We start from the raw sequence: 72,089 nt of genomic DNA on the forward strand, positions 1-72,089 counted from the left end.
TATATACCCAGTAATGGGATGGCTGGGTCAAATGATATTTCTAGTTCTAGATCATGAATGCATGATTCAGTTTTTAGTGATGCAATGTCTAACATCAAAAATCAGCCAAGAAACTTTAGATTCCTCTAGATTCTAGAGGAATTGCCACACTGTCTTTCACAATGGTTAAACTAATTTATACTCCCACCAACAGTGTAGAAGCATTCCTATTTCTCCAAGTCCTCTCCAGCATCTACTGAATTCTGTTTGCCAGTATTTTATTGAGGATTTCTGCATCAGTGTTCATCAGGGATGCTGGCCACAAAAAAAAAAAAAAAAAAAAAAAAAAAAAAAAAAAAAAAAGAAAAGAAAAGAAAAAAAGAAAGAAAGAAAAAAAAGAGTTTTATTTTTTTGTTGTATCTCTGCCAGGTTTTGGTATCAGGATGATGCTGGCCTCATACAATGAGTTAGGGAGATGTCCCTACTTTTCAATTGTTTGGAATAGTTTCTGAAGAAATGGTACCTGCTCCTCTTTGTACCTATGGTAGAAGTCAGCTATATGTCTGTGTGGTCCTGGGCTTTTTTTGGTTGCTAGGCTATTTATTACTGCCTCAATTTCAGAACTTGTTATTGGTCTTTTCAGGGATTCAGCTTCTTCCTGGTTTAGTTTTGGGAGGGTGTATATTTGCAGGAATTCATCGATTTCTTCCTGATTTTCTAGTTTATGTGCATAGAGGATGTTTATAATATTCTCTGATGGTTGTTTGTATTTCTGTAGGGTCAGTGGTGATTTCCCCTTTATCCTTTTTTATTATGTCTAACTGATTCTTCTCTCATTTCTTCTTTATTAGTCTAGCTAGCAGTCTATCTATTTTGTTATTTTCTTCAAAAAAAAAATAGCTCCTGGATTCATTGATTTTTTTCAAGGATTATTAATGTCTCTGTCTCCTTCAGTTCCATTCTGATCTTGGTTATTTCTTGTCTTCTGCTTGCTTTTGGGTTTGTTTGCTCTTCATTCATTAGTCTTTTTAGTTGTGATGTTAGGGTGTTGATTTGAGATCTTTCTAGCTTTTTGATGTGGGCAGTTAGTGCTATAAAATTCCCTAACACCGCTTCAGCTAAGTCCCAGAGACTCTGGTACATTGTCCCTTTGTTCTCAGTGGTTTCAAAGAACTTATTTATATCTGCCTTAATTTCATTATTTGCCCAGTAGTCATTCAGGAGCAGATTGTTCAATTTCCATGTAGTTGTGTGGTTTTGAGTGAGTTTCTTAATCTTTAGTTCTAAATTGATTGTGCTGTGGTCTGAGGGATGGTTATGATTTCAGTTTCTTGCGTTTGCTGTGGAGTGTTTTACTTCCAATTATGTGATATATCTTAGAGTAAGTGTGATGTGGTGCCAAGATGAATGTATATTCTGTTGTTTGGGGGTGTAGAATTCTGTAGATATCTATCAGGTCCACTTCATCCAGAGCTGAGTTCAAATCCTGAATAACCTTGTTGATGTTCTGTCTTGATATGTCTAATATTGTCAGTGGGGTGTTAAAGTCCCCCACTATTATTGTGTGGGAGTCTAAGTATCTTTGTAGGGTCTAAGAACTTGTTTTGTGAATCTGGGTGCTCCTGTATTGAGTACATATATATTTAGGACAGTTAGCTTTTCTTGCTGAATTGATCTTGTTACATTATGTAATGTCCTTGTTTGTCTTTTTTGATCTTTGTTGGTTTTTTGATCTTTGTCTGTTTTTTCAGAAACTAGAATTGCAACCCCTGCTTTTTTCTGCTTTCCTTTGGCTTGGTAAAGTTTCCTCCATCCCTTTATTTTGAGCCTATGTGTGTCTTTGCATGTGAAATGGGTCTCTTGAATACAGCACACCGATAGGTCTCTTGGTCATAAATTCTTTCTTAAGGCCAATATCCAGAGTGGTGTTTCCTAGGTTTTCTTCTAAGATTCTTACAGTCTGTGGTCTTACATTTATTTCTTTAATGCATCTTGATTTAATTTTTGTATATGGTGAAAGTAAGGGTTCTGTTTCAATCTTCTGCATATTATCCCAGAACCATTTATTGAATACAGTCCTTTTCCCCCTTGTTGCAATCTTTTCTCTTCCTTGCACATTGTTTTACCCTTCCACTTGGATTATCTTTGGTTACATTCAGGTTTTACAAGTCTACTAAAAATGTCTTTAGTTTTTCCTCAATTTTGTCATCTACTGAGCAAACCCACACAAAAATATTTCATCTGCAAAATATGCATTTTGGAATTTTTCAAATCAAACAGCAGTTATTCTCAATTGAGCAAAGTTTATGTGATGAGTTATATATGTGTACATGTGTGTGTGTATCAAGTAGTATCAATTCATATTCAGTTATTTTCATAAACATATTTATTATTGTCTTAATTATTCACTTGTTTTTCATGCCCCAAATAACATGTAGTTGTTTTGGTGGCAATATTTGTATTCTGCATAAATGTTTCCCATAATATTCAAATTTTGTTACAATTCCTGCCAAATGCAAAAGTTCTCATAATCATGCTCATAAAGTTTCCTGGCTGATCTTTGATGTTAGACATTGCATCACTAAAAACTGAATCAGGAATTCAAATGCCACATGGCATTATTTTCCTCATTTACATATAGTTTCTTTATTGCAGCACTGGTAATTATACATATTTAAAATCAGAATACAATTAGAAATATTTAATTTAACATATATCCCCCTTTCGTCATGTTTATCTGAAATACATGAAAAACCTGCCACTCTTGAGTCCATTCTGTTCTGTCTGCAAAGAGTTTAAAACATAGACAAAATGAAGAATCATTTGAAATAGGATGAAGTAAAAAGATTCTAATCATTTATTTTGCCATTTGAAATTTTTATATAATATTCATTTCCAAAACTTCCTACCATCTGGAAAGTTAGAATTTCTTGCTTGAGATCAATAATTTTCAAAAAGAGAGTAATTTAAGTAGTCAAATTACATAATCATATGCTTAGATTTGCAAAATCTATAGTCAGTTTTAATAATTCCTGAGATTTTTTTTCTGTTTTAGTTTTTAGTGAAATTTATCAGTCATATTTTATGTTTCTAAGATATATTTAACTGAAACTAAAACTTTTTTTCTTTTTCCCTGGCATTCTATATTTTTCTCCCTAAATTTTTTGTTCGATGCAAATTTTTTTTTTAAATTTTTAATTATTTTTCTAATATCTTTCCATGCTCTATGGTTGATCTTGATTATGGCACCTATTATTATTTTATTACATTCTTTTTGGAACTCTTAAAATTTGTATCATTTAAGATATCATGTAGGCACAGAAAGGAACAACAGACACAGGTGCCTTCTTGAGGGTGGAGGTTAAGAAGAGGGAGAGGATAAAAAAAAAAAAAAAAAAAAAAGACCGATTGGTTACTAGGCTTAGTTTCTGGATGACAAACTAATCTGTACAACACATACCCATGACACAAGTTTACCTATGTAATAAAGGTACACATGCACCCTTGAACCTAAAAGTTAAAAAAAAATAACATGTAGAAATACATCACTAAATTTTAGCAGAGTTAGTATTTGTACCAGTAAAAGTATCATTAAAACCAACAAGCTGCAATAATACAATTAGTGGGCCATTACATATTACTTACTAATTTATACCAATGAAATATTTACCTTGTGGATTACTAACAGTAAAAAACTATTAGTTATTTATAGTGATTCATGAGTGCTATTTACTAGATTAACAATCACTAATAGAAAACTAATTTCTATAGTTTTGACTCATTTTTTAATAAAAAACAATTATTTTTTAATTTTAATTTTTGTATTTCAATAGGTTTTTGGGGAAAAGGTGGTGTTTGGTTACACGGATAAGTTCCTTAGTGGTGATTTCTGAGATTTTTGGGGCACTCATAACTCACACAGTGTACGCTATACCAATGTGTAGTCGTTTATCCCACGCCACCCACCACCCTTACTCCCAAGTCCCCTAATTCCAATGTATCATTCTTATGCCTTTGCATCCTCATAGCTTAACTCTGACATAGAGTGAAAACATGCAATGTTTGGTTTTCAATTCCAGAGTTATTTCTCTTAGAATCATAGTCTCCAAATTCATCCAGATTGCTGTGAGTGCTATTATTTTGTTCCTTTATATGGCTGAGTAGTATTCCATGGTGTGTGTGTGTATATATAACATTTTCTTTATCCACTTGTTGATTAATGGACATTTGGGATGGTGCCACATTTTTGCAATTGCAAATTGTGCTGCTATAAACAAGCATGTGCAAGCATCTTTTTTGTATAATGACTTCTTTTCTTCTGGGTAGATACCGAGGAGTAAGATTGCTAGATCAAATGGGAGATCCACTTTTTGTTCTTTAAGAAATATCCACACTATTTTCCATAGTGGTTGCACTAGTTTACATTTCCACCAACAGTGTAAAAGTAGTTTATTCTTGTTTCTCTTGTTCCTTGAAATGTGACTTTAGGTTGCCTATTTCTATTCTTTTAGACTTTTTAATGTAGGCATTCAATGCTATAAACTTTCCTCTTAGTGCTGCTTTTGCTGTGTCCCAAAGGTTTTGATAGATTCTGTCACTACAATCATTCAATTCAAATAATTCTTTGATTTCCATCTGATTTCACTGTTAACACAATGACACTCGGGAGCAGATGATTTCATTTCCATGTATTTGCATGGTTTTGAATATTCCTATTGGAGTTGATTTCCATTTTCATTCCTCTGTGATCTGAGAGAATACTTGATATAATTTCAATTTTCTTATATGTTTAGAGGCTTGTTTTGTGGTCCATCATATGATCTATCTTGGAGAATGTTCCACGTGCTGATGAATAGAATGTATATTCTGCAGTTGGACAGAATGTATTTGCAAATAACTGTTAAGTTCATTTGTTCTAGGGTATATTTTAAGTCCATTGTCTCTTTGTTGACTTTCTGTCTTGATGACCTGTCTAGTGCTTTCAGTGGAGTATTGAAGTACTCCACTACTATTGTATTGCTGTCTATCTCATTTCTTAGGACTAGTAGCAATTGTTTTACAAATTTGGGAGCTCCAGTGTTAGGTGCATATATATTTAGGATTGTAATATTTTCCTATTGGGCAGTCCTTTTATTATTATTTAATGTCCTTCTTTGTCTTTCTAACTATTATTGCTTTAATGTCTATTTTTTCTGATATAAGAATAGCTACTCTTACTTGCATTTGGTGTCCATTTGCATGGAATGTCATTTTCCACTTTATCTTAAGTTTATATGAGTTCTTATGTGTTAGGTGAATCTCATGAAGACAGCAGATACTTGATTGGTAAATTCTTATTCATTCTGCCATCCTATATCTTTTAAGTGGAGGATTTAGGCCATTTACATTCAATATTAGTATTGAAAAGTGAGGTACTATTCTATTCATTGTGCTAGTTGATGCCTGAATACCTTGTTATTGTTGTTTTTCATTGTGTTTTTGTTTTATAGGTATGAAATTTATGCTTTAAGGAGGTTCTATTTGGTGTATTTTGAGAATTTGTTTAAAGATGTAGAGCCCCTTTAGCAGTTCTCGTAGTGCTGGCTTGGTAGTGGCAAATTCTCTCAACATTTGTTTGTCTGAAACATACTCTATCTTTCCTTCATTTATGAAGCTTAGTTTCACTGGATACAAAATTGTTGGCTGATAATTGTTTTGTTAGAGGAGGCTAAAGATAGGACTCCAATCTCTTATAACTTGTAGGGTTTCTACTGAGAAATCTGCTGTTAATCTGATAGGTTTTCCTTTATAGGTTACCTGACGCTTTTGCCTCACATTTCTTAGGATTCTTTCTGTCATCTTGATTTTAGATAACCTGATTACTATGTGTCTAGGTGATGATGTTTTTACAATGTGTTTCCTTGGTGTTCTTTGACTTCTTGTATTTGGATCTCTAGATCTCTAGCAAGGCTAGGGAAGTTTTCCTCAATTATTCCCTCAAATATGTTTGTCAAACTTTTAGATTGCTTTTCTTCCTTGGGAAGACCATTTCTTAGGTTTGGTTGTTTAACATAATCCCAAACTTCTTAGAGGCTTTGTTCATTTTTTAAAATTACTTTGTCTTTGTATTTGTCAAATTGGGTTAATTCTAAAGCCTTGTCTTCAAGCTCCAAAGTACTTTCTTCTACTTGTTCGATTCTATTGCTCAAACTTTCCAGTATATTTTACATTTCTCTAAGTGTATCCCTCATTTCCAGAAGTTGTGATTGTTTTCTATTTATGCTATTTGCCTGCAATTTTTTCCATCCATGTTCTGTATCATTTGTTTTAATTTATTTAAGGTGGTATTCACCTTTCTCTGGTGCCTCCTTGAGTAGCTTAACGATTGACTTTCCAAATTCTTTTTCCGGCAATTTAGAGATTTCTTCTTGGTTTGGATCCATTGCTGGTGAGCTAGTGTGATGTTTTGGGGGTGTTAAGGAACGTTGTTTTGTCATATTACCAGAATTGGTTTTCTGGTTCCTTCTTATTTGGGTAGACTATGTCAGAGGAAACACTGGGGCTCAAGGACAGTTGCTCAGATTCTTTGGTCCCACAGAGTGCTCCCCTGATGTGCTGCTCTCCCCTTTCCCCTGTGGAAGAGGTTTCCTGAGAGTCAAACTGCAGTGATTGTTACTTGTTTTCTGGGTCTAGCCACCCAGCAGAGCCACCAGGCTCTACGCTAGTACTGGAAAGTGTCTGCAAGGAGTCCTGTGATGCAGTCTCCAGGTTTCTCAGCCATGCATACCAGCACCTGCTCTAGTGAAGGCAGCAGGGAAGTGAAGTCGACTCTGTGAAGGTCCTTGGTTGTATTTTTGTTTAGTGCATTGGCTTTCTGTTGCTTGGTCTACAGCTCAGAGGTAGTGCTTTCAAGAGAGTATCAGCTGTGGTCTTGTAAGGGAGGACACAACCTTGTCCTAGGGGGTCCTAAATAAGTATTCAGGTTTCTCAGGCAGTGGGTGGGGCCATAGAGCTCCCAAGAGATCATGTCCTTTGTGTTTGGCCACCAGGGCAGGCAAGGAAGACCATCAGGTGGGGGCAGGGTGTCTGAGCTCAGACTCTCCTTGGGCAGGGTTTGCTGCTGCTGTGGAGGATTGGGTGTGGTTCTCAGGCTGATGGAGTTATGTTCCCAGGGGAATTATGACTGCCTCTGATGCATCATACAGGTTGCCAGGGAAGTGAGGGAAAGCCAGCAGTGACAGGTCTCACCCAGCTCCCAGGCAGCCCAAAAGGCCATCTCACTCCCACTATGTCTCCCCTCAACAGCACCAAGTTTGTTTCCACGCAGCTGGTGAGCAGGCCTGAGATCTTTCCTCAGGCTATAAGCCTCCCCACTGAGAATGCAAGGAGAGCTTTCAGGTTTCACACCTCCCCACCTGCCACGGTTTCCTCCCCAAGAACCCCTGAAAGACAAAGTCGAGAATGGATTCCTGGAACCAAGCATGTCCACAGGGCTCTTGGTGCTGCTTCCTCTACCCCTACGTTCTATATAGGTAAGGTCAAATCCTTCCCTCATGATCTGGACCTTCAGGTTCCCCGGTGAGGATGTGTATTCGGGGATGGACATTCCCCCTCTCACCCTTTGAGTACTCACAGTTTTTCAGCCATGTCACAGAGCCTGTTGCAGCAAGCTGCTTCCTTCAAAGGGTCTGTGGATTATCGTAGCTTTCCTGGTATGTCCCTACAGTAGTTCTTGCAGCAAAATTTATGATGTAAGTCTCCTCATGCTGCTCTATCTGTCTGAGTAGGAGCTGCATGTTAGTCCTCCCTCCTATATGCCATTTTTCCTGATTGTCATTGTCAATACCATCTCCAAAGAGAGTTTTGGGCAAACATTTTCATTTTTCAGTATTTTAATACTTTATAGATTATATTTTAATACACTACTTAAATTTAGTATTCTAAATATGCATAATTTTAGGAATTTGATAAATACCATTTATTCATCTAACAAACGTTTACTGGACACCTACCATGTGCCAGGTGCTGTTCCAGGTGATACACTCCAGGTATTCTAGGTGATTACATTAAGACCACAAATTTTAATATGATTTTACTTAAGCCATAGCTTAGGAAAATCAGAACATCAAAATTAGATCATTTGAATTTCATCACTTTGGACTTTTTCTACTAATATTTATATTTCTGTAAAAATTACAAGTCCCAGAGAGCAAGATCATCATCTGTCAACCTTTAAATATTTCACACCCTGTCTGCCATGATACCAGAAAACTAAACTAGGTGAATAGCTCACCCATCCTGTCTCCATTTGCTGGGCCTCTGAACCACTGTGAAATGTGTGACTATGAACATTCTGGCACAGTTTCCTATTGTACATTTCCTATTGAATACATGCTTACAGATTCTTTTGTGTCATACAGTATGTGATTATTAAATTTTAAGGGATAATGCCAAACCATTTGCAAAATTCATTGCACCATTTAAACCTCCCACCAACACGGTATAAGACAGCTGGTGAACACACATCTCTTGATATTGCTTTTAACATTGCTAATCAAATGAGCGTAAAAATTAATGTCGATAATGTCTTGTTTTGTATTTCCTTGATCACTAAGGATATTGAACACCTCTTCATATATTTATTGGCTGCATGTATTTCCTCTTCAGTGAAATGCTTTTGCATATATTTTATTTTTTAAATTGAGTTGTTTGTGCTTTATTTATTGGTTGGTAGAAGTTCTTTAGCTATTCTTACTAATATGTTGTTGGTCATATGTAACAAGAATACTCTTTTCTAATTTATATAATCTTGTCACTTACACAAATGATGTCCTGATAAACAAATCTTCTTACTTTTAACATTGTAATATTTACCAATATTTTCTTTAAGTGTTTTTTTTTTATTTTAATATTTCCTACCCCAAGATTTTAAAAATAGCTACCTTTATTTTTAATCATTGTTTTTGAAATTTAAGTATTTAATCCATCTAGAATTTACTTTTGTGTATGGTTTGAGGTAGGAATTCAATGTAACCTTTTAAAATATAGATAGTCAATTTTTCAGTCCATGTATTGATCAGTTTTACTTTCTCCTATGATCTAGAATGCTACTTCTGTCATATATCAATATTCATAAATGCATAGGTGTATTCCACTTACCTAATTCTACTGCACTGGTTACAAATATTTTTTAATGTATGGATTAGTATCACAGTATTTTAATGAAAAATTTTATAAATCCTAAAACTTGGTAGGATAATTCCTTGCTCCTTGTAGTTCTTTAGAAATATCCTGGCTCTTCTTGTCTGCTTACTTACTCTAACACAGAAATTTTTAGAATCATCTAATAAAGTTTCTTGTAATGCCCTGTAATTAGATTTGCATTAATTTTTTCTCACAACCTTTAATTGGGATTTTATTAAGTCTATAGATCAATTGGGAAAATTGGCAACTTCATAGCATGAATCCTTCTTATTTATAACCATGACATAAGTTCTTACTTATTTAGGTATCTTTGCTATCAAACAACAGAATTTCACACTTTTTGTCAGCTTTACTTATAGATACTTGATATTATTAATACTATAAATAATGTCACAGGCAAAACATGTTTCTTATTGTTTGCTTTTGGTATTTAGAAATTCAACAGGCTTTGTATTAGGTTGAACCATAACATACACCATTTTTATATGTCTAAAGGATCACATAATGGCAAATTTAATATTATTTTCTCTAATACATTAATCTCATAATTACTTTGATAAATACCCTTATCATTTCTAATAATTTTAGTTTTTTAAGATATTCTATATAACTGAATATGGCATGTATAGCAATATAGTATTCTTCTTCAATCATCTATTGTAAAAATTTGTCATGTTTTCCTAGAACTTCCAATATAAAATAGAATGGAAGTGGTGATTATGTGATTTTTTTTGCATATTTCCATATTTCCAAATCTTTCGTTTTTTCTCAATTAGTATAAAAAGTGTAACTTAAAAAATAGAATCAATTTTTCAGGAAAACAAAGTTATCTTCTAACACTAATTTTCTAATAATGATTTTTGTGAATTGTGGTTAGTTTTTTAATCAAATGTTTTTTCTGCATCAACTGAGTAGATCATATGATTTTTCTTTTTTATATGTTAACATGAATTATATTTATATATTTTGTAAAACTAAACTGTTCCTTTACGCGTAAAATATACCTAACATAATTGGAGTGTATCTTTTTTCATACACATTGAATAATGTTAATATTTTCTTTGTGGATTTTGTTATATATGTATGATTAAAACGTGCATGTAATTTTTTTCTCCTAATAATTTTGATTTTGGTAAATGAATTGGAGAATGGGGCAAATAATTTTTCTGCTTCTCTGTTGTTTAGAAAATTTGATTAAAAATTGGGATGAAGTGCTGATTGAATAAGTATAGTTCAGATGTCTGGGAGCAGTTAAGAATAAAGAAAAAATGATGGGAAGGTTCCTGTGGCTATCAAAGCTCTGCAAGATTAAAAGGAGAGGCAGAAATGGAAGCTACTCTCTTAGGAGCAAGAGAAGTAGAGGGTTTTTCCAATGTGCCTGCTTTCAGTGTGCTTCCTGAGGGCTGGTTTCTGTTTCACTTTACCTGGAGCACTGGTGGAACTTTCACAGTTTGGCGGTTGGGGGTAGGGGTCGGGTGGGGGGGCAGGGGGGGCAGCTAAAAGCAAAGAAAAAGGGGCAAGGTACCTGATATGCCTAGCATGGCTTAGAAAGATTGGGAGAGATTGGAGAGGCACAGAACACAAGGCTTCTCCACAAGAAGGGAGGGGAGAGGAGTGGAACATGCCTCCAATGTCTTGGCCCATGGTACATATAACTCCAGAGATAATACATCCATAGACAAGGTTTGAGAGGATCTCAGAATCTCTAGATGGGCAGACTGAGGAAAATATTTTCCTGCCAAAGCCAGTCTGTAAAGATTGGGAGAGGAGGCTGTTTCTTTACATGACCAGACACCAATGCAAACTACAATAAACATGGAGAATCAGGAAAACGACAGAATTAAAAGAATAATAAAAGTAAATTTTTAATAACTGACCCTAAAGAAATGCCGATTTATGAATTGTCTGACAAATAATTCAAAATAATCACCTTAAAGAAGCTTAGTGAGTTACAAATAATACAGAGAGAGAACTAAACAAAATCAGGAAAATAATACAAGATCTCATGTTAAACATTCTTATCACAAAAAAAAGAAAGAAAATTGGTATGGTTTCTTATTTTTTATAACTTGTAAAATCATCATGGGCTGGTATTTTCTTTGAGGAATATTTTTAACAAGTGCTTCAATTGCTTTCACAGACATAGAACTATTAATGTTTTTATTTCATCATGAGTCAATTCTCATAGTTGCAGGTTTTTAGACATTAATATATTTTTAAAATTTTCAAAATTATTGCTATATTTTATAGTATTTGTCTTATCATTGTAATCGCTATTGTATGTATGCCTTCCTTTTATTCACAATATTTATCTGTGTCTTCTTTCATTCTTGTTTTAATCACAACAGAGGTTTGTCTTTTCCACTAGTGTTTTTATGAAACACCAACTTTGCTTTGTTGTACATCTCTTTTGCATCTTTCATTTCTTTTTTACTGATTTTCACTCTTGTTTCATTTTCCTCTTTAATTCTTAAGCCTTCTCTATGTATTCTCAGTGATTTTTACTGTCTCTGTTAAATAAGGCTGAAGATATATTGCTTACATGAAAAAAGACTTCTGTGGTCAAGACAGATGTCTTTGGAATCATGGAGAATTTCCCAGCTTCTAGTCCATAACTCCATTGAATAGTAGCGCATATTAATCTTAGTCTTTGAGTTTTCCTTATAATTTTTTGTGTATTTCTTCTTGTTATTATGCAAATTAATTTGTGCTAGTAACGTGTTTGAAATTGTAAAAGTATTAAATGAATATTTGTTACATGAGTGAACTAATTAAGATATAGTTAAATCATATGCATATTAATTAATCCACTATCAATAAAAAGCAATTAGTTTTTTCATAGGAGAAACTTGTATTTCCCTAATCTACTCAGTATGCTTGCATTTTAGCTCTTTATTGCTTAGCATTCTACTTCTCTTCCAAATTGCATTCAAGCTTGTTTACCAGGATGAGAGCAAATGCTGTTTATTTAACCTGGAAACTCAAAATACATATTCTTGAGCTCCAAATTGCACAGGATAATTTTAAAAAGAAACAAACTAAACTAAAGCTGTGCATAGGAAGCTAAATGGTAATATGAATACAAATTCTGGCTTTAATTAGTGATACTCTTGTAGGTGAATAGTATATTTTTAAGTCATTGGTAATGTAAAGAATGAGACTAACAGGTATCTCTTTCAGTTAACTTTTTAGGTTAATAAGGTACCCCTTTATTAAATTATGTAGACTACTACAGAGATTTTCCATGCAAAGGGAAATAAACCATTTAGCTATTTAACCAGAGACTTATTTTTCTAGTTGACTTGTAGATAATGTTTTCTAAAAGAAAAATAAAATTTTACTATCAGGTAGCATGGGAGACTCATATTTTCCTCTGTTCGTTTTTTGTAGTTGGTCATTATCAACCAAGCTTGATATGCAAGGTAGTTCCACAGTGACACTAACAGAATCTACAAAGCCAGCACCAGTTTTCCAGCCATATTTCATATACAATATTTATTTAATTTCAAAATAAATATATAATTTCATAAGTGCAATACTGGATACATAAACCTGCTAGAGACCCGGCATCTCAAATAACGTGGATGGACTTAAAACAGGCAGAACAGGATATCAGTCCTTCCCAAAATGTTAAAACCAGATGCTAACAACATAACTGGCTCCCAGGCCCTAGGGTAACACTTTTGGAAAATTATTTTGGACACCAGACAAATCGATATGAGTCCTATTAAGAGCAGCTGGAAAGAATAACAGTCATCATTGCAGCTACAGGATAGTCAATTACTTGCTTACAGCTGATTAGAATGACACTTCTATGTGATTATTTTAGGGCCTCTCTTTTATTTCATTTTCCCAAAATCGGCAAATTGTAAGATTGCTGAGTTAGAAAAAAATCACTGATGAGTAGGGGACAGAGAACGTTCACAAGCAAAAATAGGCATATCATTAATTGATAGTGAATTCAGTGACAACAATCATATCTATCTTTCTCCTACTTTCAGACATAACATTCGTTACTATACAATGAGTAAAAGAGTCAAGCCCTTTACAGAGAATATCCCATTTAATGCTCAAAAACCCTTGGAGATAATAAAATTAGCTCTTGCTATTCAAAAACTTCACTATTCATTCACTATAATGACTTGCAGTTGTTTTTTTGTTTTGTTTTGTTTTGTTTTTTACCAAAACTTCACTATCAAAGTCCAAAGGTCCCTAAACAAAATTGCATGTGCATATCGGCAAAGACATCTAAATTGGGTGTTCTTCCTTGTGAGAAAACATCAATCATATTGCAGTTTTATCTCTGCTGTTCTCCTGATGAGATTATGATGCATATTAAAGTTGTTTAAACCTTTTACATTATTACTATTATGTTCTCCACACTTTACTTTGAAGTTTATACTAAAACAGATTCCTGTTTGCTATGTCAGATGCCTGAGGGCACTATTAACAAGTTTCAATTTAGTTAGTCACTTTTCTATATTTATCATATTATTTTATTTTTTATTTGCATTGGAGTTCTTGTCCTTTGCAGTATGAAAGGAAAACTCACAGTAATATTGTATACTGAACAGAAATATACTCACCAGTGAAGTAACTTCACTTTATTACTTGTTAAATAATTAGGTATGTTGTATTCTGTTTTATGCTATCCAGAAATCATTTGCGGATTATGACTTTGATATTTTTACATGTTTTAATAACACTTGGTTGGCATTTTGGGATGTGCTTAGAACTTATTATGATTTTTTTCCATTAAAAATAATGAAATATAGGCTCTTGCTATCTGGCAATTTGCTATTGCTCTTTTAGGAATGAAAAAGTTTTGGCTAATGAGATGTCTATACTTTCGTTTTCTATACTTTCGTTATGTCTATACTTTTCGTTATCAAAAATATACAGATGAAGAAGCAGATCTCCATGTTAGCTCGTTATTGATTTAACAAACATTTATTATGCACATTCTATGTGTCACTGACAAAGTAGTGAATCAATAAAGGTATCTACCCTCATTTAAGTGTCATTCTAGAGAATCCTGGAAATATTTTTTTTAAACTGGCAAAAATGAGTAAATCAGATTGGAGATTAAGAAATGATTAGTACTACAGAGAAAAATAAAGCAGAGAGTGGAGATGGGGGTGAATGGGTTAAAACAGAGGTAAGAGTTTTATAAGAGTCTTTATGGTTAAATAACTCTGAGCAAGTGATATATCAAAACTCAATTATTTTTCTCTGATTCTTGCCAGTTCTGGAAGTACTCACTGCAGAGACAAATGGAAACGAGTCCACTCTAGGAAGAAGAATAACTGGAAGCTTGAAAGTTTTTCTGAATGAGCTGTGTAAACGCGACTTGGAAATGTGACTTCAGGAGAAAGAACCAGGTTTGACACAGTGAGCTAATCTTAAACAGAAACAGTAATTGAAGCAGAATGGTCACAAATGAGCCAAATAAATCAGTCATTGACAAATAGGGATACATATAAACATTTAGTAAGTATAAGTATTAAGTAAGTAAGTATAAGTATTTAGAAAGTAATATGATAAATCCACACTTATACATTATATGTATAAAAATAATCCATAAAAAGTACCTATTTTAGAGAAACAGGAAAATTGTTCCCATGATGCATTATCCATTCATTCACTCACTCATTTCATAATATTAAACTTTAGAAGAGTTGTCAGAATATATGCTGTGCCCAAGGATAGTACAACGGACTATGACATCTTCTCATGTAATATTCACATACTAGTTAGGAAAAATAGTACTATGAACTGATTAGTTAGCTAAGGTGTTGCAAATGCTGTACCAAAAACAAACAAACAAACAAAACATGAATTGGCAATGGAAAATGTTAAAGAATTAAACCTAGATTCAGAAAAAGAGGCAGCATGTTAAAAAAAAAAAATAGGATAATTTTAGACAATTCTATTAAATCTATTTCTCAGAGTAAAATGGGATAAGACAAAATGGAAATATATCATCAAGTCCTCAATAAATTAGGAAATGTACAAAATGGGCTAGAGGTAAGATTTTCTGATCAATAGCAGTTATTTTCCTGTTGTCAGCTCCTACCACTCTCAAATTCCTAACCCAACCTGAGGCAGCGGTGCCCCAAATTCCACCCCACACCCGAGTCACATTTAACAGAGAGGATAATGTTCAGCATCTTCAGTTCTGCTAATTTCACAAGAAGCAGATGCTACACTTGGGGAAGAGAAGTGGGAGCCTCTCTAGGAATCCATTGCAGATAGTTTCCTTTTTAAAAAATGCAGGCCTATTTTGATCTCTGTGCCTCTATGTATTTCTGGCTGTTTTTCACTCTTATTGTCATGGGGGACTGAAAGTACTGTTCATTCTATTCTTCCGTGTTCAATTCACAGATGATTAGGACTGTGTTTTGGGAAAACTTTGCCTCTCAGTTTCTTTGTTCAGAGCTGCCATAAGGAACAAGATAGACATTGATAAAGACAGGAAAGAAATCACAGATCCCTGTATCCTCTGCTTTGCTACTGCTAGTGGTTTTTTCATCAGCATCATTTAAATGTGTGCGTTTCTTCCCTATTTTAATGTTTTAAATAGTTCATCCCACTCCAGTCTTCTCTCATCCACATTCACAGCCAAAATTATCGAAATCATTCCTAATCCTCACTTCCTCACTTGTCATTCACTATTCCACCCTTAGAATTCCCACAATGTTTTTCATTCCCACAATGTCACTGAAGCTGCTTCTTGAAAAGGTTGCCAATCACTACACATCCTAAACACAAAATACATTTTAGTTCTCCTACTTAGCCTCTCAGCAGAATTGCACATCAATATTTGTTCAACATCAGTACTCTCTTCAGTTTCTATTAAACCACTCTCTACATCAGTCTTCATTCTTCCTCTGTGGCCCCTCTATTTCATTCTCCTCCTCTGCCTTTCTGGTGCTCATTCTAAGTGTCAGTGTTCCTGGGGTTCTGGGCCAGGTTATCATTTTTATTCACCTTCCCTAGACTCCTTTGCTGATTTCATTCACTTACATGGTTTCAATTGACCTCCATATCACATTGACTGCAAAACTTATGGCACTAGCTAATATATCATTTTACTTTAGTGTTAGTAGATTGATCTATCTTTTAAGCATTTTTACTTAAACTATAGCACCACAAATTCATCATAAAATTAAATTACTCATTTTATGTTTCTCTTGTTGTATTTTCTCTTACCTATATTACCCACTATCTTACATCCATTTATCTAACTCTTAATAAAATCCTACCAAATCCTACAAAAATCTAACACATTACTTACATTTGACCATCTCTTTTAAAACAGTGTTCTCTAAACATTTTATTTCAAAACGTTATTATGTGTGTATACATTTATATGTTATAAAAATACGCAAAACTAAAAACATGGTTGAAATAAAATAAAAATAAATAGAAGTTCTAATGTTTCTTTTTTTGTCTGGCCCATTAGCTGCCCTTATGTATCCCAGGAGTATATACCCCATACTTCAGAGACCACAGGTCTAGGTATCATCATGCTAGACTGCCTAGAATGTTGCAGCAGTGTTCTGTCTTCATTTATGACACTATAGACAGAAGAGTCATTCTCAAAAGAAAAAAAAAAAAAACAAAAAAAAAACATGACTCCTGTTTAAAATCCTTCAGTAGCTTATCACTGCCTCAGGGGAAAAAACCTTAATTCAGTACGAGATCCCTTTTGGTCTATTATCTCCCCTAGCCTATATCTGGGCTTCTTCCCTGCACCCTGACTGCAATAAACCTTACAAATGTTACTCCCTTCTCTAAAAACCCACCTCTGACTTCACTGAGTTCACTCTTATATGCTGTTAAATATTTAGCTCAGAATTCATACCCAAAAAACCTACCTAGACAGGGATAGGTGACCTTAATCTGTGCTTCCAAGCCATCCTAGGATTTCCTTTTTTCAAATCATAATTCATTTACTTGAAAATATAATCATCTGTTTCAGCCTGACTCTGGTACCACTCAAGACCATAGATTATTTGCTTCTGTATTTCATGCTTGTGAAATGTCTTTTAAGTTAGTGAATATTATCTATGAGCTTTAAGTTTAACTTTACCTTTTCTTTCTTCCGGAATGTAGAGGTGCATGTAGCAGAAATGTCAAGAGCTTAGGTTTTGGAGTCAGCCAGACTAGGTTGAAATCCTGGCTTATTCATTTCTTATTTGTACAACATTGAGCAAGTTACATTTGATCTCTGAACCTCAGTTTGTGCATCTGTCAAATGGAGTAAAAATTCTTACCTGATACGATTACTGTAGGGATAATGCATGTAACATATCTAGCATATTTGAAGATACATTGTAGAAATTCAACAAATTGAGCATGTATTCATTATTTTTTTTATTATTATACTTTAAGTTCTAGGGTAGATGTGCATAACGTGCAGGTTTGTTACATATGTATACTTGTGCCATGTTGGCGTGCTGCACCGATCAACTCGTCAGCACCCATCAACTCATCATTTACATCAGGTATAACTCCCAATGCAATCCCTCCCCCCTCCTCCTTCCCCATGATAGGCCCTGGTGTGTGATGTTCCCCTTCCCGAGTTCAAGTGATCTCAAAATTGTTCAGTTCCCACCTATGAGTGAGAACATGCGGTGTTTGGTTTTCTGTTCTTGCGATAGTTTCCTGAGAATGATGGTTTCCAGCTGCATCCATGTCCCTACAAAGCACACAAACTCATCCTTTTTTATGGCTGCATAGTATTCCATGGTGTCTATGTGCCACATTTTCTTAATCCAGTCTGTTACTGATGGACATTTGGGTTGAATCCAAGTCTTTGTTGTTGTGAATAGTGCCACAATAAACATACGTGTGCATGTGTCTTTACAGCAGCATGATTTATAATCCTTTGGGTATATACCCAGTAATGGGATGGCTGGGTCATATGGTACTTCTAGTTCTAGATCCTTGAGGAATCACCATACTGTTTTCCATAATGGTTGAACTAGTTTACAGTCCCACCAACAGTGTAAAAGTGTTCTTATTTCTCCACATCCTCTCCAGCACCTGTTGTTTTCTGACTTTTTAATGATTGTCATTCTAACTGGTGTGAGATGGTATCTCATTGTGGTTTTGATTTGCATTTCTCTGATGGCCAGTGATGACGAGCATTTTTTCATGTGTCTGTTGGCTGTGTGCATGTCTTCTTTTGAGAAATGTCTGTTCATATCCTTTCAAGGGTTTCCAGAAATGGTGATTTCAAGTGCATCTTAGGGTAGACGGGTTTAGGCATTAATTTATTAATTCAATAAATAATTGTTGCCCTCTATATGAAAGCTGCTTTGCAAGTGTTTTAAGCATTTGTTTTAGGTAATCATGCTATTGGCATTTTATAACTTCTGTTTCCATATTTTATTAATAAACTTTTTTTCGAGACAGGGTCTTGGTCTATTACCTAGCCCAGAGTGCAGTGGTATAATCATAGCTCACTGCAGCCTTGACCTTCTAGGTTCCCGTGATCCTCCTGTAGCTGGGACTACAGTCATGCACCACCACTCCTGGTTAAGTTTCTTTATTTTTGTAGAGCGTAAGTCTCAATACATTACCTCAAATGGTCTTCAAGAGAGCCTCCCACCTTGGCCTCTCAAAGCTCTGAGATTACAGGTTGCACTGCCATACCCATGGCTATTAACAAATGTTCATCATCTCATTTCATTTCAATTTCATATTTTTAAATCTTTTGTTTCTGCTTCTTTTAATCAAACATATATCTTTCCATTTTAATACATTTTTTCTAATAGATCTCTCCCTCTGTATCCAGTGTCAGGTTTTTCTAAATCAATTTTCTACATCGTGTTGTATTTAGAAGACTGCATCCAATCACCCATAAAGTAGCTCCTATAAAATTTCAGGTCATTTAATAAAGGTCATGGGGTTCTATAGGCTATTTCATTCATACATTTTTCACTTGACTTTTTTTTTTCCTCTCTCACTTAGAGGGACACTGAAGCTAATGTAGCCCTATAGTTAGTTTGAAACTTCATGTATACCTTATATACACTAATGTCCAACCAATGATAATTACCATGAAAATAAAAGAGTTATTAAGCCTAAAATGTCAGTAGTTAATCTGGCTTGACATTCTGTATCTATCAGTGAGTACTGTTTAATGCTTAGTGGAAGATGGAGAATACATTACATAGATATATACACACACATATATACATATATACACACGTATATATGTGTGTGTATATATATAGTTTTTGTTTTTGGGTTTTTTTTTCCTGAGACAGCTTCTCACTCTGTCGCCCAGGCTGGAGTGCAGTGGCCGGATCTCAGCTCACTGCAAGCTCCGCCTCCCAGGTTCAAGCGATTCTCCTGCCTCAGCCTCCCGAGTAGCTGGGACAACAGGTGCCCGCCACCACGCCCGGCTAATTTTTTGTAATTTTATTAGAGACGGGGTTTCACCGTGTTAGCCAGGATGGTCTCTATCTCCTGACCTCGTGATCCACCCGTCTCCGTCTCTCAAAGTGTTGGGATTACCGGCGTGAGCCACCGCACCCGGACGAACACATTATATTTCTAACTGTGCAAAACCATTCCAAGGAAAAATGGTTTTATTCTATTAAATAATAATCAGTTACTATTTCAAGAAAAATGGTTTTCTTCTGTTAAATAATCATCAGTTTGAGTCCAAAACATAAGGACTGAGGAATCCAATGCTTAGGAAATATTCTGCAGAGTAAAATCGCAAAAGCTATTCTCATGCTTAGGTATCCTCCTATAGTCAACATTTTCCAGGGTAACTTCAGTCCCATGTCATAGCCTGCTGACAGTACTTTTAAAAATAAATAAGAAATTCTTTTTGTTTTTTCTCTTTAAATCTTTAGTTGAAGATAACCTTAGAAATAACTGATCCAGTTAAATATCCACAGAATATCTGTTTAAAGGCATGCATTTTATTGACATTGTTTTTCCCTCATTTCTTTTCTAACAATTTCCCCTTCAGCACAAATGTATTTATGAAAAAGAGCTAGAATCCCGTCAATAGATGGATAATATCTATAATAAGGCAGAAAATGACAAGACTGAGAACAAATTGTTCTATAGAACTCAGGACTATAGACATATGTCATGAACCCCTGGTTGTGTTGTATTGTCTGTAAGTCGAGGAGCTTCTACTAGATTGCCCTTGAGTTACTCCAGATATGGCCTTTGTATGTGCCCTGACCAAAATGATGAGCTGCAGTACATAGAAGCGCTTAAGCAACATCTCCAATCATCTGTACATAAGATGATCAGCTTCTGTATTTGTGCTGTAATCATTTGAGTTCCTTATTTCCTAAAGTGTGATAACACAATATTGTTTTACAGGTAAGCATTAATGAAGCCTAATGCCTGAGAAATGTAAGTGAGCTTTTTTATTTAAAATAAAAATAAACTGGTAAAACACACACCAAAACAAATTCAACCCCACTTCAAAGCAAATGTCACTGAACAGGATAATCACCACAAATATAGAGTATAGATTCCATAGTATTTGGTGGTTGGAGTGGCTGGTGGGGAAGAAGGCAAGTATATTTTTTGGCATGTTTAGTATAATGAAACGGTAATTATATCAAGCAGTGGTCACTCTTTCAAAAAAAATAGGATTATTTATTACTATACAATAAGAGTTATTCATTTAATTCTTACTACAATTCCAATGATTGATATTATACCACTTTTTGAACGAGCAAAATGAGTCTCAGAAAGACTTAACAATTTACCCCGTTGGCTAGTTTGCAAATGTATTCTAAAACTAGTACTTTTTCAGTCAACCACATCGTTTTCTTGCCCAAAGTCTATTAATAAACACTTCAGTGATGTTCTTCATGTGCACAATGTAAAGCATTAGATTATTGGTAGGACTTCTGCGATAAAAAGGGATACTGAAAAGTTTCTTGAAATAAAAAAGAAAAAGTCATATTGGATTAATATCAGAAGCTATCATTAAACCAAAACTGATTAGGTCCCAGACACTATGCAAATCCCTTCATGATGTAACACGTATAAAATATAACACATTATCATTCATTCATTCTTTCAATGTTAATTGAATGCCTTTTATGTCATAGTTATGTTTAAAATGCCATGAGGCTGTTATTCTTATTCCTATTTCATAGACGAAGAAACTAAAGTTTAGAGACTTCACATGTCTTGCTTAAGGTCACACAGCTCCATGTAATGGTGTCAGTAGAACTGACTTTAGAGCTAGAGTTCCCAACCATTAAGCCTCACAATTTTGGGGAAAGCACCAGGAGACTAACGAAAATTATGATGGCTATTTTGATAGAAAATGAAGAGCTGCCCTACAACATACAGCTTCAAATAGGAAGCCAGGAGGTCTGAATTCCTCTTATCCAATATACTTGTTAGTAAATGACTTTTCTATAAAAGCGTTTTAAATTTCAGGTGAGACATCAACTATTATCAACTAGTCCCTCTCCTTGGTTCCTTCTGACATTTGCACATCATCTCATTTTATTCCTTTAATTTCTTGCTTCATATTTATATACTTACGAAATCAGATCCTCTTTCTAGAGTTCGTGTACAGCAAGAAACTTTTATTGAAAGGATGATTGTGACTATTTTTCACATAACCACATAATCTAAAATTCACAAAACAAAAGCCATATACATCAAACAGAACAACTTGCCTACCTCCAGAGTTCATGTGAGGCAATCAAATGTGCTCTTCTGGTGCCTATATTTTGGTCATTAATGCTATTCTCTACTAAAAGAGCCAGAGCTCCTTGAATAATAGCTGATTTAATGTCTTGTGAAAGGAAAAAGCAAGATAGATCTGATTTTTTAAAATACTTTTTTGGAGCAATTTTAGATTCACAGCAAAACTGAGAGGAAGATATAAATATCTCCCATACTCTACCTCCCCACATATATGCATAGTTTCCCCTATTATCAACACCCCCTCCAGAATAGTACATTTATTACAACTGATAAACCTATATCAACATATCATAATCACTAGAAGTCCTTAATTTTTATTAGGGTTCATTGCTGGTGTTGTACATTCTCTGAATTTGTACAGATCTATAACGACATGTATTCAGCATTATAGTATCTTACAGAATATTTTTACTAACCTGAAAGTCCTCTGTGTTCGGCTTGTTGAATGTCCTCCCTACCCCTCACAATAATTGATCTTTTGCCTTTCCAGAATGTCCTAAAGTTGGAATGATACAGTATGTAGCCTTTTCATATAGGTGTCTCCCACTTATTACTACCCATTTAAGTTTCCTCCATGTCTTTTCATGGCTTATTAGCTCATTTCTTTTTAGTGCTGAATGTTATTCTGTTGTTTGTGCACGTGCCACAGTTTATCAGTTTACCTGTTGAAGGACATCTTGGTTGCTTCCAAGTTATTGCAATTATGAATAAAGCTACTATAAATATCCATGTGTAGGCTTTTGTGTGGACATAAGTTTTAACTTTGGTTAAAATCTCAGATTTTGTTGTGAAAGAATGCTTCTAGAGTACTCTGTGATTACAATAATAAAAATAATAACGCACAGCCTAGATAAAAAGGTAGCGTCCAAGTAAAGAGAAGCTGAGCAGCAACAGGGAAAATAATCAGAACAAGTTGACATTGACACTGACAGGAAAGGGTAACAAAAACTGTGCTAGAGGGTATGCACATGTGAGTTTCCCTTGTCTATAAAAAATGCTGTGCATTGAGCATCTAAAATTCTGTGAGTCTGATACAAAGTTTCAGTCAGGCAAAATAATAAAAGGCAAACATGGACTTGTTTCATAGGGTGATAAATTTAGAAAGATACGTAAATGATGGTGAGTGTTCAATAAAATTTATCCAACTGAGAAATTTCGAATGATTAGAATTGAGCTGGGAAGCCATATGTTGCACAGACTTGTGGTGACTAGCCTCCAAGATGCCCCTGAATGATTCTTGCCTATTCATATTCACACTGTGTGGTTCTCTCCTACAGAGAATACGGCTGACCTGGATAACTAACAGTTTGATTTCTGAAGGCTACGTAATAGAAGACGTTGCACTTTCTCTCTTACTCTCTTTTGGTTCATTTACCTTGAAGGAAATGAGCTGCTATATGATGAGGAACTCAAACAGCCCTCTGAAGAGAAACACATATCAAGGAACTGAAGCCTTCTGCCAATAACCAGCACTCATTTGCCAGGAACATGAGTAGGCTACGTGGAGGTGAATCTGCAGCTTCAGTTAAGCCTTTGCTAGTATCTTGCCTGGAACTCACGAGAGATTACCAGCTAAAATCACCAGAACTCCCAGCTAGGCTGTTCCCAAATTCCTGATCTATGGAAATTCTGTGAGATACTCATTTATTGTTGTTTTAACCTGCTCATTTTAGGGAAAATTTGTTATGCAGCAACAAATAAGTATACAGTATTGGAGGGGAAAATATCTAGAATAGTTTGTAACAAAGGTTAAAGTTGATAAGTTCATGAAAATGGGGAGTAAGGTAGGATGTAGAGGAGAAAACCCACATAATATTAAGAAAAGGTACAAATGCCTCTGAGCTTTCTACCTGCTCGTAGAATAAAAAACAGGAAGCAAGTCAAAGTAAATATGAAATTTAAAAAAAGAATGAATTAGGTCACTATAAATAGAAAAAGAAGCCAGGAGATAAAGAACAAAACAAAAGTTCATTTTGACAAAAATGGTCACAAAATCCAGAATGGCATCTTTTAAAAGGAGATTAAAATCAGGTCCATTTAAAACAAAATCACTAGTGACTCGTAACACAAAGCATCTAGTTCTCCATATTATATTACATTACAAAGAATCAGAAGTACAGGCTTCATATGGTTTTAGGCAGGTCAGTCCTAAGACACATATGGGGCACTAATTAGGGTAAAGGGAAAAAAATAAGGAAGAAAAATTTTCCTATTGCTTCATATAAATATGTAAACATGTAAATCTAACCTAAATATTGGAGAGTATTTTGGATACCACAAGTATGGTATTCTTCTTGTTGACTCTAATCATGTCAATACATGCAATAAATCCTTTAGTTGCATGCTCTTTTACCAGTTGACTTTGCTACATAAGGAGAATGGTACAACCTTGGTTCTCATTTGGCTCCACTAACATGTCTCAGGATGATAACTTTTGAGTATATAAATGTGGACACATGTACTGCATTATCAGGCAGTATCTAAAGGGGCAGCATTACTATCAGCTTATATATTATGTATCTTATTTTAAACTCCAAGTAAAATTTAGCTTGGCATGCATATGAATAACAACCTTATGAATGATAAGGTAAAAATTTCACCAATTTCAAATACAGTATCTAAAACAGTGATTTAGATGGAGTGGTATATTCTCCAAAAATCCTTAGTTGAGAAAAGAAGACATGCTTGCCACTAGATAAAATTGTATATAAGAAGACATTAGTATAATGTATTATTTTGCCATGAAAACCTAATGGCAGTGAGTCATTTTGCACTAAAATAAATAGAAATATTATAAAATATAAAATATATAACTCATACTGCTAAATAGTTTGGGCAAATGACAAAATTGTCAACTTTTACATTTTATTTTGTTTGCTTTATATCTATTCAAATAACTGCTTATTAAAGCATGCTCACTGATTTTGAGTAAGTCTACAAAAAAATTTATTTTAGAACCTTCTCTAACATATATATAAATGTATTGGCTTATTAACTACATTAGAGAATCAACTAAGTCAAAAGTTAACAAGAACTTTAAGTTTTCCAGATTGTACCTGCTTTCTATTTTATAAAAATAAAGAGCAACACTTCATAACACAGTTACAAGTTCTAAGTGACCTCTAACTCAAACTGATAGACATAATGTGAGATGTATCTTAATTTAATTACTTATTATATCTGATCCCTAATAACTACACAAGTTATTTTGTAGAAGGATGTTCTATGCTAAAGAAATCTGCACCTTTCAACATCATTTAGTAGCCAAAAGACAAACTCATATACAGTACTTTGCAATTTTTTAATGCTTTTGCATTTCTTTATTCTACAAGCTCTTGGAGAGTCAATCTCCTATCTAATCTCAATTTCGAATTCCAATACCCAGAGTAGTGCATGAGCACAGTATATTACTCATGTGGGATAGAACTATGGCTTCAACATTATTCTGCCTCTGACTCTTTGGGGTGTTTTCCTTCAGTGATCTTACATGGATAGGCTTAATTTTCTATATTTCTTTCTCAGTACGCATTCCCTTTTCAAAACCATGCACTAACTTTAATACAACATTTTGGCCTCCACTTCAATACTGCATAGGCTGAAGTTTTAATTTGCCTATTCTTTTCCTGGACCCCAATTAACCTAACCTAGATGAAAAAATGTATTCTAAAATATTAGTGGAACATTAATACTAGTAAGTAACATCTGAGTCCTAAAGTTTAATCCTTAAGGACTAAACGTGGTAACTAAATTTTACCTAATCATTTGAGTACCACGGTTTTCTAAGGATCAGCAACAGGAGAAACACCTGCCCTCTCCCACAGGCTAATTTTAATTCTTTCACAAATCACTGAGAAGTCCTATGAGTCATACACATGAATTTCCACATGAATATGTATGAGGATATTTTATTAAAGCATATATTTGAAATAAAATCTTTCTGATGTAGTCATTTATGAAAACATATTTCTATTAACCAATGAGTTGCTAACATTTTTATAATCTCTTAAATCTTTATTTATGTTATATTTCTTGCTGAAAGTAATGAGCTGTGTGAATTTCAACAAATGGTACCAATGCAGCACAGATGAAACATAAATTCTTCAAAATTCATTTCCCTTTAATACCGCCTTGCTATACTGCACCTCAGTCTTTCAAGTTCTACTTTTCTATTTCGTTCTCAAGTACCAAGCATTAGAATTTTGATTTTATAGACAATATTTCAAGTGGACTGAACCATTTTGTTCAATAAGAATATTACAGTAGTAAAGCATGTCAAACAATTGCCAAATCTATTATTTAAATAATTTTGAATATATAAAACTTAATACCCATGGTTATTTTGAGAAATGAGCAATAAAATATTACATACAACTTTATTATGCTTATGGTAATTGTCTAATTAATCATAATAGAGGAAGAAATAATCAATAATATTGCTTTGACTTATCATCTACCTATTGTTTATTCAGCTATAAACAATGCTGGTTGATGTAAATACTGGCATAGGCCCAAAATGATATCAATAATTTTTGTTTTGTCAAAGTAAGAAAGTACCAACAATTATTCATCTTACTGTTTCAGTGGATTTAATATGCCACTTGTTTAACTTTGAGAAAAATTTTAGCTTAGTTGGTCAAGTAATATTGTAACACATCTCTGGAGATAATTTTTGGTGAAATTCTCACTGTCAGTTATGTATTTATAGATGTTAAAAATTTAGCAAGAATATTTCATATGTTTTAATTTCCCAGTATCTCAAATTATAATTTCCTTAAAAGCCTTAGTTCTTCAATGTTACATTAAGCCAATAACTGTTCTTTCCTGCATTCTAAAAATTTTGGCTTGTATACTGATGTTTTCTTAATATAATAATTTTTTACTCTTTTGAGTTTTTGAAATGTATATAATATTTTAACATTTAAATATATTTTAAAATTGAATTATAATGAGCCTTTGCTTTTTTAAAACCTTTATGTTACCTGCAATTTTACTGCACCTACATTTGGGTGCAGTACTACAGTATTACACAACACAAACAAGCAAACAAATCTACAAACCCCTCTTTTACTGTTTCCTGAAGCCCCTACATTTAAGCCAGTAACTAATCAGCTTACACACAGTATATACCTTATGAACTCTCCTGTTCATGATAATCATTTAATTTTGTGTTATGTATATTTCCCCTAGAGTATGACATTTCAATTCTGTCTGACTTCTGAAGGCTTACTTCAGCAGATGTTCCATACGGAGCTAGAATGACTTGCCTGGTAGCTCCGTTTCTCTAATTTTAATCAAATGTTCAGTCATGTGAAGCCAGAGGGAATTTCTTTTTAAATTATTATAAATTTCACACAGAGCTACTGTGTGGTGCAAACAATCCAAAATGCTGCTTTCTAAAAGGTTAGAAAGTCAGTTGAAACACAGTTGAATACAAATAAAAGCATTTATGCAAGTGAGTGGCCTGAGCCCCTCTTGCTTTGTCTAAACTTCAAAGCCAGGATGTTCCCATCTGTTGACTGAAAAGTTTCCACCAAAGGGCATGATTGGAGAGGTGCTAGAAAGCAGCTCTTGTTCCCCAAAGCCCCTCTCCCATCCAATGTATGAAATGTTTTTCAAAGGATATACAACAGCTCTTCTATTATCACAGACAGTTTAAAATGCATGGATTCTTAAGAAAAGGAAAACTAGTGACTTCAATTTGTGCAAAGGTGTAATTTACTGGCATTAGACCTGAGTTGGATCTGTGACTGTTTATATGTGTGAAAATAGCAGAAGAAAGGAGAGGTGTTGACAGGGAATAGAGCAGAGGACAAAGAAATAACTCAGAAATAGCAAAAGTCAAACTTTCTCTAATTTACAACTTTAAACTCTTCCTTGAATCTTGGAGAAGAGACTATAAAGACAGAAAATAATTTTCAATTTCAATGAAAAATACTGAAATAAAAAGGAAAAATAAAAAGGAAAAAATTAAAATGATTAAAACTGAGCTAACATACTGGTTTTAGAGTTCTTATGGCAATAGCTGTACCTTTATAATCAGACTTTATAATCAGGCTCAGACAGCCATTTAACAAGAAAAACTTAAACTTTTAAAATGGTAAAAAAATATATTTCAGATCTACACAGATTTTTTATTTTTTAAGTAACATGATATACAGTTTAAGCTAATAACTTAAAGACAAAAATAGGATAAGTCAGAGACCATTTTATCTGCTTTTATATAGTTTTGCCTAAACATTTGGTGTTCAAAATAATTTTAATTGGTGTGTGTGTACATATGTGTGTGTGTGTGTATATATATGTATACCTGTTTTATATATATGTAAATATATATAATTTTTTTTATATATTTAAAACAGGAAGCAAATATTTTAAATAGTTTTTCTTGGCATGATGGAAAATCTTTTTTGACTTTATAATTTACCACCTACATTTCAAGGTCCAATTGTCTAAATAATATAAATGTAATATAAATATAAATATATAATAAATATATAAATGATATCTTTGCAGAAGTTATATGTTTATAACTTACAATTATATAACATAATGTAGCAATTAAATTATATATAGTTAAATAACTTTATATATACTTAGCAACAACTCTATATACATATACACACACATATATATAGCAACAACTATCTAGATGTACGGTTGTTGTTGTTTTAAAGACAGAGTCTCACTATATTGCCTATACTAGACTTAAACTGAAGTTTATATTGCTGGGCTCAAGCAATCCTCCCACCTCAGCTTACTGAGTAGCTGGCATGCACCATTGTGCCTAGCTTAATTGCTATTTTCACTAGGGTTATAAACATATAATTTCTGTGGAGAAATCATTTATATTATCTAGACAATTGAACCTTGCAATGTAGGGAACAAATTATAAAGAAAGTCAAAAAATAGATTTTTCATCATGCAAAAATAAAGATCAATTTTAAAAATTTGTTTCCTGTGATTATTTAATGGGAGTATTCTGGATTAAAATAAGAATAAGCTTTCAAAAATCAACTTTCAAATCATTCACCAGTTTTAGCTGGTGACACCATCAAGCTGAATAGAAAATTGCCAAGTTCTAAGTATAAAGTGAGTCAGAATAAGCTGATTTCTGATGCAGTAATAAACAAGCTCAAATTTTCAGTGTTCTAATGCTTCATGTCCACTGCAGATTTGAAAGAAGGCCCTGCTCTTTGTGTTTATCCAAAGATGCTGCTGACATACATTTAATATTAATAACTTGTATTTTCATGATCTCTGAAGCAGGAAAAAGTGATTGTGGCAAAGCATGCACTGACTCTTAAAGCTTCCACATGGAAATGACACTTCTTCCAAATGGCACATGACACTTCAACATTTCTTTGCCCAAGGCAAGTTAGATGACCATACTTAATTTAAAATCACAGGTGAAATGCAATTTTACCATGTTTCTGTAAGGAGAGGCAAATTGGAGTATTTGTCAACAGACCTACTAACCACTATAATAGAAAAGGTAGGCCAACAAAGAGCAGGAAATTGGGGCTTAGGTTAAACTTAGAGGTAAAGTGGGTGTTGTACAGAGACAGCCAGAATGGCAGTGGGCATGGAAATAGGCAGTAGGTTTTGCTCCATGGGAGAGATGAATCAAACTATTCTACTGTAGGAAGATGGCTATTAATAAGACACAAAATAGCTGGGACCCAAAAGAGCTTGCTGCTTCTGATTCTCACTAACAATAGTAAGCAAGAGGACAATATTAACCTGGAGGTAAATGGATCATGAGGACTAAAAGCACAACTGCAAATGACCTTTGTATATTAATCAGTGTTAACTACATTGGTAATGAATTACTAGTTGCACTTGGCTTTCATTTTACTTTCCTTTGTTCTATAATAAAAAATCATGTCGTCTTGTTATTGGCAGTATGTCTTTTAGTCCTACAAAAATGGAGTAGTTAATTACACAGGGTTTTAACTGCAGGCCTTAGACCTCATCCAGTCCCCAGTGTATTCTCCACTGGTTGTGCTCTAACAGTGCTTGTCACCCCTCACTACTGGAAACCAAGAAACGGAGAAGACACAGCTCTAAAGACTAAGCATATGTTCTTGTCCCAACCTTCTGAACAGTAGTAGAAATAAGTTGGTATCTATCTATCTAATCTACCTATAATACTATTTTCATATGGGTCTGATAGTTTTGCTTGATCATAGACAAGACATTCCTCTAATCTATGTACTGAAGTCGAACAGAAAAGAAATTAATGATAGCAGTTTCTTCTCTATGAACATGACAAAAATTGCAACTTACACCATTACTTCAAGCTTAAGGCTGCTTATAGATCTATATATTATATTTACAGTGTCTCCAAATTTTTCTAATCCTTCTCTTAATTACAGACACTTCAAACGACTCTGAGGTACACAGTCTTGTCTCTAGTTGCTATTGAATTTAGCAGGATCCAGGGCTGACGGGATATTTGGGTAAGAGCAGAATGTGGCCTTACTTATAAACCTCTCCCATGCCCCAGGGGCATTAGGCAATAGAATTTAAATTTCTTCTATTTCATCATTGGTGACTACACCCTTAAACTAGATTTTGACAGGATGTTCTTTCTTCAAGCAAAAATGTGTGCTAACTAAATTTGGGGGGCAAGTATGAGCAGCACTGAACTGTGTGCTAAGGAACCACGCCCTGGTGTGATATTCTAGTTGAGAATTATTGTAATTGTACATATATTCATCTTGTGGCTGTACTGCTTAACTTCCAACAAATTGGTCATTAAAGTTAGAATTGGCAATTATACTAGGTTCCTTTTTTTTAAAATTCTGACCAAATTCTTTTACAAAATTCATAATGTCATAAATTACAATGAAAAATAAAATAGCAGAAACTATGAAAGAGCATTATGTTTATTAATAGTAATCTTTGATTTTCTAATTTTACTCTGTTTCTGAATTTTTAATGTCTTTCTGTGAAAAAGCATACTTTTTGGAGAGGGAACATGAGCTCTTCCTGGGATTATATTTAAAAACTCACCCCTACTGTTAGTGAAAATTAAGAGGAAAATACATTTGATTTGCACACCCTAAAATATCTCCATTTATTTTCATAACTCCTGATAATAAGTGGTTTAGGGAATTATTATTTTAAAATAAATAACTTTGTCCAAGGTCATGCAACTAAATTGAGAGTAATAAACAGTGTTAATGAATTCTTAAGCTCAATGTTAAGCACAATCACAGTTGATCTCCAATGAGAGGACTGTTTACCAAAATTAAGTATTTTAGCTAAAGCAATGATAATTCAAAATATTTTTATTTTGAACATGAATTGGAATGTATCATTTCCCACTGACAGTAGTGGAATATTAATCAATGTATTGTACTATTCCTGATTTCTTTAATAGGAGAGGAAACGAATGAAAGTGGTCCTGTCAAGTATGGAGAATGTTCCTTATCCATTCATGATTATATGGCTATCTCTAGTATCAACAAAGGTGCTGTATTTCCCACTGTACTGCACTGTCACAAAGTTTAAGTGAAACCAAGTCAAATGAGCAAGTTCAGTGTCTGTAAGAGGCATCCAAAAACCAGTACCTATTATTGTCACACAGGCAGTGGTTTGCACCAGAAATCTCAAGTGATCTTTTACTCCTCTCCCTCATTCACATTCTGCCCAAACCCAATTAATCATTAAGCTTTAGCTTACATTTTATTAATCTTTAAGTTCTAGTTGAATATCATTTGAATCTAATTACTTCTCTCTTCCCATACTACAACTATTTTTCCCCTGGTTTACTCTCCATAAATATTTATTGACTGAATGAATATTTGGCCATCAATGTCTTCTAAACTAAAATGATTTGCCCTTCTCCAAATCTACTCTGAGCAGATTTTGTTGCTGGTGCTCACATTATTGCTCATTCATGGAAAGCCTTCTTCCCATGGATCCTGTTAAGACCTCATAGTTTATCAAAGCCTTATTCAGAAAACTTGTTCTCTTACATTTCTCCTTTCCAAAAGGAAAGTAATCCACTCTTGCATTTAGCTAATGTAAGAGTACTTTTCTTATGAGATTGCTAGGACAACTCTCTTCTAATAATTAAGTTCTCTGAGAAGAGGATCTAGAAAATGATCATCTATGCTTCCAAGAGTCTAGAACAATTTCTTCTATGTAACTAAAGCACAATATTCATTTTTCTTAACATAATTGATATTTTAACATGTTGCAGTACTTTCCAAACTTAGTTGCAAATTATCTGAAGAAATATTTTAAGATGCAGATTTCCAGGTCCTATCCCACTCTAATAAATCCAAACCCCTGAAAGAGAGCTGAAGACTGGACTCTTCAGGTTCTGCTGCATCATGTATGTGAATAGGCAAGCTAAAATATTTATCCATTACCTAAACCCAACAGTATTAAACATTCATTGAGAGTCAGAAAGCAGTGTGTATCTGGCCCTTTTGAAATTTTACTATTTTTCTTAGTCCAACAACTTACATTTTTATAAATATTTTTCCTAGTCCTTTCTTTAAAACCATAAAATTGAATATTATCTTTTTAATTAATTGAACGAAGGCAAAAGATTTCAGCAAAACTAAAAAATCCATATCATACCCTTACTTTATTTTTAAAAGTTCCTACTACCACTTTATATGAACATAATATTTTATAATTTGTCCACTTAACATGTATTTGCCATTTCCATTATTTCACCTGTTTTTTAGCTATTTATCTTCAGCTTTATCGATAATCATTATGAATATTTTAACAGTTCAATATTATCACTAAGTTCTTTAAGGGCCATCTTCATTTAAAAGTACTTTTTTATCTGCTTTTTCAACATTTGAAGTTATTCTCTAATATTTGATCATCTTTTTATATCCACTATAGTTTATTTTCCAGCCAAATCATCCCTTTTCATTCTACCAAGATGGTAGCATTATTTCCCTTCACAAATACAATAGCATGTAGGTCCTCATTCTATTCTTAGATTTGAAATAATGAATAAAAATTTGCCTGGTGAGTAAATATCCACATTTGTTTTCCTTTTCTTAAAAAAATGAAAACTGTATGTATTCATATTCCTCTGATGTAATTTAATTCAAAGCACTCAACAGGAAAACATGATCAATAATGAAAGTAATATAGGATCAAAATTCATTCTAAAGAACAGAAAAAAAATTGATCTATTTTGAAAAAACTCAAATGTAATGAATCTACAACAAATAATAACAGCATTTCTTTTGATAATAACTTTTGATAGTTAACACTGGTTTAAAGCATACTTTGAATCAGATATTTTACATAATTATGTCTACTTCTATCTACAGTACTCCTATCAGATTAAGTCATATTATCCCCAGTTTATCGATGTAGAGAAGCCTGTTAAATAAATTTTCCAAGGCACATGGCCATAAGTAGCCTCACCAGGTTTCAAGCCCAACTCCACCAGGCTCTAAAGCCTTTTACCACACCATTCTGTCTATCAGTGAAAAGGACTCATTATCACTGCTAAACGTCTAAGGGCCCAGTTGTACTCTGTTACCTTTGATTTAGTCACTTAGCATTCCTGGGTATCAATTTCTTCTTATCAATATTGGGATATTGCATTAAAAGCTTTCAAAGTCCCTTGAAGCATTGAAACTCTGAGGTTCTAGCAGAGAAAATCTAATGTTTTATCATCATTTCATCTGCTAATATCCTATACAGTGAAAAGCCATTACCATTGATATGGTTTGGATATGTGTCTTCCCCAAATCTAATGTTGAAATGCAATCCCCAGTATTGCAGATGAGGCCTGATGGAAGGCATTAGAATCATGGGGCTATATCCCTCGTGCATGGCTTAGTGCCATCCCCTTTGTTATGAGTGAGTTTATGTGAAATCTGATTGTTTAAAAATGTGTGGCAACTCCTACTGTCTCTCTCTTGCTCCTACCCAGGCCATGTGAGATACCTGCTCCACCTTCACCTACTATCATGATTAGAAGCTTCCTAAGGCCCTCACCAGAAGCTGATGCCGGTACTATGTTTCCTGCACAGCCTGCAGAGCCATGAGCCAATTATACCTTCTTTCTTATAAATTACCCACCCTCAGGTATTTCTTTACAGCAATGCAAGAACAAATAGCCTAACACACACACACAAAAATTGGTACCAAGAAATGGGGCATTGATATAAATATACCTGAAAATGTGGAAGAAATTTTGGAATGGGAAGAGGTTGAAAGAGTCTGGAGGACTCAGAAGAAGACAAGAATATCTTGTTTCTTGTTTGAGTCTTCTGGGGCCGGGTGCGGTGGCTCATGCCTGTAATCCCAGCACTTTATGAGGCCGAGGCAGGCAGATCACGAGGTCAGGAGATTGAGACCATTCTGGCTAACATGGTGAAACTCCGTCTCTACTAAAAATACCAAAAAATTGCCTGTGGTGGTGGGCACCTGTAGTCCCAGCTACTCGGGAAGCTGAGGCAGGAGAATGGCATGAACCCAGGAGGCTGAGCTTGCAGTGAGCCAAGATTGCGCCACTGCACTCCAGCCTGGGTGACAGAGCGAGATGCTGTCGAAGGAAGGAAGGAAGGAAGGAAGGAAGGAAGGAAGGAAGGAAGGAAGGAAGGAAGTTAGTTAGTTTGGATCTTCTTAGAGACTGGTTAAATGGTTGTGGTCAAAATGCTGATAGTGACATGTATAGGAAGTCAAGATGACGAGGTCTCAAATGGAAATACGGAACTTATGGGAAACTGTAGCAAAAGTCATGTGTGTTATCCCTTAGCAAAGAGTTTGGTTTCATTCTGTTCATGCTGTAGGGAACTGTGGAAGTTTAGACTTCATAGGGATGATTTAGGGTATCTGGTGGAGGAAATTTCTAAGAAGAAAAGTGTTCAAGATGTGGTGTGACTGCTTCTAACACCCTATGCTTAGATGTGGGAGCAAATAAATGACCTAAAGTTGAAGCTTATATTTAAAAGGGAAGCAGAAGTATAAAAGTTTGAAACATTTGCAGCCTGGCCACATGGTATAAAAGAAAAGCCCCTTTTCGGGGGAAGAATCCAAGCAGGCTGCAGAGCAACCACTTGCTAGAGAAATTTGCATAACAAAAAGGGAGCTATGAACTAATAGCCAAGACAATGGGAAAAAGGCCTCCAAGCCATTTCAGAGATCTTCCAAGGTAACCCCTCCCATCACAGGTCCAGAGGCCCAGAAGGACAGAATGGTTTCCTGGGCCAGGCCAGAAGCACAAAAGCCTTGTGCCACCTATGGTGGCTGCTCTTTGCATCCCCACTCTACAGATCTAGCTCAAAGGGGCCTAGATATGGTTCAATCACCACTCAAGAAGGTAAAAGTTGCAAGCCTTGGTGGCTTCAATGTGGTATTAAGCCTGAAGGTGCACAGAGGACAAGAGTGAAGGAAGTTTGGCAGTCTCCACTGAGATTTCAGAGGATGTATAGAAAAGCCTAGGGTACCTAGGCAGAAGCCTGCCACAGGAACAGGGTCCTCACAGAAAACCTCTAGGAGATCAGGGAGAAGGAAAAAGGTGGGGTTAGAGCCCCAACGCAGAGGTATCACCGGAATATACCTAGTGGAGCTGTGGGAAAGGAGTTACCATCCGCCAGACCCCAGAATGGTATATCCACAATCAGCTTCCATGATGCACCTGGAAAACCTACTGACACTCAACTCCAACCTGTAAGAGCAGCTGTGGGGGCTCAACCTTGAAATGACAAAGGGACCGAGCTACCCAAGACCTTGGGAGTCCACCCCCTTGCAGCTGCATACTCTGGATGTGGGTCACAGAGTCAAAGGAGATCACTTTGGAGCTTTAAGGTATAATGACTGCTCTGCTGGGTTTCAGACTTGTGTGGAGCCTATAGCCCTTTTCTTTTGGCTAATTTCTGCCTTCTGGACAGAGAATGCCTACTTAACGCCTGTACCCCCATTGTATCTTGGAAGTAAATAACTTGGTTTGATTTTACATTCTCATGGGTGAAAGAAACTCATGAAAAAAAAAAATACACAGTTCTATAAAGGCTAAAATAATTGTAACAAAGGTGGCAGGGCTAATATAACATCAATATTATGTACATTTTTCATGCAGAAGAAATACATGTAGGCAAGAAAAGGAATGACTTGTTAGTGTACAATTTTCCACACAAAAATACTAATGAAATACGTCTTTAAAATACTTACATTGTGTATTGGAAAATATTTTTAATGCTATCTATAATTTAATGCTATCAAAATGTACATTTTTTTTTTAGATGGAGTCTTGCTCTGTTGCCCAGGCTGGAGTGCAGTGGCGTGATCTCAGCTCACTGTAACCTCCGCCTCCCGGGTTCAAGCGATTCTCCTGCCTCAGTTTCCCTAGTATCTGGGACTACAGGCACATGCCACCACGCCCAGCTAATTTTTTGTGTTTTTAGTAGAGATGGGGTTTCACCATGTTAGCCAGAATGGTCTCGATCTCCTGACCTCGTGATTTGCCCGCCTCCGCCTCCCAAATTGCTAGATTACAGGTGTGAGTCACTGCACCCGGCCAACATATAGTAAAGTTAATAGAAAATGTAAAACTCTTCAGGTCATTATAAACCATTACCAGAAATTTTCAAAGCTCAAATTACATAAACATAAGAGAAAAATAAAAACAACATTCAAAAACAGTGATTTAAGAAATTGCAGGTACATTTTCTGAGCATTTACATTTTACAGTCTGATGGAAACCAGGAGTACAGCCAGAATATTCGGGGAGCCAAAAGAAAGCATTACAGATGACTCTTGTCTTCAGTTGAAAAGAATTATAGAGATTTTGCCAAGAGCAGGTAATTCTAAAAGTTAAGATGGATGCAGTAAACATGAATGTTGGAAAGCAAATTAAACTTGTTCATCCATCCTATCATCAACATTCATTACAATTGGACATTCTGTCTCTCTTTGAACATTTCCCAGTGTTTGAAAACTCTCAGTAAAGCAATACATTTTATTTTCCAGGAAGTCCTTATAGATAAAAGGTTATTCTTGAGTTAAAACTTATTTCTGTGTAACGCTTGTCCATTGGTCCCAATCCTTCCCACTGGAGCCACAAATAAATCAATTTTTATCTGCAGTTCATTTTAGAACTAGTAATACTTTATGTTAAAAGTAATGGCAAAACCCTCAATTACTTTTGCACCAACCTAATAAATTGTCTTTTTTCCAAGGCATCCTCTCAGAATTTTACATCATTTTTTATAAATTAAAATTATCAGAATCTTCCCCCATTCTATGAACCCTAATTTGTGTATGTCAATTTTAGGGTGAGTTCTGAGAACTGAACACATATTAACAGGAATAATTTTACCAAAAATAAAAAGGAAAACTTAACCAAAAAGTATATCCATAAAAGATTTTAAAAGGTAAGCACATATAGGTACATAATAAATATTTATTTAGTAAACAAAACTGTTGGTTCATATTGATTTTATAGACAAAATTTTTCTATATGAAATAAAGATGACATTTTTCCTTAAAAAGTTAAATGTAGTACTTCAGTATTTTTCCAAGTAAGTTTCATCTCGTTAAAGAACTATTTTGCAACATAAAGAGGTCATGTTAGATGATGATTCTGTCACTAAATACATTTATTATACTCCCAGCTTCATGCTTTCTACAAACTTAGAAAGAATTATTTCTGTGTCAACATTCAAGTCAGTGATATTAATAAAAAAACTCAACAACATACCACCAGGCATCTATGTCCTGCAGGCTGATGACAGTATAATCAGTAGGACTCTTCAAGTACAGCGGTTTCACTGATTAAGAATTCACTTAATTTCCTATCAAGTATTATACATGTATTTTTCCATGAGATATGATATTTAAAATTTGTCAAATTGTTACTGACATTAGAATTTGGTATATTACTTGTACTACCATGAGAAACTACCTCACAGAAAGAAATGCATTTTATCCAAGTGTGCCTTTTAGTCAATCCACCCTGTCCCTTAGGGAGTTATTTCCTCTTTAAATTCTCACATTCAAATCTTGTTGGGCTAAATATTCCTCTCTTTTTGAAAACTGAGATAGTATATATGGCTTTCCAGCATATCTGTTTTGATGATTCAATGGCTTTCAGTGTTTTGGAAAATAAGTAAATAGAGCAGAACGTATATAGATAGATATAGATATAGATAAAGATGTAGGGTTGGCTGGGGGGAGCACTTTCTACTAAAATTAGTAATATTAATGTTATAGTCTTATATTTTTGTCAAATGTCTTTTAATATTCATTTATATCAAAGTAGACTCTGATAGAAATGAAATTTGTGAAGACAGAATTCACAAAACAGCATTGCATTGCTTACCTGGTTTTGTGCATATAGATAGGATATACCAAGTACAGTATCCACATTAATAATCATTGAAAAAATTATCTAACTGTGGATTCCTTAAAGATGACAAAATAAATGTTAGGAATTATTTATTCTGCCTTATATATCATTGATTAAGCTTATATACAACAAATAATACAGGGATTATAATACCAAAATTCAGCTCCTCTTCATGATGATATTATTAATCATTTTAAACAATTATGAGTGAAAGCATAGCCTCGTTCTATTCTCTAAATTCTAATTCCAATGGTTTCTTTCCTAATGCTATCTGGGTCATAATATCTTACTTTTTTATTCAAGTCCTTTATTATTGATTCAATTTGTTATTCATCAAATGCATTCTTCAAGAACTGAATTTTTATCAGTTCATTCATTCATCCGCTATTTATCAAACATCTGCTCTTGCTGCATACTATTCTAGGTTCCAACCACATATTAAAAAGTTGTCAAATTCCTCTCCTCATCAACCTTATATTTTAGTGGAGCTTGTCTTTCATGCTCATCAGAGATAATAATAGTGCCATGAAGAAATAAAAAAAGGAGTAAAAGGTTAAATAGCAGGAGTGAAGGTTGGATTCTTTAGCCAGGCTAGAAGACCACTTGGCAAAGATGACATTTGAGCTGAGGACTAAATGAAAAGGAGATAACCTTTTAAAAATCTGGAAGAAGGCCAGGCGCAGTAGCTCACACCTGTAATCCCAGCACTTCGGGAGGCTGAGGTGAGTGGATCACTTGAGGTCAGGGGTTTGAGACCAGTCTGGCCAACATGGTGAAACTCTGTCTCTACTAAAAATACAAAAATTCGCCTGTGGTTGCGCCTGTAGTCCCAGCTACATGGGAGGCTGAGGCAGGAGAATTGCTTGAACCCAGGAGGCAGAGGTTGTAGTGAGCAGAGATCACACCACTGCATTCCAGCCTGGGCGACAGAGTGAGACTCCGTCTCAAAAATTTTTTTAAAAAAATCTGGAAGAAGTTTGTCGGCATAGAGAAGTGCAAATGAAAAGTCCTGGAAGTTTGGTATATTCGAAAGGAGGAAAGAAGACCATTTCATCTAAAGCATATGAAAGTGAGCTATAGGCAGTGTGCAGGCAAGACAGAGGCCTGTACACCATATTAATACTTGTTACTTAATTCTCACCATATTCTGTTAAGAAAAAGAGGGATATGATCCCATTTAAGATTACAAGAGCATTTTGAAGGCTGGATGAAGAATTCACAGTAGAAAAATGTAAGAAAGCTTGGAGACTTGGATGGGTATAGAATAGTAGAGAGAAGGGTCATAGTCAAGAAGTTTCAGCAGGTGTTACTGACTTGATAGCAAATGAGAAATGGGGTATAAAGAAAATTGAGGAATCAAGAGTGCTTCTTTTTTTTTATTATACTTCAAGTTCTGGGATACATGTGCAGAACGTGCAGGTTTGTTACATAGGTATACACGTGCCATAGTGGTTTGCTGCACCTATCAACTCATCATCTACATTAGGTATTTCTCCTAATGCTATCCCTCCCTTAGCACCCCACCCCTGACAGGACCCGGTGTGTGATGTTCCCCTCCCTGTGCCCACATATTCTCATTGTTCAACTCTCACTTATGAGAGAGAACATGCAGTGTTTGGTGTTCTGTTCTTGTGTTAGTTTGCTGAGAATGGTGGTTTCCAGTTTCATCCATACCCCTGCAAATGAGAGTGCTTAAAAGTGTGAACACACAGAGAAGGAACTAACAGACACTGGTGCTTACCTGAGGGTGGAGAGTGGGAGCAGAGAGAGGATCAGAAGAAAAAAACTATTGGGTACTAGGCTTAGTATCTAGGTGGCAAAATAATCTGTACAACAAACCCCGGTGACATGAGTGTACATTGATAACAAACCTGCACATGTACCCCAGAACCTAAAACGGAAGTTTAAAAAAGGAGTTGGATCTAAGTAATTTGATGGTAGGTATTGTCATTATTGAGATAATGAGGAATGAGGGTTGAAGGTGGGGTGAGAAATCAAAAGTTCTATGGATATCTTTAAGTTTAACATCCCAATTAGACATCTACCACTTATTTTAAAGAGTCTAAGAGAAAATAATAAGCCCAGACATTCATTTGTGAAACATCAACACAAAAATGATACCTTAAGCTAGAAACAGTATGCAGATAGAGAAGAGGAATTAGGAAACTCAAAACATATAAGACAAAGGAAGAGGAACCAGCAATGAGAGCAAGAAGATAAGTGGGAGTGGAGCAGGAAGAAATTCACAGGGATGGTATCAGAGAGGACGGGAGATGACAGTGTTTCAAGAAGGCCAAGCTGAACTGATAAAGTTGCTGAGAGGTCACCTGAGATGAGTACTGATAAGGGAACAGTTGGTAAGGTGGAGACCAGAGGTGTCTCAGTGGGAGAGGAGCAAGGAAACAAGAATCAGGGAGGATTGGGTTAAGAAAAGAAAAATTGAAGAATGGAATTATCTGCTGAGTGCTCCTTTATCCAATTTGCTCCACAAAATGTTGGCTGTTAATGTGGGATCCTCCAGGTCTTTATTTGCCAGTTCAGTGTTCTCTGTACATTATTCACCTGACGGGTTAAAGAAGAGTAATTCTAAGGCATGATTAACCAGGAAGAGTTACTTCCTGGTTAGATTCCGAAAAAAAACATGATAATAATAATAATAATAATAATGTGGATTGTCCAGAGATACATGTATTTTTAAAATCTCTGTCTTTCCAAAAACCATCCTCTATCATCTTTGAAGGAATAGCTCAAAAGCATACTGATTTACTATATTTTGGCTTATTATGAAGTGAATTACATAAATAAATTAGCTAACTCTCAATTATTTGGCTGCTATTCATCCCAGTAGTTATTTTCTTTTCTATTTTTATCTTTGTATAAATGCACACACACACAGACACACACACACCCTGTTGTTTGTTTCCTTTGAAATAAAAACAAGTATTCTCTAAATTGCATGTCTCACTGAGGTAGAAAGAGCAAAAACAGGGATTTTTTAGTCTAGGCCAATATTTCTAGGTCAATACATAAGCCGTGAGCTACTTAATTGTATTAAGAATAATATCTGATATTGTATTGTCATGTTACCAGCACTTATCAAATTTACTCACATTATTTGTATGTAACAAAATGATTTTTGCATGAAACAATACAATGATATAATTCCCAGACTTTCAGTTTGCCACAATCAACCTCGTTAATCGTGAAATCTCACATCCATACAGGAAAGTATATAGCATAGTTAATTAACTAGCAAGGAAGTCATTGAAAATCTAAGTCTATCAGATATTAGAACTTATTACGTAGCAGTCACTATTCTTAAGTATATCAACATATTTAATCCTTACAACAACTTTATGATACATTGGTATTATCATATCTTAATAAACCATTTTGAAATACATCAGAGTATTCTGTTTATCTTAACAAGGCCTGCCCTCTGGAGAAACTATTTTAGGACAGCCTAACCTGGCATGGTTTTATCAGACTCTAACCTATCTAGAGGAAGGAAAATACCTAACATCATCTGGCCTTTCACATGGGGGAAAGGAAATACCCAAATTTAGCTCCCTCTATACTTCCACATGGAGGAAAAGAAATGCCAAATTCCAGCCCCCTCTAGCCATCCTGTCCCACTTAAGGGGTGGGGGTACTGAGAAACACTGTTGAAGTTCACAGTCTAGTCACAGGCTCACCAAAAGACTAAGATCTAATCACAGTACTATAAAATGCTTTTTCTCCTCCCACATCTTCATGTCATACCACCAAAAGTCCATCTACCAGAGTTCTTTTCACCCAGTATATCATGTCCAGATTTCAACAAAAATTACAAGGCATACTAAAAGGCAAAAAATAGTTTAAAGAAAGTGAACAAACCTCAGAGCCAGAGTGAGATATGGCAGACATGTTGGTATTATCAGATTCGGAATTTAAAACAACCGTGATTAATATGCTAAGATTTCTACTGAAAAAGTAAACATACAAGAACAGACGGCAATGTAAGAAAAGAGATGCAAACTCCAAGACAGAATCAAAAACTAATGCCAGAGATAAAAAACAACTGTAACAGAATGAAGAATGCCTTTAATAAGCTCATTAGTAGGCCAGACACAGCTGAAGAAAGAATCTCAACACCACCACCAATCAACTGAATATAATTGACTTTTATAAACTATTTCACCAACGACAGCATACTATACATTCTTCTCCAAGATCACATGAAACATTCATCAAGATAGACCATATTCTAAGCCATAAAATACATATTAACAAAATTTTAAAAATAGGTCATACAATGTCTGCTCTTAGACCACAGTGTAATTAAACTAGAAATCAATAACAGAAAGATAGCTGGGAAGTCCCTGTATTAGTCAGGGTTCTCCAGAGGGACAGAACTAATAGGAGATATATATATGGGAGTTTATTAAGGAGTATAAACTCACACAATCACAAGGTCCCACAATAGGCCATCTGCAAGCTGAGGAGCAAGAAGTCAGTCCAAGTCCCAAAGCTGAAGAACTTTTGAGTTCAATGTTCAATGGCAGGAAGCATCCAGCACAGGAGAAAGATGTAGGCTGGGAGGCTAAGTCAGTCTAATCTCCCCACTTTCTTCTGCCTGCTTTTTATTCTGTCCACACTGACAGACAATTAGATGGTGCCCACCCGGATTGAAGGTGGCTCTGCCTCTCCCACACTACTGACTCAAATGGTAATCTCCTTTGGCAACATCTTCACAGACACACCCAGAATCAATACTTTGCTTCTTTCAACCCAATCAAATTGACACTCAGTATTAACCACCACAGTCCCCAAATACTTGGAGATTAACCAACATACTTCTAAATAACACATAGGTAAAAAATAAATAAATAAATAAATAAATAAATAAATAAATAAATAAAAACTCCAGAGAAATTTTAAAATATTATCAACTAAAGGATAATGGAAATACAATGTATTCAAAATTTGTGGTATACAGCAAAAGCAGTGCTTAGAGGGAAATTTATAATGTTGAATGCATATATTTGAAAAGAAGAAATATCTAAAATCAAATATCTAAGCTTCTACTTTAAAAATCTAGTTGAAGAAGAGAAAATTAAATCCAAAGAAGAAAATAACAAAAATTAGAACATAAATCAATTAAACTGAAAAAAAAAAAAAGAAACAGAAGATCAATAGAGAAAAATCAAAGAAACCAAAAGATGGATCTTTGAAAAGATTAATAAAACTGAGAGGCCTCTAGCCAGGCTAATTAAAATAACAAGAGAGAAAACTAAAACACTAATATCAGAAGTGAAAAGGGCAACATCAATACAGATTCCCTGGACATTAAAATGATAATAAAAGAACAGCATAAACAACTCTATGTGTACACATTTGATAACCTAAATTAAATGGACCAAATTCTTGACAGATACAGTCTTCCAAAATTTATGTAAGATCTGAATAGGCCTATGTCTTAGTCTGTTCTGGCTTTTGTAAGAAAATACCACAGATTGAGTGACTTCCAAATAAAAATTCTCACAGTTCTGGAGGCTGGAAAGTCTAAGATCAAAGTACCAGCAGATTTGGTATCTGATGAGGGTCTAGACAACCACCTTCTCACTGTAACTTCACATGGCAAAAGGGGCGAAGGATCTCTCTCAAGTCACTTTTGTACGAGCACCAACTCTATTAACAAGGGCTTTGCCCCTTGTCACTTTCCAAAGACCACATATCCTAATATCAGCACCTTGGGGGATAGGATTTAGCATATAAATCTGGGGTTGGGGGACACAAACATTCAGAATATAGCAAACAATATCTATTAAATAAATTGAATAAAAAATTAATAACCTTTTAAAATTGAGTACCCAGGCTCAGATAAATTCCCTAATGAATTCGAACCTTGAAGAAAGACTTTATGCCGATTTTCCATATTCTCTTTCAGAATATGAAAGCAGAGGGAATACTTCCTAACTCACTATACAGGGCAAGCACTACCAGAATATCTAAACCACACAAAAAATCTACAAGAAAAGGCGGCTACAGACCAATTTCTCTTATGAACATAGATGCAAAAATTCTCAACAAAGTGTTAGCAAATGGAATCCAACAATGTGTGTATACATACATACATATATATATATATATAAAGAATTCTATATTGTGACCAAGTGAGATTTACTCTGGGTATGCAAGGCTGGTTCAACATTCAAAAATCAGTCAATGTTAAAAACATATATTTTAAATAAACCAACAAATGTAATCCATCATATCAATAGCCTAAAGAAGATAATTCACATGGTTCTATGAATAGATGTAGAAAAAAGCATTTAACAAAATCCAACACCCGCTCATGATAGAAGTTCTCAGTAAACTAGGAGTAGTGGGGAACATCTTCAGCTTGATAAAGAGTATCTACAAAAGATGTGTAGCTAGTATCACACTTAATGGTGAGAGATTTCAAGTTTTCTTGCTAAGATGAAGAACAAGCCAAGGATGTCTCCTCACACCACTGGTTTTCAACACTGTACTGGAAGTCCTGGCTAATGCAATCAAACAAGAAGAAGAAATAAAAAGTCTACATGTTGGTAAGGAAGAAATAAAACTATTTTTGTTTACAGAGGACATAGGGATCCAGATATATAGGAACTCTCTGTCCTATCTGTTCAGTGTTGCTGTGAATCTAAAACTGCTCTTAAAAGTAACATTTAACAATCACAATTTTAAAAACTGGCCGGGTGCAGTGGCTCACACCTGTCATCCCAGCACTTTGGGAGACAGAGGTGGGTGGATCATGAGGTCAGAAGATCGAGATCATCCTGGCTAACATGGTGAAGCCCCATCTCTACTAAAAATACAAAAAACTAGCCGGGCGAGGTGGCGGCGCCTGTAGTCCCAGCTACTTGGGAGGCTGAGGCAGGAGAATGGCCTGAATCCGGGAGGCAGAGCTTGCAGTGAGCCGAGATAACACCACCGCACTCCAGCCTGGGGACAGCGAGACTCCGTCTCAAAAAAATAAAAATAAAAAATAAAAAAAGAAAAAGAAAATTACAAGCTTGAACAAAATAACTCAGAGAAATTCAAGTTCCAAATCATATTTTAGAGTAGTTCTGTTGCACTTTGTCTCTGGAAAATGACATTAATCTTTTTTAAATATATCGTGGATCAGAACAGCTCTTTTGTGTGTCCCACATTATAATCTTAATTTTTACAGCCTCCCTTTTTCTTTCATTTATACTTATGTTATCCAATATAGGATCTAGACATCAAGCAAAGGAAAAAAAGTGGGTTATTCAAATATAGTAGTGTATCTATCAGTTAAATTCTTTCAATATTAATAATAGAGTAGGTTTATCTAGTTTAATATAAGAGGTGAGATTGCGGATGAACTACTGTTTCAGCAGTCATCTGATACGAGCCATAGATGTCCTATAAATGCAAAAAAAAAGTATTCAGTGTTTATTTTTTCACAAATTATATTAAATGGTTACTGTCTCACAAATTATTTTTACTGTGTTTATTATTTTCTAAATGATACATTATTAATTTCTGGAAAGTGATAAACCATACTATTTGAATCACAAAAGAGCTGACTGTATATGAAGTAAAACTTTAATGGCATGGGTTTAATTTGTACATGTGTCTTATGGAATCAGTAAAAAATATTATACATATTTATTGACCATCTATTATGTGATAAAAAAAAAAAAAAAAACTAGCAAGCCACGTTGGATACAGTGACAAATGGAGCTCAGTTTCTGTCCATAAGAAACTCATAATCTAATGGAGAAGGCAAAAAACAACAACCAGAAAAAGTATTAAAATAGTCAATGACAAACACAAAGAGAGAAATATAACGTGAGAAAGATACAAGGGAAGGCTCAACCACAAGACAGCCAGAGTGTTTCCAAAAGCTAGGTCCTCATACACAAAGTCACAAAGTTATGAGACAACATGGCATGTTCAGGAGACTGACTTAAGTTTCTATACACAGAGATAATTGTGTGCTTGAAGAGATATGACAGGAAATGAGGCTGGGATCAAATCTCAAAGTGCCGCAGGTGCACTGCTAAGACATGTGGACATTCAGAGAAAAATAAAGATCTATTCAAAAACTCTGATAACTAATAACTAAAAAGATGATTCAATGGAAGGTCTGGAATATATGAGAGGAAATCCTCCAAAACGTAAGAGAAAAATAAAGATAAAAATAGGGGGAAAACGTGTAGCATCAATCCAGAAAATAAAATATTAAACCAATAGAAATTTGAGAATAAGAAAATTGATATGAAAATAAAGGGAATCACTGAAAAAATAAGAAAATTACATTTTCCACAACTTGGGAACCTCTAAGCGATAAGAAAATGCCTACTCAAGTACCCAAATAATTGGAAAGAAAAAAATTAAACCTACACTAAATAACTATATTGAGACACATTCTCATACAATTTCAAAATAAAATAACAAAAAGGAAGCCTTTGCATCTTCCCAAGAGAGGACTAAAGTCACATAGAAAAAATAAAAGATGCCAATACTAGAAGCCAGAAGACAATGAAGCCATGCTTTCAAAATTCTGAGTGAAAATGAGATTCAGTATGGATTTCTTCCCTTATTTAAACTAATTAGCAAAGGGAATATATAAAATAAAAACATTTTTCAATAGGTAAATCTTTATATATTTGCTTGCCATGGGCCTATTTGTTTTTAAGAAACTACTAGAAAAACACGTGCCACCAAGAAGAGTAAAACAAGAATAAGAAAGACTAACAAAGGCGTAGAAAGACAAGAACTTCCAAGACAAATGCTATACCACTGCCAAAAGAGTTGGTGGGTCTGAATAGAAGAGATCAGAGTTCCAGGAAGATGTCTCCAGTAAAAAAGTGATTGAACTGATAAATTGTTTAGCAAACTTGTCCATATAGAAAACCGCATTGGAAAACATTTTACAAAAATTATACTGCAAATAGTTATTCTAATAACTATTAGAAAATTTAAAATGAGGCATTATTAATAAGCTCATATAAGAAAAAACAAAATTAAAGACACTATTTGGAATAGAAATAAACTATTTAAATTATCGTAACAGTGAAGCTACTAAATATGCTATCCACATTTTTATGTATAATTATATTGCGATGAGATGGTTAGAGGAAGAGAAAGTATAAACTAAAATACTCACGGAACAAAAAATTTAAAGTCTAAAGTTAAGTTTTTAGGTTGTAGAATAAGAAAACTACTTACAATTACAACAGTAATTGTAAACATCTAAAAGAGCAGAAGCTGTTTGCATCTGGAGAGCTGTGGAGAAGGGTACTACTGGGTGGTGACCAGGACCATTATTATTATCGTTTTTACTATGATGCCTTTAGTATATATGACTTTTTTTGTATGAAATATTTTTAAACAAAAAACCACAAATTTTTATTTTTTAAGTAAGTGGTTTTAAAAACACACAGAAACTAATAGAAGCAAATGTAATACAGAAGCTAATAGGCCGAAGCTAAATATCTAGATGGATTTATTCATGAAAAGAAGCTAATTACTGACCTTGACAGGAGCAATTTCAGGGGAAAAGTGAAGATAAAGTAAAATTACAGTAAGTGTAGATAGAAGCCGTAACTTTTATTCAAGTTTGAGAAGGGGAAAGTATGGCAGTAGCTCATTCATTCACTCATGACTAAATGAAAAAGATAACTTTCCTATTCTTCTAAGAATTCTAAGGTAGCATCATAATTTGTTTCATTTTATTTTCAAAAATCATTTCGAGATAGGACATTAAGAATCAATTCTGCATCTCCTCCTGTATCAGCCCACGGCTTTGCTGACCCTTCGTGTTTTGCCCCCCACACACAATCCGACCTGTTGCCCATTTTCCTTGTTTATCTTTGTGATTTGTCTTGTTTTTTTCAACTGGATGAAAGACCTAATACTACCCACAATAGATATTAAAATGTTAGACTATTTTGTCAAAATTTTATGATTACCATGCGCAAATATAAACTTAGTGTCTCCATAAATTAATTTAGAAATACTGAAAAATCAGAGCTGTTTGCAAGATAGCAGACTGAATTTAAATTGAATCATAGCCAAGTAAGCCACGCTATATTCTATCTCAAGGTCCACATAAACAAAAACACTTTAAAAAGTAATTTATTTAAACAAGTGAATTGCACTGCAGAGAAATTATGGCATTCACTCACAACCTGCTTTCCTTTTTACCTGTTACAAAGGAACTTCCATCAAGTACAACAAAAGTTAGTGGGTCTATGCCAAAGCTAACAAACAAGTAACCTTATATATTTTTAGTAAAGTACACCCAGAATCAGAAAATCATATGACATTTTTCTTTTAATTTAAAAAATCTAACTATTAGCTATTCAAATGTATAAACATTATAGCAAATAGCACAATTGTTACATTAGAATTAATATAATAAATGACCCTCCTATAATATTTTAAAACAAAAATTACCCTTAGGATTCTTAAAATTAGGACAAAAATAAGCAAAAAAGAATTTTGTATAAGATAACCTATAATTTTACAATGTATAAAATTATAAACAAAATTTATCAAACATTTTGGTTAAATATAAAGAACTGATTACAAGTACACCTCATAAGCAAATTTCTCTTTTAGAGGGAACCAATCATTCATCAGATGAGAATTTCATGAAAAATTTCTAGCCAGTGTTCCCTGTATTCCCTGCCCCCTTTTGGCCTTTCCCAGCTTGTCTATTCTCATCTCTTTTCTCATTTTCGCATTGAAGTTCCCCTTGGAAACTTTAAGATACTGAATTGAAAGAATTAACAGATACAGCAGCTAGATCACACACCATTTTAAAAGCTTTCTCTGGGCCTTTGTTAATGAATAGCATGGTACACCCCAAACATCATGAAGCCTCGTTAAGAGAAGAAGGAACATTTACCTGATCTGCCCAGTGCTGAACTCCAAGAGTAAGATGACCATTTTTTTGTAGATGTATCTGAGTAGCATCCATTATTATTTCAGCCTCTGTAAAGAAAAGATGGCACAGGATATAAGCAAGTATGACCATGTGGGCAACACAGCACTTAAACTAGGGAGGAAGAGGATATGCCTTGTTAAGGGTTTCAGCACTTTCTTAACAAGGGAAAAATGTAAATTAATCACTACTTGAATAGTCTTGTATATGGTTTATAGTTGGCTATGTATTTAAATTAAATAGGGAGTAAACTCTATACCATTCTAATTTACAGTATGGGTTCAGTTCCCATCAATTTTTTTGGTAGCTTATAAACTAAGCATGTATTATAAAAGTAGGCTACAGTCTGATGTTTTAGGAAACTCTTTATCCTCTTCATCTCATGCTTGTTTATAGCTTCCTTAGAACACCAACAAAAAAAATCTTTCTTTCTCCTCTCTTAGTTCCTTGGTGCTGATAACCTTCTTGACTCGTCCTTATTGCAAGAGATAAGACTTGATTTTTAGTTTTGTTAGTCCTCTAGTGTAGAAGGGATTCGATTTCTAGAGAATTACCCAGTGTTATGGCCTGAATATTTTTATTCTCTCAAAATTCATATGTTGAAATCCTAACCCCCTAAGGTGACGGTATTAGGTGACAGGACTTCCGGGAGGTGATTACCGCACAAGGGCAGAGAGCCCTCATGAATGAGATTAGTACCTTATAAAAGAGGTCCAAAGGAGCTCAGTCACTTCTTCCACTATGTGAGGACAGCATAAGAATGCACCATAAATAAATCAGAAAATAGACTTTAACCAGACATCAAATCTGCCTTCATCTTGAATTTCCCAGTCTCCAAATATATTTCTGTTGTTTATAGGGCTAATTTATTGTATTTTGTTCTTGCAGACTAAAAGAACTAAAACATGTATCATCCATTCTCCTTCCTAACAGCATTGCCATTTCCTTTTGGGAAACTGTTCATCTCTCATTGTGCATATTATTATAGGAATCCTTTCAAAGTCCCCTGTACTGATCAGCTAAGACCCAAGTCACATCAATAGATGTCTTTTGTGAGGTTTGAATATTGGACAGAGAGCTCCACAGATTTAAAAATGGCTGGTGTGCACTTGATCCAGCTGCTCTTCCCAGGCAGAATAGTACTGCAGTTATGCACAGTCACCCAGGGCAGTCTGGTTCCTGTCCTGGGGCCTGTACTGCATTCACTGTGTAACCTTGAACAATTTACTTAATTCTCTGTACCTCTGCTTCTTTAGCTGTAAACAAGAACAATAACACACATCCTAGGCTTATAGTAAAGATTTAATGAGACAATTCAAGTACTGAGAACAGCTCTTTTCCCCTATTAAGCACTCAATAAATGTAGTCCATTAAGCCTGGTTCTCCAGTCTTACAAGAAATTTCTTTTTGGCTTTAGTCCTGGTTCATTTTGTTACTTGGGACCAGTGAACCCAAGATATTTATTTGTCATCTTCCACAGTCTTAGATGAGGACTTCTTCCTCCAACCCATCAGACCATGTCCTGGCCAGTCAAGCCTGAGCACCCCAAGAGAAGGAATAGATGAAGGCAGTCATTATCTGCCCTCTAAGGACAACTTTGAGACCATGAGGATGATAAACTTAATTTTCACTTACTCATAGTCCTCAATAACTTTGTCTTAAAGTAGAAAAAAGCTAGACTCCAATTAGAATACCAGCAAGAACATTTGCTTAGGTAACAAGATGAACATTAAAACTGTGGCACTTTTTAAATTTTCTTACTTTAAAGCAACCCCTGTTATATATACAGCTGACAAGGATTAAATTACAGCAAGTACCTTGATAAGTCAGCTGGAACTCTCAAAAGGACAAATTATTCTGTACACATTATATGACTGATGACTGCATGTGATCAATGTTAGTGGTCAATTCTCAAAGCAATATTAATTTGCATAATTACTGTGTATACGTAAAAGTCTCTAAGAACTTAACTAAACTGGCATAATAAATCCTATCGAAATTTAGCTATTGAAAATATTACATAAAATATTATAAGAATGCTGCAACGTAGTTATAAAAATAGCAAATGCCCTTTGCCTTTTAAAAGATTGCTACTTATGACTTTAATGCTAAAATTACATAGGGCCTAAATAAACTTTATGACCTTAAAAAATTAGAATCTCAGCTTCAAGATGGCAGTCTAGAAGTATTTTATGCTCACCTGCTCCACTTAGAAGAACCAAAATAGTGTACAGACAGTCACACTTTGAATAATTATCCAAGAGAGAACACTGGAATTTAACAGAAAACTGACAGAGAAACACCAAAAGCAGGGAAGGAGAAGAAGAAAAGGCAGTATGCTTGGCCAGGATCAATTGGGAGCCAGAGTGACTTCCCAACCTTGGGATAAGACTTCCAGCATTCCACATCCCCACTGTGGAATTGTGTAATCCTGACCACTGGGCAGCCCCTCCACCCTCCCAAGCTCTGAAACTAATATAGGGAGCTACTAGGAGCCCATGATATGGCACTTCTCCAGGACAGAAGCTGCTGCTGGGTCCCACACCCTTTCTGAGACCCAAGCAGCTACAGCAAGGAGCCATTTTCAGTCGCAGCCTTTGTCCTAGGGCCCAGCATTAGGGAAACTCATGTTCTGTGGCTGTTGACCCGGGGACAGAGGCATTGGAATAACACAGGCTGTCACTGCTGGGACTGCAGGCTGAGCCGTGAACAGACTTTCTCAGCAGAAGCTGAGAATCGAGTAGGACATGGGCTACAGCTGCCAGTGCTAGAAGCGAGCATTGGCAGGACCGAAACTGGGACACAAGTGGGGCACAAGTTGCTGCTGCAACTCTGCCAGTTAGGGAGCGAGCATTGGCAGGACCGAAACTGGGACACAAGTGGGGCACAAGTTGCTGCTGCAACTTAGTTGCAAGCTGGAAGAGTGCTCCTATAGTGGGGAGTTAGGGACAAGCCCACCAGAACTTGGGCAAGAGAGGGATGTGCATTCCCCTACTACTGGTCGAAGCTATGGACACTGAGGCAAGCCCCACCCACTCCAATGGTATGGCCTCAGTGCTGCTCCTACTGCCCATCGCCCTAGCTCTCTGCCTGGAGCCTGAGAATCAACTCTGTCCCACACATCATGGCCAGTGTGTGCTCTCACCATTGAGAAGCCTGAACACAAGTCAGTCAAGACTGACTTCGCATTTCCCTCTGAGACAGAGCACATAATCCAGGTCTTGGACGATCCAACCCAAGCCACCACCTTGGGCACTTGAGCATTCCTTCTGGGTGCCTGAAGTTGGGTCTAAACTCCCGGCTACTACCACCTCAGATGGCACGTACCTGCAAGCACCAACTCCGAGCCTGGAGACTGGCACACCCAACCCACCACAGCTACTGACAACATCGAAACATGCTGCTCAGGACCCAAGGAATTGTCTTGTCACTGCTACTCCATTGCCCATGACACACAGGCTGCCCAGGGACCTACCTCACCCACCCACCAAGTCCACTGCTTCAACTACCAACATCCAAGCAAGCCACCTGGAGGTTCAAAAATTTCTCTCAAAACATTTTTAAAAATTGAAATCGTATCCAACATCTTCTCTGACAATAATGGAATCAGTATCAAGAGGAACTTTGGAAGCTATGCAAATACACAGAAATTAAATAACATGCACCTGAATGACCACTGAGTCAATGAAGAAATTAAGACAGAAATAAAAAAATTCCTGAAACAAATGGAAATGAAGACACAATGTAACAAAATTTATGGGATACAGCAAAAGCATTGCTAAGAGAGAAGTTTATAGCAAAAAATGCTTACATTAAAAAAGTAGAAAAAAATCTAATTTTTTCTAATTGTTGTTAATTCTAACAACACTTAGAAATATATGTTAAATATAACACTTTGGGAGGCCGAGGTGGGTGGATTACCTGAGGTCAGGAGTTCGAGACCAACCTGAACAACACAGTGAAACTCCCTCTCTACTAAAAATACAAAAATTAGCCAGGCCTTGTGGTGCACGCCTGTAAACCCAGCTACTCAGGAGGCTGAGGCAGGAGAATCGTTTGAACCCGGGAGGCAGAGGTTGCGGTGAGCCGAGATCACAGGATTGCGCTCCAACCTGGGCAACAAGAGCAAAACTCCATCTCAAAAAAAAAAAAAAAAAATCAATATAAAACATTAATGGAATGAAAAATTGGTTCTCAAAAAGATACACAAAATTGATAAACCTCTAGGTGGACTAAGAAAAAGAGAGAAGACCCAAATAAACAAAATCAGAAATGAAAAAGGGGACATTACAACTGATACCGCAGAATTATGAAAGATCAGCGACTATTAGGAACAACTATATGCTGACCAACTGAAAAATCTAGAGAAAATGGATAAGTTTACAGAAACATACCACCTGCAAAGATTGAATTTGGAAGAAATAGAACACCTGAATAGATCAATAACAAGCAGCAAAATTGAATCAGTGATAAAAATCTCCCAAAAAAGAAAAGCCCAGGCCCAGTTGGATTCACAACCAAATTCTACCAAATATATAAAGAAGAGCTAATGGCAACCCTCCTAAAACCACATCAAAAAATAATTTAAAAAGGAAAGAATTCTCCCTAACTTATTTTAGGAGGCCATTGTAACCCTGATACTAAAACCCACAGCTAACACCATAATGAATGGGGAAAAGTTGAAAGCCTTTTCTCTAAGAACAGGAACAAGACAAGAATGCCCCCTTTCATCCCATTTATTCAACATAGTACTGGAAGTCCTAGTCAGAGCCATTAGACAAGAGAAAGAAAGAGAAAGTGTGAAAGGAAAATAAATCTTGGGGCCCCCAAATCACTAAGCTAAAGGGAAAAGTCAAGCTGGGAACTGCTTGGAGCCAACCTGCCTCCCTTTCTATTCAGTCACCCCTCTGCTCACTGAGATAAATGCTTATCTGATTGCCTCCTTTGGAGAGGCCAATCAGAAACTCAAAATAATGCAACCATTTTTCTCTTATCTATCTCTGACCTGGGAAACCGCCACCCCCCCGCCCCACTTTCAGTCGTCCCACCTTTGCTTTGAGCTGTCCCACCTTTCCAGAAGCTAACCAATGTTCATTTTGCATTTGTTGATGTCTCCCTAGAATGTATAAAACCAAACTGTGCTCTGACCACCTTGGGCACATGCCATTAGGACCTCCTGAGGCTGTGTCACTGGCATGCATCCTCAACCCCAGCAAAATAAACTGTCTAAATGAACTGAAATCTGTCTCAGAGGTTTGGTGTTCACAAAGGCAAACAAATTTGAAAAGAAGTCAAATTGTTTTTCTTTTTTGATGATATCATATAAGATCATATATCTTATATCTAGAAAAAACAAAGGACTCCACCAAAAAACTCCTATATGTGATCAATGAATTCAGGAAAGTTGCAGGATACAAGATCAACATACAAAAATCAGTAGCATTTCTATATATCAACAATGATCTAGCCAAGAAAGACCTCAAGAAAGCAATCCCACTTACAATAAGTACAAGAAAAAAAAAACAGCTAGAAATAAATTCCACAAAGAGTGTTACAGATCTCTACAAGGAAAATTACAAAACACTGATAAAAGAAATTGAAACTGACACAAACAAATGGAAGAAAACATCCCATGCTCATGTATCAGAAGAATTAATGTCAGTAAAATAATCATATTGCCCAAAGCAATCCACAAATCAAAGCAATCCCTATCGAAATATCAGAACCATTCTTGACCGAAAAAATAATCCTAAAATTCATATGGAACCAAAAGGAATCCAAATAGCCAAAGAAATCCTAGGCAAAAAGAACAAAGCTGGAGGTATCACATTGATTTCGTCAAAGAATTTATGACTAAGATCGAAAGCACAGGTATCAAAAACAAAAATAGCCAAATAAGACTCAGTTAAACCAAAAACCTTCTGCAAAGCAAAAGAAATACTGAACAGAGTGAACAGACAAACCTCTTGAATGGGAAAGAGTACTTTCCCTTGCTGGATGGTTCCTGCCCTAAATATTGGACTCTAAGTTCTTCAGTTTTGGGACTCAGACTGACTGGCTCTCCTTGTCAGCTTGCAGACAGCTTATTGTGGGACCTTGTAATTTTGTAAGTTAATACTTAATAAACTCCCCTCCTACATATATTTGGTCAAGTGCTGATTTGAGGTCCTGAATATCTTTGTTAATATGCTGCCTTGATGATCTGCCTAATACTGTCAGTGAGGTGTTGAAATGTCCCACTATTATTGTTTGGGAATCTAAGTCTCTTTGTAGGTCCTGAAGAACTTGCTTCATGAATCTGGGAGCTCCTGTGTTGGTGTGTACATACTTAGGATAATTGCCGCTATTCCGTTCCCATAGGAAGTCAAACATAATTTTTAGCACTGGCATGCTCTATAATTTAGCTTGTAGAAAAGCAATTACCTTGTTTTATCTCCTCTGTGTTTTGGGTGAAGAGTTTAGTCACTGTTTTACTTAAATAATAACACTAGTGTCTTTACTGGTATTCTTATCAATCAGCAATTCAGGTAGATGTCTCTCTCTTTTTAAAAATCTGAAATCTAGTGTCAACTCATTTCAGCACTGTTTTGTTTGGCTTCCAGTATATAAAAATGGATTATTAATATAAATACTCATGGTAACATTCTTTGAATATGAGTTATCTGAATTGGATAAAACTTTGGATTCCTTGCTTTCTGAGCTAGCTAATAATAAATAAATTAGGGAATGTTTTATTTGGGTACCTCAGCTTTCTGTTTCTATATAATCAATCTTTATGTGAAGGAAGCTGAAAATGCTGTTCTAAGAAATATTGCAGATAATTTCACTAACTCATATTTTAGAACCAACACCGGTTGATTCTGATCACTCACTCTGTAGTGGGAACTTCTATAGTTATATGAAGGAGGTTTCACGTTTTTGTAGGAGTCACATTTTTAGCTATGGTACAGGAAATTAAAAAAAAATACTCTTTATCAATTACAGAGAGATTCTATTATTTTTTTCTCTAATAACAAATATAGCTAAAAACTGCAATCAATCATGGCCTTTTAAATTGTTAATAGCTAGATCTTTTGTTCTTTTTTCTTTTTCTTTTTTTGAGATGGAGTCTTGCTTTGTCACCCAGGCTGAAGTGCAGTGGTGCCATCTCGGCTCACTGCAAGCTCCGCCTCCCAGGTTCACGCCACTCCCTGCCTCTGCCTGCCAAGTAGCTGGGACTACAGGTGCCTGCCACCACACCCAGCTAATTTTTTGTATTTTTAGTAGAGACAGGTTTCACCATGTTAGCCAGGATGGTCTCGATCTCCTGACCTCGTGATCCACCCACCTTGGCCTCCCACAGTGCTGGTGGTACAGGCGTGAGCCACGGTGCCCAGCCTAGATCTTTTAAATTATTACATATTTTTAAATAATATTAATGAAATATCAAATTTATCAGTAAATGCTTTCCATTCAAATTTATTGACCTATAATAAATTACACAAGAATAGCTGAAAAATTTATTTTTAGCTAGAATAGAATCAATGGAAGACCACAAACTTGTGTAACTAGTAATGGCAACTGAGTTTATATTCCTTTGTAGATTAGCTTACATTTATGTTGTGCAAGATCCATTGTTTTCCTATTACATTCATCAGTGCTTTTGAGAAATAGTCAATGGAAATAAAAACCTAAAATAAATACTTATCAAATTTTAAAACAATATTCTGAAAGAACTTCTGATTTTAAAATATTTTATGTCTGTCATCATTTTCTAGGACTTTGTTCTCAGTAGTCTCCATTTTTTCTGTAGATGTATGTACTAAATTGCTACAATTACGATACTCTGTTTTTCTCTATATCAGTATCTTTTGCCATGTGACATCATAGCTTCTCTTACGAAGAAGTCCATACATCTCCAGCCCTTGAATCTGAGATGATTCTGTGGTGGCAAATACAATACAGTAAAAGTAATAGTGTCGCAGTTCAAAGACCAGACCTCCAGAGGCCTTGCATGCTTCCTTTTCTCTTGACACTCTGTCCAGCCACCATGTGAACAAACCTGGGATAGTCTCCTGGATGATAAGAGATTGCGTGAACCAGGGCAGAGTCTATCTAGTTGTCCTATAAAAGGCCTCTGACATATGAGAAAGCCCAGCCAAGATCACCAAAGCTGCTGATCACATCTTGACTAAACATGTATGAAGGAGCTCATCCAAGAAGAAAAATTGTCCAACTGAGCCCAGCCTAAATTGACATCCAGCAAAACCATAAGCAAAATAAATGGTTTTAAGCTGCTAAGTTTTGAGATGGTTTATTTCATAGTAGCATCTATTTGATGCAATTAGATATGCATAGTCTAATACATTAGGGTTCTGGATGGATATGTCACTATGAAATAGCATTCTTAACATATTTTCTTTTTACTAAGGATAATTCTTGTGTAAAATGTCAAAAGGCTATGCTTTTTTTCTTGCCATTATCTAGAATTATGCACACTAAAGTATGTTGCAATTGTTTTACTGAAAATCATAGGAACATGCTCCTTCTACTAATCACTCATTCTTTCTTTGTTTTCTCTATTTACCTGTACTTCCATTCCATTTTTATTCTCTTTCTCACATAAAAGAACATAGGCAACTCATTGCTCAAATAAACGTTACACTACAGAGGTAGTTTACTCCCTCCTTTGGCAAATTAGGTTATTTACTGATTTATATAGAAATTTATCAGAACACTATTTCCCAGACTTTCTCTCAAAACATTTAGTACAAGAATTTAACAATGTGCCACTTTGTGTATTCTGCCTTCCATTATTTATTAGGAATTCAACTGTTCAGAAATGATGATCGAAAGCTGCTATGGCTTTCTATTATTTCCACTTAATGAAGCAATCCAAATGGAACAGAGATTGCCACTCTTTTGATTTCAAATGATTTTCCAGCAATTTCCATATAATTATATTGCCTGAATATACCAGACCTCTCAGGAACTATTCACTTCCTTGAGACACATTTTAGAACATGTTCTTTCCTAGTCTTTTTCTATTGTCTTGTACATTTAGTTATCTCAATATACTATCATAAAAATGAAATCTTCAAATGGTATACAATTTTACAGGAAACATTCCAATTCAATCATATTATTACATGCTTATTTTCTTTATATACAAAAACTATTTGAGGAATCAAACTGAATTTTCTTGGCCATAACTTTTAATCTCAGATTACTAAGTTTTGCTAAATAATAGGTACCATGGAAGACTCTCTCAGTGAAATGGTTGCTGAGCCCCAGCTAAAAAGAATAACATATATTTGGATATATTAATTTTTCTAACCAATAATTCTGAGCAAATACTTAGTATTCTGCATATTACTAGTTACTCGGAGTAAAAAGAGAATTATTTTCTTTGAGATGCTCACCATATATGAGAGAAAATAATATGCATAAATTAAAAGCATATGTCATACTATAAGGAGATTAATAAAAATTAGAAATAGTAAAGAAAATGGAGTAAATCTTCCTGATAAGTTGAAAAACCTTTATGAAAGAAGACACTTTAGGCTAGATAAGTCAAAGAAATGTAAAGATTTATAAGCAGAGGAATTATTTCAATAGCTGCCTATTCATCCCATTGGCAAAAGAGGTTTTCTTGCCCTATGGTTGTAGGACAATTGCATACATATTCCCAACACCGGACAAATTAGATCAACAGCAGTTATTAGTCACAAATACTCACATCTAGGTGGAAGGGGACACTGTACCACACAGGAATTGTGCATAGGAACAGAGTGAGCAACCAGGGGTCATGAAAGATGGGCTTTGTGGCATCAAGAGGGTGGGGTACTCCTCTATTTCCTGTAGGACAATGTGATTTCCTTATTTGAATAATTTCATAGTTGTCAGGAAAATGAAGCCCACAATACAGAGATGAACCGGAACCACGCCTGATCCTTTGATAGCTAGGGTTAGTTATCTAGGGGGCCTCATCTGTGGAGGCAGAATGTAGAGGGGAACTTGCGGTTAGGACATTCAAGCCCTCCTGATTTTACCAGATATCAAGGTAGTACATAATTTTGAGTATTAATTTTAAGTCTTACACCACAGAAATGAATTTACAAGACCCAGAATTCTAAATATTCTTGCTATTTTATGACAATGCTGAAAAATTCAGCTGCAGGACATAGCTGGGAAGGAGACAGGATGGAAAGTTTTACACATATATTTAATGCGTCCAACAGATTTTTATGAAAACAGTAATTCTCTATGTCTTCTTCAAAACTGTATATCCAGAATCTAGACAAATAATTGATATTGTAGGAATTCTCAAAAAGTGTTTGGACTTAATAAAAAAATGTGTGGCAAACTTTTGTTGGCACTGAGACGCACAGGTAAATAAAACCTGTCCCTTTTCTAATAGGCATATTGTCTAGAAAAGATAGAATAAAATACTGTCAAATAAGTTAAGCTAATTATTAAAAGCATACACAAATATTACGTTGGGGAGAGATTTTTACAGACACTGCAGGCTAAAATACAGGTTTACATTTAATTCCATAATCAATGGTGAAATTAGAGAAGTTTTTAAACACTGTAATGACATAAATATATTTGTTATTTAGGTGGAAAACCCTGATGGCGAAAGCAAGTTTTAACTGAATTGAGAAGAACCTGAAAGTTATGTAACCATGGCTTTTATGAGTCAAAGAAGAGACACTATGGGCATGTGAACTATACCAATGACATCTGGCATGGAGAAAATGATAGATTCGGTAATTTCAATTTTCTGCAAGATAGAGAACACACAGAGAAGTAGTGATTGACATACAGTATAAGAATCCATCCCCTACAATGTGTGCAAAGGAAATTAATGACTGGCTAGACGCTGGAAAAGTTTAACACTTTAAATCAATGGTGTGAAAAAAAGGTGGGTATGAAAATCGGAATACTTGGATAATAAATACTAAACAATGGAACTTTCCACTTCAGCGTACAGAATGCCTGGCAGGCATGTATTTACCCCGTTAGCCAAATAAAAGAAAGAAGTGACAAAAGAACAACAACAACAATGTGTTTATCTTTAAACTGGTCTAGAAGTAGGATCATGCATTTTTGCCTTAGTATATGCCCACATTCTGAAATTTGAGATGTTTCCACTTCTGGGGAAGTCAGTAGAAGAAAGACACCAGACAAAATCTCTAAAAATAATATTTTTAATTAAAAATGTACACGCGGCTGGGCGTGGTGGCTCACTCCTGTAATCCCAGCACTTTGGGAGGCCGAGGTGGGCAGATCACAAGGTCAGGAGTTCAAGACCAGCCTGGCCAATATGGTGAAACCCGTCTCTACTAAAAATACAAAAATTAGCTGGGCATGGTGGTGGGCATCTGTACTCCCAGCTAACTAGGGAGGCTGAGGCAGGAGAATAACTTGAATCTGGGAAGCAGAAGTTGCAGTAAGCCGAGATTGTGCCACTGCACTCCAGCCTGGGTGACAGAGTGAGACTCTATCAAAAAAAAAAAAAAAAAAAAACACGTGAAAATACCAAACATTAAAGATACTGGATACTATAAATAAAAAGGTTAAATTAAATAAACAAAAAATGACTGCAGATTCAAATATTACAATCCAGGGAACAGCACCAACTTAGAAGAGTTTGACACCCAACTAATAAGAACATAGAGTGAGAAAACAGAGGGAAGACATTTTCAAAGAAATTATAGAAAACAATATTATAGATCTGAAGTTCCATGTGAGTCTTTAGACAAGTGCCAAGTCTGTGAGTTGTAAATTGAATAATAAAAATCAAGACATCGATGCAAATTATTGTAAATTTCAAAGCATCACATATAAATAAAAAGTTCAAATGCTTTCAGAGAGAAAAAAAATCAGGTGATTTATAATGTATCGTGGATACATTATAACATAAGAATATTCTGATACATCAGAATAACATAAAACTTCTTAACAACAACACTAAGTACTAGGGGTCATGAGGAAAAGGAATCAAGGGTGTCTTCATTCCACATTTCATTGAGGTTGGGTCTTCTGCTCTGGCCATGGAATATGACTGTGCCACTGATTGTCCTTTATTTCTCTATCATCAGTCATTTTTTTTTTTAATTTCAACTTTTATTTTAGATATAGAGGATACATATGCAAGTTTGTTACATGGATATATTGCACACAGGTAGTGAGTGTAGTACCCAATAGGTAATTTTTCAACCCATACCCAACAGTTTCCAAGTGGAGAATTAAATTAAGAACTCAACCCCTTTTACAATAGCTGCAAAAAATAAAATAAAATAAAATACTTAGGAATATACCTAACCAAGGAGTCAGAAAACCTCTACAAGGAAAACTACAAAACACTGCTGAAAGAAATCATAGATGACACAAACGAATGGAAATACATCCCATGCTCATGGATAAGTACAATCAATATTGTGAAAATGACCGTACTGCCAAAAGCAATCTATAAATTCATTGCAATTCCCATCAAAATACCACCATCATTCTTCACAGCAGTCTTCACAGAACTAGAAAAAACAATTCTAAAACTCATATGGAACCAAAAAAAGAGCCTACACAGCCATAGCAAGACTAAGCAAACAAACAAACAAACAAAATCTGGAGGCATTACACTATCTGACTTCAAACTATACTATAAGGCGATGGTCACCAAAACAGCATGGTACTCGTACAAAAATAGGCACATAGATCAATGGAACAGAATAGAGAACCCAGAAATAAATGCAAATACTTATGGCAAACTGATCTTAAACAAAGCAAGCAAAAACATTACATGTAGAAAGGACACCCTATTCAACAAATGGTGCTGGGATAATTGGCTAGCCACATGTAGGAGAATGAAACTGGATCCTCATCTCTCGCCTTATACAAAATTCAACTCAAGATAGATTAAGGACTTAAACATAAGATCTGAAACTATAAACATTTTAGAAGATAACATTGGAAAAACCCTTCTAGACATTGGCTTAGGCAAGGATTTTATGAACAGGAACCCAAAATCAAATGCAATACAAACAAAGATAAATAGCTGGGACCTAATTAAACTGAAGAGCTTTTGCACGGCAAAAGAAACAGTCAGCAGAGTAATCAGACAACTCACAAAATGGGAGAAAATCTTCACAATCTATACATCTGATAAAGGACTAATATCCAGAATCTACAACAAACTCAAACAAATCAGTAAGAAAAAAACAAACAGTCCCATCAAACAGTGGGCCAAGGACATGAACTGACAATTATCACCAGTCTTGAAATTAATTTTTAAGAGCTCTCAGAATCTGACAATAGGGTAATGCTATCCATAATTTCAGTGATGAGTTTTCATCTTTTCATTGTTTTCACAGGGACTTAGAGAAAGAGTTGGGAGAATTCCTAGGTAGCCATTTTAAATCAGATGCCTAAATAAAGCACTTTATAAAATGCCAACTCAAATAACATACTTCCGCAGGATTTTCTAGTCTCCCTTTATTGCCCTCCATTGGCAGAACCTAACAGGGAGAGCGCTGATAAGCACTCTTGACAGCAATATATTTTGCAAAGTCCCAGCCTCAGCATCACAAAGCAGAATACAGAAGGGTGAATTTGGAGCTGAGAGACAATAGCTAATGGAAGTCTATCGTTTTGGCTACTTTGCACCTTTACACATATAACAACAATAGCTTTATGCTTTACAAGATAAGATGTAACTATCCTTCACACAGATTAATTTCAGTTTTAAATACTCTCCCCCGAAAAGGAGGCGCAGTGTCCCAACTGTCATTCTGTTCATTTCTAATAGACAGCTTCAGTGTCAATATCTAGGCAATGTCAATTCTCCTCTAATTCTGTCAACATTTCATCTGAGTATTAAGAAACTTAAAAACTTAATTGTAAAATTAACCATCAATGACAATCTTTACGTAAAATTAGAAGATGAAAGAAGGGAGAAAAAATTAGTTCATATGTATACACATATGATAATCACAGAAGGAAATACGTACAGCTGTAGTAGTCTTAATTCCGTAGCTTGCCATGAGTATTGTTGATATTTATAACCTCCTTCTTTCACAAACCATTCTGTATTCCCTTTGTAGCTGGCCAGCACCTTAGTGGGTTGAAATTCTTTACTTGGTCATTTAAGACCAAAAAGCATCTGAAACCTCAGTGGTCTTGCAAATTTTGGATTATTTTAATTTTCCATTAATATTTATTAATACATAGGGCAACCCAGAGGACTTCCTTGGGTTCACAGGTGGTGCTCCCTGGCCCATTGTATAATCACAATATTGTTTCCCCTTGATAACTTGGACCCATCACTTCATCCAATATTGTAACTCACTAAAATAGTCAGGTGAAAGTCTCAACTTCCATTTTAATGGGACCATTGTGCATCAACTGGTGGAAGCAATTTTTTTTTTTCCCTTGGGAACTAAGACCTTTGAATCAGCAATGCTCAAAGTTACAGAGATGAGAAGCAAAAGTTCTGCAGGTAGGTTAAGGATAATAGTGAAGGAAGCCACTCTCATTCCACCCTGGGAAAAAAGGAGCTAAAGTTGCCATGTGATCAATTTCTCTGTCAGTTGCAAAGATGAGGGGGAATAATACCCAAAGGAAAGAAAGAAGACAGACAATTGTGGTCTAATCAACTTACAAACAAGTTGATATCTCATTATCTTGGTAAATAAACTAATGACATTAAATCGAAAGAAAATCTTTATGGATACTTTTTAAAGGATTTCCTTGTCTTTGGTTTAGAGTTGCTTATGGTATGCCAACTTATGAATTCATGAGTCACGGTTTCCTAAAGAATGACACAGACTTCTCCTACGTCATCTGTGCCTTTTGATTGATTGTACCCTTGAATGTATTAGTAAAGCAGGTTACTGGGTAATATCTCAGCCTGATTAGATAATTCAATTCTTTGTGTTAGTTCACATCCCTTGATTCTTAGACCCATGCATTAAAGCCATGGGATAAATAGCACCATATATTGGTCACTAATTCAAAGTCAATACTATGATCAGCAAAGTAGATCTACATAAACAAATTCATTTTTGGAGTGGGAAGCTATTAATAGATGTTTTCTATAAAACAGAATTAAATTTGTAATATATTAAACTGGAAAATTTTAGATACAGTAGTAAAACTCAATTCCTATTCTATTTCTCTTAAATTTAACATTAAAAAATAGAAGTAGCACAATGTATCTTCTATGCAGGGAGAATAGCTGACAGCAAGTGCTATGCCCTAGGACATGACTGTTCAAACCCTCTGGGATTGTTTTCTACAAAACTTGTCTAAAAATGAAGATTCTGACATTATTGAGGCAAAACTAAATGGCAGGTATAGATTTTGAAAAATGGTCACTTGTCGCCCATCACTTCTTCCCAGGAGCAGCACATGACTTAGGTCAAGGGTCTGTTGATGTGTCCAAGTATTGCTTAAGGTAAAACACGCTTCTTATTAATGAATGGATAACTCATTGGAGTTCTAATTAAATTTACCAAATTAGCAATCACATCACACATGAACATGAATAACTATAGCTTAATTGGATCTGTTGATATTAAAACATTAATCAGTTTATCACTGAGAAATTTTAATGAAAACTTTTCCCAGTATTATATTTGGTTAACCACAGGGATAGAGATTGACACTGTCCTTTGTTTTTCTCAGGCAGTGGCTTTTACCTATACTAAATGTCTGACTAGGAGAAAGCTAGAGGAAAATTATGTTACAAAAAGTGGTGTAGCAAGACTTACCTTGACAAGGAGGTTTCTCAAATTGAAATCAATATTGGTTTGTAGACGTTGAATGATTATCCATATTTGTACTAATACCTAAGGATGCATGTGAGCAGAACAAATCAACACTACTTAGGTTGACATTGATTCTATTGTCAAATCTGTGGCTAAGAAGCACAACAGAAGATCTCCTGCCTCAATATTATTCTCTATAGTATAAAGAAAAAAATATCCACAGGATCTGCGTCTGTCTTGGTTAAGGTTTAGGACAAGAAACAAGACATTATTTTTTAAAGCAGGAAGCAATTTAATTAGGGAATTACATAGCTAAATATCGTAAGAACCAGATACTAGATTGGAACTCTTAGAATGAATACCAGAACAATGTGGAGCCAATGCCCTGAAGTCACAACCATACAGAAACTGAAACCAAAAATGCCTATCAGCCACTAATGCTTCTCACACCCAGAATAAAAATAAAATAAAATAAAACTTGAAACTCAACCCTAGGGTTTAGGAAGTAGGAGCAAGAACCATCACCACTGCCACCACTGCTTCTTTACACCTGAAAGCTAGAGACAGATCACATGGAGGCAAGCAAACATGTGTCCATTTGCTGGTCAGCAGTAACCGTATCTAAATGATGGAAACTAATTCACAAGAAACCTAGTTGCAAGAGAATTTGGGAAAGGTCATTTTCAGTTTTCTAACTTCTCCAACAAGAAGTATATAAAATAGAAGTTGAATAGGACAATTCAAAGCAGTCAAAGAAAATCAAAGAATGTCAGGTATTTTATGGATAAATGAAAGAAAAACAAACATCTGTTCTCATCTAAAAAGAAAACTAATAACCTAATTATCTATCATATAACCAAAGTTATAGGTTTACAGGCAGCATCATTTGCCTAATAGCATCAACAAAAAAGATAAATATTTAAAAGAAAGAGATTAAAAAAAAAAAAAAAAAAAGATCCTATGATTTCACGTGCCTGGTTACCCTATTACATTTACAGGGAGTTTACCTTTACTACTCCAGGGGAAGATTATCTTGTAAAAAGTTCATCAGAGCAGATTTAAAAGAGCAAAGTGGACTATATGATATGAATTTAGCAGCTTTTCTACTAACCGATGTGGGAAGAGCAAATTTATTATCTTTGTCATGTTTTTAAATAACTACTGCTTCTTTACATATGATTTTTTCATTTCTAGTTTTGTCTTTTCTATTGATTAGTCTCACCAGAAGTTATATTCATTCTATTTTTAAAGAATTGGTTTTATCTTTGTTCATCCTTTCAAGGATATATTTGTTTTCTATTTGTTAATTTCTTTTATGGTATTAACATTTTTCTTTTCATTATTTTACTTTTGGGTTTTTTTCTTCCTTAAGATAGAAAATATTTCTATAACATTTTCTATTTTAGTTTTTTTCTCAATTTGATTTCTTAGCCTCTATTTTCCACCCTCATTCCTTCTTTAGAAAAAAAAATTATTAAGATAATACTTTAATCCTATAAGTTGCCCATTTATATATGCTTCAACAAGTATTATAATTTTTATTATTTTTCAAAATTAAATATTTTCTAATTTACCTTTTTATTTTTCCCTTGAGGCATTGTTACTGAAACTCTAGAGGTTTCATTTAGGTCCTGCTGCTCACTGTAGAGCAAGCCAATCACTGAGGTGATGAGTATTGCCAGGGAAGAAAGCTTTACTAAGGTGCTGCAGGTGAAGAAATGGGAGATCAGCTAGGGAGGGGTAAGGAAGAAGAACTGGCTAACAGTAAGCAGGTAATCAGTTAGGCAATAATGACAGGTGAAGGGTCTGGCCATCTCATTGTCCATATTTGATGATCAGTAAGTTTCAGTTCCTTGATACCATCTGGCAGGCCTGAAACTTGGTTTCCTGAGAAAGGAACTCAGATAAGACAAATGCAACAATTGTAAGACTGGGAGGGTCAATTCCTAGGTTTATTCAGAATAAATCATAAACATCAGTTCTATGGGACAATTGGGCCAGTTCCACCATGATCATTTGAAATATGCCTTTTAAATTTCTGAATATACAGAATAATACCATTTTTGTAATTTATTTGTAGTATATATAAACTTATTTCCATTTTTATAACTCAAAAATGGCAGTGTATTGGTTCTGTCTATAATTGTATATCAATCAGACAACAATGATGTATAATACTGGCACTTTTTTATTTATTCAGATTATAACCTTTTCTGTCATCAATTTTTGCAAAATGTTTACAAAATTTGTAAAGCATATTTATTCTTCAGTTTTGGAGTACATGGTGCTATATATGTCCAATAGAATAAAACCTGTTAATGGAGCTGTTTAAATCTTAAATCCTTCTTAATTTTTAAAAAGTAATTTAATCTAGTTTTTTTTCCTAAGAATGTAATAATGGATATATCTATTTTTCCTTGAAGTTATGTCGATTTTGCTTTATATATTTTAAAGCTATATGTATTGAAACTTTTTTTTCCAAAATAGTACCCTCTTTTTTTCTTTTAATATTTTTGCTTTAAAATCTATTTTGTAAAATATGAGTATGGTTCCAATGGCCATCTTTAGTTGATTTATATCTGATGTAGATTTTTCCACCCACGTATGGTGAATCCTCCTTTCATGTCATATTTCAGCTATATCTCATATAAAGCAGTTTAATTGATGTTTGACAATGTCTTTTAATTAAGTGAGTTAAGACCACTTACAATGATTATGTTGTTCTCCAGGATTTCAATTCTAGCTTGATTTTAACCCTCCAAACTAGATATATTTATTATTATTATACAACAAATGTTCAGTTTACTCAGAAACATGCCATTTTTTTGTTGATGTTCCCTTTTAGTATGCCAGATCTGTGATCTTTTCTCCCCTGCAAAGGGTAAAAGTTCCTTTAGGGGGAATTTTTTGGTAATGAACACTCGCAGTATTTGCTGTCTGACAATACCTTTATTCCAGTGTCATTACGATATGGACAGAAGGCAGGAGGGTGGGAGCCCTGGTGAGGGCTCCACCCTCAAACTGGAATCTGTGGCCCTAAATGAGAACAGACATTCCGGTTTTCACACATGATACAGTTTGGCTCTGTGTCCTCACCCGTATCTCATCTTGAATTGTACTCCCGTAATTCCCAGGTGTTGTGGGAGGGACTTGGTTGGAGATAATCTGAATCATGGGGGTGGTTTCCCCCATACTGTTCTCATAGTAGTGAATAAGTCTCAGGAGATCTGAAGGTTTTATCAGGGGTTTCCATTTTGCATCTTCCTCATTTTCTCTTGTACCCACCATATAAGAAGTGCCTTTTGCCTCCCGCCATGATTCTGAGGCCTCCCCACCCATGTGGAACTGTAAGTCCAATTAAACCTCCTTTTCTTCCCAGTCTCAGGTATGTCTTTATCAGCAGCATGAAAACAAATCAATACAGTGTCTGAATGTTGCCTTCTCCAAGACCACTCTGGCACATCGCACCCCCATCCTCCCATCCATAAGAACCCCAAACCCCAAGCTCCATGAGCAGAAGAGTGGCAGAGAGGCAGAGCAGCAGAGCAGTGCAGCAGAGAAAGAAAGAAGAGAAGAAGCATCTGAACAGCAAGAGGAGTTCAGCTAGGGAAGACGTGAGACGAGTCTGGCCAGGGACTACCGAACTCCAGGGGAAAAATATCTTCACACTCCATCCCCTTTCCAGCTCCCCATTCCCCTGAGAGCCACCTCCATCACTCACTAAAACGTCCACATTGACCATCCTTCAAGTCCGTATTACCTGATTTTTCCTGGACACCAGACAAGGACCTGGGTACCAAGAGGACAGGGTGTAAAAGGCTGTCACCTTGACTCTCTACTGAGCTGGTTAACACTTAGCCCTTCACTGATGGCAACTGCTAAAAGAGTATTAATTGTAACACACCCCTAGATACTATAGTGGGGCCAGAGCCCAAAAGCACTAGCCCCTGCCCCAGCCCCCACGTGCTCCCCTTCACCTGCATGCTCCACCTCCTTCAAGGGGTTTGAGTGCAGTGACTGAACAAAATGAGCCATCAACCAGGACAAGTCCCATAAAGGGGTCCAGGGAACTCTTTCATCTCAATTATTGAATGATACTCTTTCTGAACTGACATTTATGGGTTGAATGTTCTTTCTCAGCACATGAAAAATATCATTGCCATTTCCTTTCAGCTTCTACTGTTGAGATGTTAACAGTCAAATTTTAAGTAATCAGTCTTGTTTTCTTCTGGTTGGTTTTAAAACTCTTTCCTTTGTCTTCTGGGTTCTTCGGTTTTACTACAGTCTACGTATGACGTTTTTAAAAATTATCCTGCTTGAGATATGTGAACCTTTCTGAATCTGAAGATTTGTATCTTTGACAAATTCTAGGGCAGAAAAGCAGCTGTTATATCACATAATACCAGCTTTCTGCCTCTTATCTCCTTCTGGAACCCTTTTTGACGTAGAGTGGACTGTCTCTCTGTAATCTAGATTTCTCAAATTTCACCTTTGCTTTTTCCACTTCTTTCTCTCTCATCTTCATTCTAAATAAATTTTCTCTGCTCTCTCTTCCATTTAATTAATTACAACTTTAACTCTGTAATGAGTTGCTTTTCTTTCAATTGCTATATACTGTTTTGATTTCTGGAAGTTCTATTAGATTCTCTTTGTAAAGAAATCTAGCTGTGAATTTTGGCAGGCTTTTATTTCGCAGTCATACTTTAAATTCCACCTTTTATTCTTTAAACACAGTAGCTTTACTTTATATTTTTTTATTTCATCATTCCTATACCTCTTAACTCTGTAGGGGCCTGATCCTGCAGCTTGTTATTTCTGCTAAATCCTGCTTGTGGTGGATTGTTTCTTCATATAAGAATGTACCACATTTTACTTATCCTTTTCCTTTTTAATGAACATTTAGTTTGTTTACAATTCATCTATGTTCTTATCTCCTTTAGCAGATGTGCTAATCTCTTTTGCAGATACCTAGAATCGAAACTACTGGTCACAGTGTATATACTTCCAGTTTACAGCCTCTGAAATGACGGCGATACATTTGATCCCCACTAAAAGTGTAGCAGAGTTGTTGTTTTCCAGAAAATCTCAAAACCTGACACTGTTAGAAATTTACATTTTTCCCAGTCCTATGGGTTCCAAAATAAGTTTGTAACTATTTTTACGCGTGTAGTCCCCTTATCACAGTAGCATAACACATCTTTTCAAATGGTTATGGCCATGAATTGTTTTTTAATTTTTTTCCATTTCTCTAAAAAACAAATAATGGTTGTTATTCATTGAGTAGCATGTTGTTGTATACTAAGATTTCTAGTGAAAACTCATATGTGGCATTGTTGATTGAAAAGAGATGCATATGCCTTATGTTCAGACATGGAGATAGCACTGTTGCAATATTTTTACTTTATGATCAACCAATATTAAGAATTTGCATGAGGCTGGGCACAGTAGCTCTTGCCTGTAATACCAACACTTCAGGAGGCCAATGTGGAAGGACTGCTTGAACCCAGGAGTTCAAGACCAGCCAGGCAAACACGGTAAGACCTGGTCTCTATTTTCAAATAAAAAAGAACTTGCATGCCAAGAAACATCATTCTTAATTCTTCCACTCCCAAAATCTCTACTAATTATAACCATTCTGTTCCTGAAGTCGCACATGGGAATAATATCACAGTAAGTGGCAAAAAAAAATAATTTGCATGTGTTTCTTGAATGCTGTGTGAAAACAAGACTCTACACATAAAATATAGGATTTCATTTTTTGAAAAGTCATATGATGACTCAAGCAAAGAGAAAGAAACTTTAGATGAATTTAGACACTATCATAGTTTTTACAAACCAAATTTAATGTCCTGAATTTAAGGCATCAAGGAATGCTCTATATTGCTAATGCCATATTATAAGATGTTAAAGTGCAAATGCAAAATCTCAAGGTATTATATCTGGTTTTACAAATGGATATTATAATCGCTTCAAAGGTTTTGGAAAAGAACAAGTAACAAACCCAAGGCAACAATCCGCTAGTCTTACAGCAATTAACATAGCCACAAACTAATTAGCTCTAATGTGAACTATCAGAACTATTTTCAGACTGATTACTGAGAAACATCAGATTACTCCAAATGCCTGCACACTTTCAGTGATTTACTTGGTCACTTTGAGAAAAACGTGCTTCAGTAGAACCTAAGAACTACAAGTACTAAAAACCCCAAAGAAATTATGAGAGGGTTCTCTCTTTGTTTAACAAACTACTATTTATGTATATGAACAAAGCTATTCACTATGACATTTAGTAAAACTAAGGGTTTATGTTAGCTTAATTGAATTCATTTCTAAAATCAGCAACAACCAATGACAAATTTATTAATAAAGGACCTGTTTATACATCTGTTATGAAGGTTAATTATTTGATAGTTTAAATAAAACTCTGTGCTTTGACTATCGCTCTTATTACAAGTATATATTTAGTAAGGCTGAATACTTGCCAAATATATAGAAAACATATAATTTTGTAGATGTTTGTGAAATTCAGGGACATTAGCTCTTACTTATACGCAGTAATGATTATAATAAAAGAGATGTCTAGTACAAAAAATAAAATGTAATAATTACGATGAATAGGTAAAATACAATTTCTTTAAAAATTATCTAAGAGTTGTTAACCCATGTTATAACACCCATGGTTCTTAGTCATGGTCATCAAATTATTGTTCACATAATTAGCTGTAGAAATGCCACAGATTTGTTTGGTAAGAGTGAGTAATAGTTTATAGTGCATACATGTGTTCATAAGCTCTGTTGCCAGAGTGGGCATTCAGAAAACACTGTTGCTAGGCAACAGGCTGCCCTCCTAATTATTGCCAGCCATTTTGAAAGATCCAGTATGACTATGAAAAAGTATGTCAAGAATGTAAAAAAATCACCAATATTCAATCATTCTGCAAAAAAATGAAATTATTACTTGAAAAACAAATGAATATAGAGGACAGACTAAATTTGCTATTAGGTTGGAGGCACAAAATTAATGCCCAGGTTATTAGTACTTTATTTCTTTTTAATACCCATTTTTTTTTTGCAAACACATGACTATTATAGGAAAAAATATATATTTTAATATAGTGGTTCTGTCATCTCTGGTAAGTCCAGTTTGACATGGAATGAGTATAAGAAAAAGCAT

The 72,089-nt window shown here is 35.1% G+C and overlaps 1 long non-coding RNA gene across 1 annotated transcript; it reads left to right on the forward strand.

The window, feature by feature from the left end:
• The first annotated feature begins 7,123 nt into the window (after positions 1-7,123).
• On the forward strand, positions 7,124-60,228 carry LOC119625123 (uncharacterized). The gene is made up of 3 exons (XR_005241243.2): positions 7,124-7,490; positions 14,409-14,543; positions 59,768-60,228. It is a non-coding gene; the product is annotated as an uncharacterized lncRNA (long non-coding RNA).
• Positions 60,229-72,089: the final 11,861 nt, after the last annotated feature.

The sequence above is a fragment of the Chlorocebus sabaeus genome, chromosome 13 (genome assembly GCF_047675955.1).
Source record: "Chlorocebus sabaeus isolate Y175 chromosome 13, mChlSab1.0.hap1, whole genome shotgun sequence".
In the NCBI taxonomy this organism is placed as follows: domain Eukaryota; kingdom Metazoa; phylum Chordata; class Mammalia; order Primates; family Cercopithecidae; genus Chlorocebus; species Chlorocebus sabaeus.